We start from the raw sequence: 72,089 nt of genomic DNA, 5'->3' as shown, positions 1-72,089 counted from the left end.
CATGCAAGGAATATTCACCAAGGAATATCCTAGCAGCTGATAGTACATTGTCCCTCCATTTGATCTCAACTAGGTCTCTGTCTGAACTGATATACATGAGTTATCCATGAGTGAATCTTCAGTTATCTGAAAATACCATTTGTTACATGCATGCAAGCATTAACAAACTGAATCTCATTAATATAACAACTCGTTAAATTAATCTAACTGGACTTGACTCAGTTAACTGAGCCAACTAATTACAACTCATCCTCATCTTTTAACTGAAGGTTAAATCCCTTAATCAATAGATAAACTATTGCATGTCCTCACATAGACTTCAAGTTGATAATTCCTTAACTAATTAACTCAAACTGAATTAATTAATTAATTTACAAATTACTGTTAATATCAAATTCGAATTTTACTTACTATTTCTAGTCCAGGGATTGACTAAAATAGGAATTTACATTGAACTGCTAAAAATAGAATTTCTATTTTTAGCACTTCCATTTTTTATTCCCTGTTGCCCAATCTAGCACTGGTACCCAAACTGTTATTTTTAACAGTGCTATTTTTAGCACTTCTATTTTTATGCCATTTTCAACACTCCCTCTCAACAAGAAAGGCGTTCAACTTGAACCCGATCCTGTACCTTTGGAATGTTCTGCATGCAACACATATACCAAGTGTGGTTGCTCCAGCAACTCTCGGAACAAAAACACTCCCAACTGACCTCTTCGTTGGGCTAGAAACATACTTTGATGCTAAAGTTCTACCTGCTGCTGACAAGTGCTCCCTCTCTGACCTCTGTGCTATTGCAACATCTCCATGCATCTCACACCATTGCACACCTCTCTATGCTACCCTGCACCGGTGCAACACACTTATGCCTCTCGCATTGCTGCAGCCTGCTAGCTCTGCGCTGTCCTGGGATTCCCTGCACTGTAGCTATCTCTTTCGCTCCATCTGCATCTGTCTCTACCCAATCAATCAGTTCTACTACTCCTCATCGGGGCTCCCGTAGCAAAGTCGAATCAAAGAGATTGGGTACCTCAAGGATCCTGCCCCTCCTCCTTGGGACAATCACTCCACATCGCCCCACCTCCTACCTGGAGGTATGGCTACATGTGATCCCTCTACCCACTTGGCTTGAAGTTTCCCCCTACTAGAGGTCTCTGCATGAGTAGATGTCTCTACTCGATCTCCTCTCAGCTTCTCTAGTTGTGGTTGCTCCATAACCTCCTGAAGCTGTTGCACCAGTCGTGGCTCCTCCACAACCGTCTGAGACTTCTTCTGGCACTGCATGTTGAGAGGTAATATACTCTCCCTCTCAACCACCAAGTCTCCATCAGTTGCCTTGCTGCTCAAGGCTTTGCATGCATCTTGAACCTCAAGAGCATATAGGTTCTTGACAGGTGAACCAATCTGCTTCACCTGTGTAGTGATGATGTGTCTAAGGAAAACCTTTTCCTTACTGAAGACTACATCATAGCCTCTGTCTTCCAGCATCGCGATTGACACCAAGTTTCTCTTCAGTCCTGGTACATACTTGACATCGGTTAAGGTAAGGCAAGCTCCATGCTCCCTCCGAAAAATAACCGTGCCTACACCTGACACACTATACTTTTCATCATTACCCATCACTATGAGCATTTGGAGATCTTTCTCCTCCAAAGAACTGAACAAACTCTTGTCGCCGGTCATGTGGAGAGAAGCTCCACTGTCAAGAAACCGACCACTTCCCACCATGGATGAAACCATGCATGCGAAGAGTGTGAAATCCAACTCGAACTGTGAAGCAAGCGCCTCACCTTCAGATCCTTCCCCAGATCCATTCTTGGATTTCCTCAGTGGACAATTTGTATCAAAATGGCCCACCTCATGACAACGAAAGCATCACACTTCCGATTTGTCAAACTTCTTCCCACCACGGGAAGAACTAGACTCGGAAAGAGAAACCTTCTCCTTCCCCTTCTTCGCCTTACTCGCTAAGGTACATTTTTCTTCATTGTCCATGGATGAAAAACCATCTCTGGTGCTTCTTCTTATCTCCTCCTACATCAAATCCGACTAAAGTCGTTCCCAATCTAATAGTTTCTCTCTTCCATTAACCGAGTCCTGGTAGCTATGCCAGCTCTTAGGAAGACTGAGGAGTGCAAGACTCGCCATGTCATCATCAGAGGTCACGATCCCTACACTTCCAAGCTCATCCCTGCATGAGGTGAGCTTGTTCAGATACATAAAGATTGTGTCATCCTTTTCACACTTGATCTTTCGAAGTTTGTCCTTCAGTGCCAGCTTCCTCTGATCACTGCTATTCTGATAAAGATCTTTCAATGTTTTCCACATCGAAATGGAGTCTCCTTCCCATGGAGGCTCGAGACAATGTGATCTCGAACTCCCTCCAGAAGGATTCTCCTTGCTCTAGCCACACACTTCTTCCATTCCGCCAGTTGAGTAGCATCAGTCGGCTTCGGGACTTCTTGATCAATGAAGTCCTTAAGGCCATTATCTTCTAATACTGCCTCCATGTGATCCTTCCAGGCTATATAATTCGAACTGCCATCAAGGGCATATTCGAGTCTCAAACCATAGAACGCCAACGGTGAAATAGATGTGATAAGAACTTAATTCAATATTCAGAAACCACAAACTTCAACTTCTGCCTTCTTGTATATTGTTCTTCCTTGATCACCTATGCTCTTATACCATGTAGAATTTTCTCTACAAATCAGCTACCTCACTGATATCATGTAGAAATTTCACCTGCATATCAAACTGATATATGCAATGTACTAAAGCATAATACTAGATCTACATCTACCATAAACTTTGCGGAAGCTTAACTGAACATGAGCAACATCAAGCATGAACAGATATAACTGAGAATGAGAAGTAATCAACCATAACAAAGAAGATATAACCTGGGGAAAGCACCAACCTAAAACCCCATCTTTGTATTATCAATCAAGTAGAAATCCTCTACAACATAAAAAAAGAATCAGCTCAAAAGTTATCCTACTCTCTCTGTACTCTGATGATTAAGCTCATGGACCACCTAGGCCTGAATATATAGGCTACACAAGTCCTCCAAGCTCCTATTTCCTTGCGCAGTTTTGATTGGGGTCCAATGTCATAACATGTGTGAATTGGCCACATCATACCTGTTGTAACCTCAGGTCCAAATACGCAATCCATAAGGAATAATATTCCTTCTGCATGCAAGGAATATTCACTAAGGAATATCCTAGCAACTGATAGTACACTGTCCCTCCATCTGATCTTAACTGGGTCTTTGTCTGAATTGACATGCATGAGTTATCCATGAGTGAATCTTCAGTTATCTGAAAATACTAGTTGTTACATGCATGCAAGCATTAACAAACTGAATCTCATTAATATAACAACTCGTTAAATTAATCTAACTGGACTTGACTCAGTTAACTAAGCCAACTAATTACAACTCATCCTCATCTTTTAACTGATGGTTAAATCCCTCAATCAATAGATAAACTGTTGCATGTCCTCACATAAACTTCAAGTTCATAATTCCTTAACTAACTAACTCAAACTGAATTAATTAATTAATTTACAAACTGTTGTTAATATCAAATTCGAATTTTACTTCCTATTTCTAGTCCAGGGATTGACTAAAATAGGGACCCACACTGAACTGCTAAAAATATAACTTCTATTTTTAGCACTTCCATTTTTCATTCCCTGTTGCCCAATCTAGCACTGGTACCCAAACTGTTATTTTTAGCACTTCTATTTTTAGCAATTTCTTGTTGTCATTTTCAACAAAGCTCGCTCAAAAAATTGTGCAATTCTGGAAGGGAACCAACCTTCCCTCCAGAAATTGTGCAAATCTGTTGGGCCCAAAAATTGCGCAATGCAGTCAAACAACCTTCCTCAGGAAAATTGTGCAATCTGGCCCAACATTGTAGCTCAACCCAGGAATTGCACAATTTTGGGTAGCAGTCAGCTACTCCTCCCAGAAATTGCGCAATCCCTCTGGTCATCCAGCCCAACTCCTCCCAAAAATTGCGTAAAATTCTCCCTAAGTCAAGTAGACTGTTGCATGTACCTTCAGGTTGACCGTTTCCACCCGGGACCCAGAAAACTTGACTTGCATGCATGGGTTGCTTTTTCCCGAAATAGCAAAAATCAACATGCAAAAAGCATCCCTAGATTTTAGGGATCTATTTTTAGCATCTAGAGGTTACATGCAATGATCTGATAATCACCCTATAAGTGACCTCAGTGAAAGATTTATTGAACAAAGGTATTACAGACTCATGTGCTGGTGTGTGTCTATGTTATTTAAGCAACGGATCGATCAGATTGTAAATACACAGACACTTAAATGGAAAGACAGCAGAGAAATACAACAAGCAAATACAAGACACAAGAAGTTAATAAGGAGTTCACCCTATCCTCTAGGGCTACATCTCTGATCCAGCTTTCAGTGGTGGCCTTATTTTATTGTGTCTTAAGCAGAGTATTACAATGCAGGAGCTCAATGTGAGTCACTTGAAATAGATTTGCTTGGCAGGGTGGTTCTTGGATTCCCCAAGCCACTGGAGTGCACAGACTCTGTTTGCCTACTATCTCTATGACCTTTTGGTCTATAATGGAGAGATCCCAATGTGGTGCTCAGTTCGGACAGATCCTCTATGGGATGGCTTGAATCTCTCAAGCTCTCTGGCGCTCAATGCTGCCTCTGGTCAGCTCGGCCCTCTGTCTTTTACTGCTTTTGCTTCACTATCTTCTTTTCTTCTTTGTCTTCTGTCTCTCTGTGTTTCGTCCTCCTCTCGAGATTCCCTTTATGTCTTCTGTCTCTGTTCATGGCTTTGAATCCATTCGTTCCCATGTCTGTTCAGTTCCTCTTCCGCCTCCGTCGAATCACCTTCTGCAGCTGTGCTTGGAGTTCCCTGTTCGACGTCATCATCAGGCTCACAGGGAGTGGCCACATGTCCTCTTGTAATGCACCAGCCTGCTTCGTCGGTTCAATTCTTTAGTTACATTCATGGAATGAGTCTTCCTCCACCGTGGCGGTCAAAATGGACCTCAAATCCTTCTAAAATGTGGCTTAATCCCTCGTCGATTCAGCTTCTCCATTGGGCGCGATGTCAACCGTCTGATTTGGGTCCCCCAGATCCAATGCCATCGGCTCATTTTGCACAATTGACTTGCTCGACCGTTAGCGCGCGATGAGCGGCGATTTTCTCTCTCCTCTGCTTGCCACGCGTTGAACGTTGAGTGGGATCGCTCCAATTTCTCCAAAACCGCTTACCGTTTGAGGGCACCCCGATCAATACCGCCGGTTTTTCGGAGCACAGGTCCCGCCTTGTCCTTTAGCGCTTTTTCGCTTTTCGCCCTGCGGTTCTCTGGCTCTCCATGCCATCGAGTGCTCCAAGCTTCTCCATTTCAGCCCTTTTCACCCACCAATGCACGATCGCGCTTCAAAATCCACCTCCATCTTCCGATCCAGGCTTCCCAGGGGCTAATTCGGCCTCCCACGCAGTCTCCATGGGCCTCGGTCAGCACGCTTTGACCGAGGACCTCGTCATTCCACACTGGTTGCCATTGCCACTGGTTCAGGGTGTTTTTGATCGCTATTTTGGAATTCTTTGATGTTTGTCCTGACTTGATACAGTCATGGTTCCTTTGACAGTTCTTTATGGATCTAATTCGTATCATGCAAAGATTGTTTTAGAAACTTTCCTCCAAGTGTTGTTTTTTCTTAGATTTGTGGCATGCACGTCATAAGCCTCAAACTTATTTATTTGATGCTTCAAAGCTCATTCTTCACATCGATATTGGAGCTTTGACATCCCACAACACATATAAGAGTCTTCGGCACATCCAGCTCAACTATTTCCTAGTAAGTTCGCTTTACTTGTCTTTTGCAGCATTTCTATCGCTATTTGTGTTTTGGCTGGTCTGAGTATTGTCTGCTTAATTTCTGTGAATGCTTGCTGTCATTTGCATGCATATTAGCCTTAAAAGCGTTGTTTCAATTTTCGTTTGCATCTCACTATTGTCGCATCGATGACATTGTTTTGCACAAATGGTCGCCGATTCGGCGACTCGTTTCACACACATGCATGTTTTTCCATTTTCTGAATCTTGCATTCGTTGTTTGCATGCATGGTCATTCACTCCTCCTTACACTCAATATCGCCATGCATTCACATCTTCATATGCTTTCAGTTTCCCGTCAGCATGTCTGAGCAACCTTGGCTCAGACTCTGCCTTGCCCAGATAACATTGCACAATTCTAAGAGGAAAGGCTTTGCCTTCCTCCCAGAAAATGCGCAAATCTGGCCTGACAGTGTCCTCCAGTCTTGCTTTGTGCAATTCTGAGAGGCAATGTCTGCTGGCCCATAAAATTGCATAATGCAGTCCCTGGGCCTGCATCACTTGCCAACTGAAATTGTGCATTGTGCAATCTCAACAGCCAACAGGTGCAGTATACCTAGGGGGGATAATATGGGGTACAAAGGGAGGTACCCAATGGAATAATAATGGGATGGGCAATAGTAACAAATAAGGTGGTTAACTCGTATCATATAAGGGACCACAAGTAGTTAGTAATAATGTAATAAGCCCATGGTATTAGATAGATGGTATTGAGGGAACCAAGGTAATGACCCATGGTATTGTATGTATGAGGCCTATATAGAGGCTAGAGACTCCACATTGAGAGAGGTCAAGGAATATTGTATGAACAGGCATATGGCTTGTGGAGTGTTCTCCTTCCTTAAGGAGTGAATGTATGGTGTTGCCCTACTTTAAGGGTTTGATCAATAAAGTGAAGTATTTCTATATTTAGATCTTGTTATTTCTTGGGTTTATTCATGTTATATTATATTTTCAGATCATATCCATAACAAGTGGTATCAGAGCACTTTCTTGGGCAAAAGTGGAGATTTTTATTTATTTATTATTTTATTTTTTTGTAGGCACTTTTGGGGGCGGTGAGTTTGCAGATCAAATATGTACGTTTTGGGGCAAAATATGCAAAATCTAATTGCATATCTGGATTCTTTGTGAAAAATACCCAAGTTCAAAAAAAAATTCGGCCAAATCGGCGTCCGGATGAAGGAGATATCGCTGATCTTAAAATCAGTGGTGTTGCAGACATTTTACGGGGCGGCGAATTTGCAGATCAAATATGTATGATTTGGGGCAAAATCTAATTACAGATTTGGATTATTTGTGGAAAAATACCCCATTTGATTATAGAGTCGAATTGGAGTCTGAATGAAGGAGATCTTGCTGATTTAAAAATTAGTGTTGTTGCAGACATTTTTTGGGGCAGCGAGTTTATGGCACGGATCTATACATTCTCGTGCAAAATCTACAAAATCTAATTGCAGATCTGGATTATTTGTGAAAAAATACCTAATTTCAAAAAAAAAAATCAGTCAAATCGAAGTTCGGATGAGGGAGATATCACTGATTTAAAATCAACTAATTTTTCAGCAATTTTTTGTGACAGCGGGACAGTTGCAGCGTGAATAGGAAATTCCAGTGCCTAGATCAGGATTTCTACCACATGAGAAGATGCAGAATGGTTGTTCCATTTCCGAAAACAGGTCATAATAGGGATTCTAAGCAATATTGACGGAATTGTGGCCATTTCAAATTTTCGCCAATTTTTTTTGTGATGGCAGACCTAGATCAGAATTTGAGGAAGATATACAAATTTGATGGCTCTGATCCAGAAATATGGGTAGCACTAATGGAAGAATATTTCTCTCTAGAGCGCATCGTAGATGATGGAACTAAACTAAGTTTGGGAAACCTTTACTTGAACCAAGAAACATGGCAATGGTGGCAGGGGCATTCTAAATGCTATCCAAGGACAATTACTTGGCAGATGTTTGCAAAATCCATTTGTGACCGCTTTAACCCTAAATATAATTTTTTGGGACCTCTTACTAAGCTCAGATGGACAGGCACACAACCTAGCAAATATTTTATTTTTGCAGGAAAGAAGGAAACCAAGAAACCTAAAGGGTTATTTTCTGCTAGTATCTCCTTATTGCAGGTTCATGGATTGATTCAGAAGGAGAAGATCATTGTGTCTATAAATCCTAGTTGCAATCTGTGGGTACTATCAATATTAATGTGCAGAAGAAATTCCTGAAGCTTTGGTATAAAACGAAGAAAATTACATTGGAGGATATTTCCAATAAGACCCAAGCATAGACTATGGAGGCAAAAGCACAAAGCTCTAATGACACTTACACATTAGATGATGAACCTTTCATGATCGACAATCAAACACAAATAGAGGTTGAAGCAGAAAAGGTTACAGGTACTGATACATCAGATGAGGACTTAATGGTTGAAGTAATATTAGAAGATAAGAAACAACAACAGGCACCACAACATGTACCAGATACCACTCAAGCTCCACTGTTGGTTAAAACTTCAGCATATCACCACCTACATCACCCCGCAAGAAAACAACCAACAAGATGGCAACGAATTAGCCACAAGGACAACAACCCCCACATGATAGATAGAGAGGAGCGGCGATCCACCTACTACACCTCAACACAGAAGAGCTGCCACGGTCAACTTCCATCTCAAGCGAGTGAGGCATCAGCTGGATCGCGGGTTCACCTTTCTCTTGGAGGGCTAGATGCGCGTGCATGGTACCAATGGACTACTCTTTTGAGTAGATCTTATTATTTGTGTTCTTCCCATGTTTTGAGGACGAAACATGTTAAGGGGTTGGAATGTAGTATACCTAGGGGGGATAATATGGGGTACAAAGGGAGGTACCCAATGGAATAATAATGGGATTGGAAATAGTAATAAACAAGGTGGTTAACCCGTATCATGTAAGGGACCACAAGTAGTTAGTAATAATGTATTAAGCCCATGGTATTAGATAGATGGTATTGAGGGAACCATGGTAATGACCCATGGTATTGTATGTATGAGGCCTATATAGAGGCTAGAGACTCCACATTGAGAGAGGTCAAGGAATATTGTATGAACATGCATATGGCTTGTGGAGTGTTCTCCTTCCTTAAGGAGTGAATGTATGGTGTTGCCCTACCTTAAGGGTTTGATCAATAAAGTGAAGCATTTCTATCTACTTCTATCTTGTTATTTCTTGGGTTTATTTATGTTATATTATATTTTCATATCAAATCCATAACAACAAGTTGGTTTGGATTGCGCATTGTGCAATTCCAGCAGTCAACCAACCTCCCGCTAGTCTGGGCTGCCTTTTGCGCAGTTCCGACAGTTAGTCTCCCGACCTCCCAGTGAAAATTGTGCAATCCTTGCCAATCAGTCTCTCAGTATGTTGCATGTCAAATCCTCAAGATTACTTTGGTTTTAACTGATAGATTTATTGCCATGCATGTCGCCATGTCTCCAGAATAACAGGTATCCGTCCGTCTCTCAGCAGTTCAGGATCAATGGCCTCCAAGAGAGTAGGGTCAAAGGACATCGACGGGAGCGTAACTAAAGAAGCATTTAAGCGAGTGTCTACAAGTTTGTTGATTTACGAAGACACCAAGCTGATCATAGACAAAGACATCAAGTTGAAATGGCAAGAGGTCAATGATGCATTCTCAGGCACATTTGGGGAAGATCTTGAAGACCGCCAAGTCTACGTGAACATTCACAAGTCCAGCTTATACTGGATTGCACGCAAGTATCCTGCATTCCCATGTACGAACATGATACATTCGATTGTCTCGCACGTTGATCTTGAGACGATGGTGTTAAGGAGTGTCGGCGGGACGGAGATTGCTACCTTCAGGGCATAGGACTATCAACATATGTACCACTTGCCGAAGCTAATGATCACCATGGAGACACCCTTCAGCATACCCAACAACAATGCCAACTCCAGGGATATCTTGAAGAACTGGGTGAAGGAGCCATCCAAATTCAGGATGACACCCAATTAGATTTACAAGACGAAGATACTGCAGAAGGAATATCAACACTTGGTCATATTTTCATGTCACTTATATGGCCAAGAGAGCACAGAGACCTTCCCGCAGAGTTGGGTGATCATGTTGGACCAACTGGCCAGTGAAGGCAAAGCATGCAACTGGTCCGACATGTTGGCTCATAGGTTGAAGGAACAGGTAACAGGAGCTCGACAGCTGCCTAAAGGTCAACAAGCAGAAATCTACATGTCTGCATACGTTGGATGCAATCTGTATCGGTCAGTAGTTCCCAGGCTTGAAGTGGGCATGAACATCAGCGGAAACCTCTGTGAACACTTATTGTAAATTGTTTTCCAAATGTAGCTTCGCAGAGTCATCACGCAGCTGTCAAACCATTTTGTCACCCTGGTGTACAAGATGATATTTGAGCAGGATCCACCTTGCATGTTGAAGGCATCAATGGAGGCACTGATCGACATAGTGGATTGGTATGCGTCACCTTTTGGCACCTTCATACAAATGTACAGCGCGGAGAAGCCTTTGCATGTTTTGTCGAATTTTGCCATAGACAAACTTGTCATGCAATAAGTGTCATACCACATCTTAGTAGGACTTTCAGCTAGGCTGCACCAGAAGAAGAAGGCACCTTGGTCCACTCTTCCTTTGCGTATTGGGTTGTACGAGATACAAAATGTCAAGCATGCGGATCCCGAAACAAAAGAGTTCAAGAACTTTACTTTTGGTACCAAAAGCTTTAATCTGTATGACCCACATTGTTTTGTGAAGGATCACTGTGTGAGAGTCCAATTCCGGTGGATCCATGGGGCATGTCATTAGGTTGAGGAAGACCCATGGAGATCTTATCACAACTTATCCAAGCCCAATGAACCAGTCGGCATCGTTGTGGAATGGTTAGCAAAGCAGTGTGAAGCAGCATCCAGGAGAGCACCAGCAACAAAGGTAAACATACTAGTGCGCGACAAAGGAAAAAGAAAGATTGTCGACACCGTAGAGGTAGAATAAAGCTGCAAGTTCAGAGTAGACCCACTTGTGGAGAAAGCAACTTTGGCAATAGAGGCGAAGAAGCAACAACGCGATAAGAGGACCGCGCAAAGGCAAAGAGAAAAGTAGAGGATGGAGGAAACAGTGAAGGAGTTGCAAGAGTTTAAGGAGCAACTCTGGAAGGAACATGAGCTGCGTAGACATGAGAAGGAAGCGTAGCAGGGACAGACACGTGAGGGGGCGCAACATGTACAAACAGATGAAACTGTGCTCGTATAGGTAATAGACTTATCCAAGCAGTTGACACAAAGCATATAGGGTGAGTAGTCACAGGAGCAGGACTTTGCTTAAGAGATTGAACGAGCAGATGGATACGGAGATGGAGCAGCCAGAGTTAGAGCAAGACATCGATCTCATGCCTTGCCACCAAGAGGTCGACCCACCAGCTTCACCAGATTCGGAAGCGGAGCAGGTCCTAAGCGACCAAGGAGACACTGAAATCCTTAGAGACAAAATAGAAGAAAAGATGCACAACATATCATTCGACGAGTCGCAACATAGAGTTGTGAAATCGCGCGAGTGTATACTCTGGATGACCACACATCTCCTGCGCAGTTTGAGGAATGAGTGACCATATCTGATGTGCACAAGCATCCAACAACATTGGCCGATGCTACCAGAGAATATGCCGAAGTCACTAGCTCGAGTGTTCGCTTCTTAATAGTAGAGAATGAGCGAATCACTAAGGATTTACAGAGGGCCAAGCAGGGAGGAGAACTGGTTAGAGCATCCGCTCGAGCAGAGTTGAAGAAGACGATATTGGATGAAGTATTGTCTCTTGAGACATTCATGCAGGTGTTGTATTCCAGATTTGGTATCATGCATAAGGCAGTTGTCCATCTCAATGGTTTGCAACAATGATGTGCTAGGAGGGCACATATCTTGTCAAACTTGCATGTTGCATCGATCACATGCAAACATGGACAATGAGATACAAGGGAGCCCCATTACATTTTCCCAAGATGATGAATCCTAGAGCGGTTGAGTTGAAGGCACGTAACCGGAGTTAGATCCAGAACTATGAAGAACTCCCGTAGCTCATCATTAGTTTGCAGGATTCCCATGCACGGGTGTTCAAAAGCATGGATGTTGTTGTGTGTGCACATGTGATCCCATATATTGGGACACTCACTGAGGCAAAGAAAAAGTCACAAGTCTGATTGGAGCTTGACTCGTACTTTGACAAGTTGATGCGCATAACCACAAGCACAGACTTAAGGATCAATGCAGACACCATGCATCAGTATGTCGCTGGTCCAGCCACACTCAAGGGAATGATGCATATGTTATCAAACGAGTTGGATAGAGGAGCCAAAGCAGTGTACCCAGATGCAACAGAGGCAAGAGTTCGTTTCCAGAAAAATGTCACCACAGAGTCCATCGCGGACTACCAAGCTTGGCATCAGTTTGCCATCGTCGACTATCATGAGGATGTCAAAGAGTTGGTCTTCCCATAGTTGTCCGAGTTATAGTGATGTCTTGCATGGCTTACTCAAGCCTATTTTGTCTCACATGGGTACATGTGTAGATTGTATGTAACATCTTGTCAAGTGGAAGTTCAAGTGTCGACAGTCGAATGTAATAGTCATAGAGCACTTGAAGAGTCATGAGGGTAGATGAACAATCACAAAGGGGAATGTCAAGGGTCACCCCACCCTTTACTATATATAGGACCTAAGAACTCATTGTAAAGGCTTTTGGTCAGCCAAGCTTCTAATAGGAGTATCTTAGAGAAAGCTTGGAGAGTATTGTAACGAGCCTTGGCTTCTCCACAGTGCAGAGCTAGTACATCTCTTTGGAGGAGCAGGCGACAGTGACTGTAACATTCCGCTATCGGGACTAGTGGTTGGTCATGGTTGTACTATATGATTGGAACTTTCACTTCTTAATATAATAGAGCCAACATGTTTCATGCATATGTTGTTATTGTATTTCAGCTATCTTGGTTACTCTAATGATATATGTATCTGTTTGCTTACGCATGCATGTATGGACTCTTTCTGTATAAGTATGTATGAATCTTACTAACATGTGTTGTTGGTTTAACCATCACTTTGGATTGTTATCTTACTTGCTTTCCAGTTTGTGATTCGTCTTCGCTCGTGTGTTCCCTTCCAAGTTGTGTGCTTCCACACGTTTCCAAGGGGTGCACTCACCTCACTTTCCATGTATTAGAACCGTTCATGCACCTTCCTTGGGTTGATGCGCATGTCACACCCTTTCTACCAACAAGGACATATTACTTGCCTTTGTGTGCAACCGCGGTCAAGGCGATATCGTACAACCCACTCCTGGGACTCCTACACCAAACAGTTTGAGGTCTAGTTGGGACTTCTTACTGGGGAGATCCCCTGACATGTTGGTGGGTCCAACACCGTCAACAAACACATAGGGCTACCTGTTAGAAATAAAACTGAGAGGGGGTGGGGGGTGAATCAGTATTAGCAAATCAATAACTTTTTCATTTCCATACTTAGATTCATATACTCTACTTCAGTTAAGGGAACCCGCGTGTACACGCAACTGTGTTTAATGCAACTAGCGTATATCCAGTAAACTTATGATTTAGTTAATCCATTATATGTTGATCTTTAACCATATGAACAATAAACAGGTGCAGTAAAATAGAACAGATCATCACACATAAGAAGCACACGTGAACACCATGATATAAGGTGGAAACCCAATGTGGGACAAAAATCACCTGCTGCTGTTTTCTTTAAGATAAGAAAAACCTATTTACAATCTTGTACTGGTGCAGACTCATACCAGTACGCATGCACCCACTTGTAGAAGGCTACAATCTTTTCTCGTTCTCCAACTACTACAGGAAGGGAGCTGCAACCCCCTAGCTCTTATACTAGCCGATCCGTTTACTAGTACGTAGGTGCTGGCCTACAAAAGGCTACTACCTTCTCTTTTCTTCCAAGGACCACGTTTCATAAATTTTCATACTGGATCCATAAATACAAAATAATCACCATTGCAATACAATCATCAACTACACCTGCATCATCAATCTCTGAATCACCCAATACTGAATCATTGAAACCCTACCATCAAAACATAGTAATCAGAACACAGAACTCTGCAATAGCAACCAGACCCAACTGTAACTTCAAATATCATACTTCATACTGTATACGCAACTATGATGAGCTGAACCAACATGTATACACACTTTTACCAAAGCCAACCCGCGTATACATCTGCAAATATTAACTCATAACTTTGCAGCTATACCAGACATCGATCATACCCAGATCATAGCATTTATACAATAAAACATGCGTTAATAATTCAGATCTTGTCTATCCATGATCAAACCACATAATGTTAATACATTCCAAGCCTTATGATCCCGATCCATCATCCATCATCAACCGCATAGGTGCTTCCTTGCTTCAGATCAAGAAAAGCATCACAAACCCATAACCAGCATACTAGATCTCACACTTCATTAGATATTCAATCCTTGCACACCTCTCCTCTTAACCTAATGAACTTCTCCTTATATAGGTTTTGGCCTCTCTCGATACCATGGTCCAAAACCATATAGGACCAATACCTTGGACCCAATACCTGGGGTCAATACCTCGGACCAAATACCATGAACCAAATACCAAAATACCATGGACCAGATACCACAGACCAAAAGTTAGTTTTTTGACATGTACGCGCCTTTCCTTCTAGAGAAGTGCATGTGTACGTATACGCGCCTTTTGTTCTGCTAACCCGCGTGTATATGCATTTTCATCAAGGTTAACATGCGTATACCTCTCTCTGATCATTAATTCTTTGCTCTTGACCTGCTGCACTATGATCTGTCATCTGAGTGAGTTGCCATCAAGGACAACACCTTTATCATAATGCCAACAATCTCCCCCTTTAGACTTGATGGCAACAACCACACCAAGTCACTCTCCCCCTTTGACATCAAGGGCAAAGGGTGAACCAAGATATTCTCTTCCTTGATATACATTCTGTTGTCCATACTCCCCCTGAGTACCTGCTGAAATCTCTGATTGAGCTCCCCCTTTGTACATGCCAAGATGTACCAATCCATCCATGCTCCCCCTGAGCACATGCAAGGTCTGCAAAAGCATAACATGACTCTATACATACATTTCCAATGACCTTCCTAAGGACTCATACATACATCAATCTCCCAACCAAGTGGGAATACACCATTTTTTACTCATCCACCCAACCAAGTGGGGATATACCAAAGGTTTATACATGACTCAAAAATAAGAAACATTACATCATCCATACCATGCATAGTGGGGTTATAAATCAAAGACCAGTAATCTAATCAAGACCATGATAGTCATTAGCAATTATCATACACCATATAGGATCTGCACCATAAGCATCAACATCCAGCCCTGTAACCTGCAATACCATTCTTTTTGACCAACCAGCAAGATGTATTGTTTAGCCTCATAAGTATCATCACCAAAGACTTCTACCATAACGCCAACAATGCATTATTTGAAGTATATGCTCCCCCTGAGCCGTTGTCATGCCATCATCAAACAGTGACTGAACCATATCATACTTTTGAACTGTTGCTTTTCTTCAGAACATCATATACGCGACTATGCAGTCTAACTCGCGTATATACGCGACTTTTCTTCATGAAACCTGCGTATGAGATTTAGAACATGAATGTTCCACACTTTCGCTTCCTCTGAGTTTGTGATGTTTGTATATTCTGTTATGCCACATCTTTCTGGCTGTACTTCCTTTTTCTTCCATATCTTCAACTGTGATGATGTTTTCTCCTTTTGGTATGGTGTCAAAAATCTTCTCTTGCATTCCTTTGCTATATGTCCAAGCTTGTTACATGCATAACATCTTACATGTCTCATATTCCTCCCATAGCAGTCAATGGCTTTGTGACCAAACATATTGCAAGTAAAACAATATCCCTTGAAGTACCTGGAATGTGATGATCTTTCTGTGTGACGGTCTTGAACCATTCTACTTCTGCATCTGGCTGCAACATGTCCAAGATTATGACATACATAACATTCAACATTATTCATCGAAGGAAATAATCGTCTATCACTTCCATAGTTAGGAGTAAAGGATTGTCTTTGAGAAATTTCTTTCCTTGGTTGTTCCTTGTTGAGCATTTCAGATTTCTTGTTAGAGTTTCTTGCCTCACCTTGTGAGCTAGATTCACCTTCAACAGATCCATAAAAACCAAGACCAGTTTTGATAGCAGGCGACCTTTGACTACTAAGAATATCATCCAAAATCTTAGTACTGTCTTGAAATAGTCATAGTTTATCCTTTTCTTCTAATTTACCTTTCAAGATATTTACCTCAACCTGATGTTGTTCTTCCTTTTCCAGACATTACTTCTTCAAAATTTCTTTAGACTTTCTTCCTTCTTCCACCTGTTGCCTTAGTTTGAGAACCTCTTTTTCTTGTTCTTCATTCAGCTCCTGCAGCATTTGACGAATTCTGAAGGCACATTCCAGCTGAGCTTTTAAGCTAATAACTTCTTCTTTGAGGGCACTCTCCCTCTTTCTAAGTAGATCTTGTTGATCTATGATTTTATCTGATGCTCCATTTGCTTGTTCAATGTCAATCTGAGGTGATTCACAATCTGAATACTTACTTTCACCTAATGGCAGGCTGTCACTATTCCTTTGAGATGTATTCCTCTTCTGACGCACTTTCTTTCCCATCGTTCTATGGATCTCCTTCAAGTGATCAAGCTTCTACCAAAGGACCTGCTCTGATACCAATTGTTGGAAATAATACTAAGGGGGGGGGGGGGGGGGGGGTGAATCAGTATTAGAAAATCAATAACTTTTTCATTTCCATACTTAGATTCATATACACTACTTCAGTTAAGGGAACCCGCGTGTACACGCAATTGTGTTTAATGCAACTAGCGTATATCCAGTAAACTTATGATTCAGTTAATCCATTATATGTTGATCTTTAACCATATGAACAATAAACAGGTGCAGTAAAACAGAACAGATCATCACACATAAGAAGCACACATGAACACCATGAGATAAGGTGGAAACCTAATGCGGGACAAAAACCACTTGCTGTTGTTTTCTTTAAGATAAGAAAAACTTGTTTACAATCTTGTACTGGCGCAGACTCATACTACTATGCAGGCACCCACCTGCAGAAGGCTACAACCTTTTCTCGTTCTCCAACTACTACTGGAAGGGAGCTGCAACCCCCTAGCTCTTGTACTAGCCGATCCGTTTACAAGTACTAGGCGCCGAACTACAGAAGGCTACCACCTTCTCTTTTCTTCCAGGGACCACGTTTCATAAATTTCCATACTGGATCCATAAATACAAAACAATCACCACTACAATACAATCATCAACTACACCTGCATCATCAATCTCTGAATCACCCAATACTAAATCACTGAAACCCTGTCATCAAAACACAGTAACCAGAACACAGAACTCTGCAATAACAACCAGACCCAACTGTAACTTCAAATATCATACTTCATATTGTATATGCGACTCTAATGAGCCGAACCAGCGTGTATATGTGCTTTTACCAAAGTGAAGCCGCGTATACATTTGCAAATATTAACTCAAAACTTTGCAGCTATACCAGACATCGGTCATACCCAGATCATAGCATTTATACAATAAAACATGCGTTAATAATTCAGATCTAGTCTATCCATGATCAAACCACATAATGATAATACATTCGAAGCCTTATGATCCCGATCTATCATCCATCATCAACCACATGGGTGCTTCCTTGGTTCAGATCAAGCAAAGCATCACAAACCCATAACCAGCATACTAGATCTCACATTTCATCAGATATTCAATCCTTGCACACCTCACCTCTTGGCCTAATGATCTTCTCCTTATATAGGTTTTGGCCTCTCTCGATACCATGGTCCAAAACCATATAGGACCAATACCTTGGACCCAATACTTGGGGTCAATACCTCGGACCAAATACCACAGACCAAAACTTAGTCTTCCGACATGTACGCGCCTTTCCTTCTGTGAAATTGCGTGTGTACATATACGCACCTTTGGTTATGCTAACCCACGTGTATACGCACTTTCATCAAGGTTAACATGCTTATACCTCTCTCTGATCATTAATTCTTTGCTCTTGACCTGCTGCACTATGATCAGTCATCTGAGTGAGTTGCCATCAAGGACAACACTTGTATCATACCTTATCATAATGCCAACACTACCATAAGACAATTTCAAACCTTGGGAGGCTGAAATCACATAGAAACAACAATTTCAATATCAACCTATCATCAAGCTCAAAATCGAGCTCTAAAAGGTGTGCATTTTTAAATTTGCATAACTTTTGTTTGAAAAATCAATTTTAAGTTATTCAAAGGGCATAGTGAAGCATAAATATCATTAATTGGTTCCAAAATTCCTCCTAAACAAAAAAAAATAAATAAATAAAAAAATCTACACCCATTAAGCCCTCAGAAAGCTCTACTATGATACATGAATAGGAAGAAATGCAACATGACATATCAAAATTGTGGGAACAAGTGTAACAATTCTCACTTTTACAAAGATAAATGAATGTTAAAATGGATAGTTTAGAAGAAGAAATAAAAGTAGACATGAATGTTAAGATGGATGATTTAGAATAAAAAATAAAAGAAGACATACAAGGCTTGAAAGAAGGTTTGACAAAGTTGTTACAAAAAATGCTTCCTAATGGTGACAAGACAGTCCATGAAAATCATAATGAGAACAAAAGGAATGTGAATCATGATTTTAGAGATTCTAACTTTGGGTTGAAGACCCACCACATTCCAAAAAACGATATGAGAAAGTTTGATGACGAGGATCTAGTAACATGGATACTTTAGATGGAGTAATTCTTTGATCTACATGATGTACCATACACACAAAATGTACGCATTGCATATTTATATTTAGAACGCAATCAATTTGTGTGGTATAGATGGCTTTGTTCTTGTAAATCAATTGTCACATGGACAAATTTTATGGAGGAATCGGTAGCTCATTATGAGGATACAAAGAGTAATACCTTCTTTAGCCAATTGATAGATCTCAAACCAAAGGGTTCAACGGCGGAGCACATTAAGGACTTCCAAATATTGAATATAAAGGTAAATGATATTCCAGAGGAGCATATGATTGATGTCTTCATAGGGACTTTAAAGGATAACATCCAACATGAGGTTCGCCTTTGGGAACCTAATTCATTAAAAAATGCATTCAGGGTGGCAAGAAAAGTTAAAAGCAAAATGATGGCAACAAATAGGTCTACCACTCACAAATATAGAGATGGAAGTGTTGTTGCTCCTAGCCTCCCACAACGTACAAGGTTGACACCACAACAATTGGAGGAAAAAATAGCAAAAAGACCTTTGTTATAGTTGTAATAGCAAATACACTAAAGGTCATAAGTGTGCTAAGAAGAAATATTTTACATAGATTGTGAAGAGGAGGAATAGAAGGAACAAAAAACATCAAAAGAAGAGGATATACACTAGGAACCAACACCAAAGAAACAAGAAATGGATCTGACCATATCTTGTAATGCATTGACATGAATTAGCACTCCTCAAACTCTCAAGATAGAAGGATATATCAAGAAGAAAAAGGGAATAGTGCTGATCGATTTGGGCGGTAACCATAATTTTATTCGTTGTAAGATAACCAAGGAATTGAATTGCTTTTACATCTAGCACCATAGTGTCAAGTGATGGTTGCAAATGGGGGAACTATAAATTGCTCGTGGTTGTGCCACAATATCAAGCTAGCCATGGGGCAATGTGTATTGAATAGTCCAATGCTTTCCATTCGAATGGGTGGTGTTGATGTTGTTATATTATGACTCCAATGGTTACAATCTTTGGGGCTGATAACTTTTAATTTTCAAGAACTTTTCTTGAAATTTTTTTGTGAAGGAAAGGAAATTACATTAAGAGGTATCACAGGGAAACTGAGGAAGATAATCATCTTTAATGGCATGACAAAGTTTTTGAAGAAATAACAATGAGACATAATTTCACAATTATGTTCGCTAGATGTTCATACATCAAAATCATCCATTTCTCAAGATCTCTAAAGAGTCTTAGATACTAATTCCAAGGTATTTGAGACTCTCAAAGGTCTCCCACCTCTTCGTGATCATGATCATGCTATTCACTTGATTCCGGGAAGTGTTCCTCCAAACATCAGGACTTACAAATATCCTTATGCCCAAAAGAGTGAAATTGAATGTATGGTTGCAGAAATGGTAGAGGCAAGTATAATTCAACCTAGCCAAAGTTCTTTCTCTTCTCTAGCAGTATTGGTGCATAAGAAGGATGGATAATGGCACATGTGTCCATATTATAAAGAGCTCAATAGGCTCACTATCAAAGATAAATTTTCTATTCATGTCATTGATGAATTGCATGGAGCAATTTACTTCACCAAGCTAGATCTCTATTCCAGATATCATCAAATTATAATGAAGATAGAATACATTCCAAAAACAACATTAAGAACCAATTAAGGTCATTTAGAATTTTTAGTCATACATTTTGGCCTTACCAATGCACCTTCCACATTTCAAGGTTTGATGAATTCCACTTTTAAACCCTTTCTTATAAAATTTGTGTTAGCATTTTTTGATGATATAATAATCTACAACAAGTCTCGGAAAGATCATGTTCAACATGTTGACAGGGTGCTTAAAATATTGGAGGAGAAGCAATTGTATGCAAAACCCTCCAAATGTTTATTTGGAGTATAGGAGGTGGAATATTTGGGTCATATTATTTGTCATAAAAGTGTTAAGGTAAACCCTAACAAAATTAAAGCCATAAAGGAATAGAAATTCCCCACAACCTTAAAGCATCTTCGAGGATTTCTCAAATTGGCTGGGTATTATCACAAGTTTGTTAATAATTAATGGAAAATAACAACACCTCTAACAACATTATTGAAGAGAGATGCATTTGTTTGGACTCCAGAAGCAACTAAGACCTTTGAACATCTTAAAGAAGCAACGTGCCAAGCTCCAGTCTTAGCTACACCAAAATTCAAAAAAACCTTTATTGTGGAATGCGATGCCTCATGAAATGGAATTGGTGTTGTTTTAATGCAAGAAGGAAGACCCATTTCTTTTGAAAGTCGTCTAATCAAGGGAAAGTATTTACACAAACCTATTAATGAAAAGGAAATGTCAGCAATACTATCTCCCCTGAAGCAATGATGCCCTTACCCAATAGGAAGACACTTCAAGGTTAAAACAAATCATGATAGTCTTAAATATTTTTTTGAACAAAAATGATCTTCAAAAGAGTAACAAAAATGGGTCACAAAGATGTTAGGTTGTGATTTTGAAGCCATCTACAAAAAAGGGAAGCATAATGTTGTTGCAAACGCACTGTCAACAAGGGATGAGGATGTGGAAGCATTGCTCTGTGCCATTTCTATTATCCAACTTGATTGGATAATTGAAGGAAGGGATGAATGGAATAATGACGAAGAGGTGTGGACACTCATTCAAAAGATACAACAAGATCCCAGTACATCTGATACATTTAACTGGAAAAATGATTTATTATGGTACAAAGATTGCTCGTATCTATGTAAGAAGTCCCAACTAAAACAAAAGATTCTTTTGGAATTGCACACCTTTCCTTTAAGAGGGCACTCAACCTTTTTAAAAAACTTACCACAAGGTCAAGAAGGATTTTTGTTGAGATGAGATTAAATCTGATATTCAAAAGTTTGTGGAAAAATGTTTGATTTGCCAACAAATCAAAGTTGAAACAATTAAGATCCCAAGTCTGCTACAACCTATAGCCATTCCAAGTTAGCGTTAGGAGGAGGTCCCAATGGATTTTATCACAGGTTTACCCAAGTTCGAAGGAAAGAGTGTCATCGTGGTGGTAGTTGATAGACTTACCAAGTATGCACACTTTTGTGCACTATCTCATCCTTTCAAAGCTAGTACAGTTGCTACGACATTTATGGAAACAATTCAAAAGCTACATGGAAACCCAAAGATTATTGTAAGTGAAAAATATCCCATTTTCATTGGAAAATTTTGGACAAAATTATTTTCTTGTCTTAGTACTCAATTAGCTAATAACTCATCTTATCATCCTTAATTTGACGGGCAAATTAAGATAACAGACAAATGTTTGGAAGGATATATTCATTGCTTTGTATTTGATAAACAAACACAATGGGTCAAGTGGTAACATCTGGCTGAATTAAGTATAACACTTCCTTCCATACTGCAACAAAAATGACCCAAATTTATGGCACTTTATGGATATCATCCACTGATGAGGTGATGAAATTTTAGCTCAAAAATTAAAGTTCATAGAAAGTCTTGAAACATGCATCTAGTCGAAGTTCTTGTTGTTCTGAATCCAACGATGTTTGTTTCACCCCAATCCGACACCGTATGCCCAAGTTATCGCGTTTTGATCGTTTGCGCCAATAGCTAAAATATGAGCAAGTCTGTTGACTGGGCGACCGTATAGTTGAGTCAATAGGGTGACTGTGCAAGTACGAACCAACTGGGTGTTGCCAAGTGGCAGGTTTTGGTTCATCAATTTTTAGCTTTTTTTGATTGGTTGGGTATGGACAAATGAAATTGTGCCATGTGGCCCAATCAAGGGCTACCACGTGGCACCCTGGGAGCATAATTATTTTTTTGGTAAGGTCGAAAAACCCTCAACAAGGATCAAACCCCCGACCGCATTGCAAAAAATGCTCCACTCCACCATTAAGCCACCAATGGTTCTTATTAACCATGGTCGAGAAACACTATTTAAAGTTTATGCGATTCATATTTGGGGAAAGGGTCGAGGCTAAGCCCTTGGCTCCAGTCTGATGACATCCCAAATGATCGCAGGAGCCAAGACCTGAGGGCCCGAGGCTTAGCCCCGACCCAAGGTCATATAACCCTCCATATAACTAGTGGGCGGAGGTGTTGGTGTTGACAGGTGAGAGGGTTGGGTCAGATCCGTAGCCCCTAGTCCCATGATAAACCACAAGACCGAGACCGGAGTGGCAAGTGCCAAGGCGACGGGTGCAAGGATTCTGGGGTTAGCCCGGGGTTTTATGGAGTAGGTGGAACCGTGGCAAGGTGGTTAAGGAGCTAAGTCGACGGGGGCAGGCGGTTAGCCCCATCCCCCGGCCCCATGGACCATGTGGCCTTAATTTTTGCCCTTAAGGGTTATTAGACAAATTCAATGTCCGACAAATTACACAAGTGGACGGTGAAATTGTCGTCTCGTTAGCGGAAAACAGGGCATATTTGTAGAACAATTAGTCTGTTGGTCCGATTCGTAGGACGAATAACAACAAAACTACATGGAGAGCTTGTAGAGCCATATATTTGTGAGTTTTTAGTGTTTTGGAGCTCAAGAAGAATCCACTTAGGGGTTTTTGGACATTCTGGATCCAACAGTGACCTCTATTTTCTGATTTGAGCACATCCAAAGGAACTTTTTGTAGGTTCAAGTTCATGGGTGTATGGATCAATCAGGTTTTTGGAGCAATTCTTGAAGGTGTTTGAGCATGGAGAAGACCTTGTAGGGGTTTTCTTACCTTCAGAAGTCTATTGCAACAATTTTTAGTTGCAGGGTTAAGCTCAAGTTTACTTTTCTCACTCTGTCATGTTGAGGAATTTTTTTTTTTGCTCTTTAATGTGGAATTGAAGTGCCTTCATGCTCATGTAAGCTCATTTTCAGTTGGAGTATAGGGTCTTTGTAGGAGATACCTTGTGTTGTTGTTTTAAGTGGGAGTTCTTTGCATGAGAACATTTCCTTTAAGGGGAAATAGGCACATGTTTCATCAACAAACTTTTATGTACTCTTTTTTCCATTGAATATATGGAGCGGTCTAGCTATGTTGGCAAAACCAGAGATATAGACCAGGAGGGGTGAAATCCGTCAACAAATCCTTTGTTCTAGTCTTCATGTATGCATTTATGAGTTATGCGATGTTGTGTTACTTATGTTTAAGTTTACATGTGAATACGAACTCACAACTTGATGAGAACTTTTGAAAAACTTGTTTTATGTTAAGACCCATTTTTCCTTGCAAAGCGTTGGAATGGTCCTTGTTTGTTTTTGGAGAAGAGGAAATTGACTACTTCCTCCATTTTCAGATCATCCACCGTCCATCACATCATCTTTAAGAGAACTTCTAAGGTTCAAGTAGTGGAAGATCACGTCGAGCATCAACAACAAATTCTCCAAGTCTTAAAGGATAACCCGACTCTGGCACAAAATTGAATGAAACAACAGGCATATCAACATCACAGTGAAAGAAGTTTTGACATAAGTGATTGGGTATTTTTATGGCTACAACTATACAAACAAATGTCCCTCAAGCAAGCTAAGAAGGATAATAAATTATCACCAAAGTACTATGGTCCTTACAAGTTGTTGCAAAAGATTGGTACTATGGCATACAAATTAGAGCTGCTTACATCTTCCCAAGTACACCTAGTTTTCCATGTTTCATGCTTAAAGAATGTTATAGGTGACAAGCTCTCAGTTCAAACAATATTGCTAGAACTTGATGAGGAAGGAAAAATCATATTGGAGCTGGAAGCGGTTACAAAAACAAGAACTTGACAACTATGAAGTCGATCAATTTCAAAGTATCTCATTAAGTGGAAGAACTTACCCGCTAAAGATTCCACATGGGAGGATGATAATTTTATACAAAAGCATCCAAAACTACTCAAGCATTGAGGGCAACACTTTTTTGAAGGAGAGGGGCATGTTAGGTCCTATAATATTAGTGTAGCCCCATATTGTTATTGTTGTGCCCCATAAAAGCCCACTATTGTTATTGTTTTGACCTTTACGTTATTGTTGTTATATATTGTGACCCTTTAGACTCCTATATACACCAAGGAGGTATTGTTATTTATATCATCAAGGAATTGTTCTTTTATGTGATGTAAAAGGAGGTTACACCCTTTAGCCTTTGTGGTTATTAATCCAATCCTCAATCCAAGGGACAAATTGAAGCAATCAGTTCATAAGCATTTAAACATAATCTATACAATAGAGTTGGTTAGATAAGAAAGCCACTATGCATTTGACTCCCAAGCATAAACACTCTCAGTAATGCATATGATCAACACGCCATTGAGCGAAACAATTCATAAACCATCCATAATGAGTAAAGGAAAATACCACCATCAAAGCACCAAAATATAACAAGGCCATTTTAGTTAGGGCCTACAATCAAGAGTATGTTTAAAAGCATTGTATTTATTAATGCCCAAGTAATCCAAAGGATTCATATGTCATCATAATGGGGTTTGTCATCCAATTGAATTGAAAGCAAGCTCATAAAATTGTTAATTCACAAGTATTCACACATAAACACAATATCAATGATTGGAACATGTGCATCCAAATGATTTCATAATTTTAGCATGAATGCTCTGAAGGTGGCTTGTGTAATCATTGTTAACCTTTGCATGTTAAAAAAGTACACAAACATCCATATTGATACAATGATATGAAGTAGAGAGGATTGAATTATTACATTATTTTACACATCATTAGCATTCTAATGCCAATAATTAACGACCAAATAGAAGAAGTGAACCAATTGTCAACGATTTGATTGAAGGATGCCATTATCATGAAAGAAAGCAAGATTGAATAAGGAGTGAGTGCTGAGGTATTTAATTTTTTGATGAAAATCAATCCCTACAAGAGACAATAAGATAAGCAAGAGCACATTACCAATCAACAAGCAAGGATCATCCTAATTATCAACCAAGAAACCCGATAAACAAAGAGACCAAAGAGTAAGGAACACCACATAAACAATCTACACGAATCAAGATGATCATAGTAATTGACATAAACATATAGGCACTTAAAGTCCATCACGAGACAATGCTAAGATCACTATAATTCATTTGTTAATCCTTTAACATATGCAACCATCATCCATGCACTTTAACTAATAGACTTGGATAAGAAACCGACCAAAGAGCTTGAACTAATCCTTACTATCAATTGCATCAAAGACATAAATTACAAAGACTAGCAAGTCAGAATTTGTGAGGCTTAGTTTTTTTCTAGGGATCTCTCGTGCTAGGACTCAGGGTTAGTCAAGGCCTCGACAATGATAAACTCATTTTTTTTGTTGCATGTGATGGCCGAAATAGGTCACAACAAGATTTTTGGTTATCAAATTCCAACCTCGAGTCCTCGCCATACTTAGACTATAAAGCACTTTCCTTTTACAAAGGTAAAAAAAATGTAATTATCATACCTTTTTAAATTGATAAGTGTGAAATTACTCTTCAATGTGGTTAAGTGTAATTAATCATTTTTTATATGACCTTTTGATTTATCCTCTTCGTGTCCACTATTCATTCATTCTTTAAGGCGTTAATTTGCTAGACGAGTTGACTTGTCACTTCTCCTTCTATCATCAAACTTTCCACTATTCATTCATTCTTTAAGGCGTTAATTTGCTAGACAAGTTGACTTGTCACTTCTCTTTCTATCATCAAACTTCGAAGATTCAGATCCACTAGATCATATTCTAGTCACTTTTTCAATCCTCAAACTCTCACAAGTTTAGAGGTCCATCAACTTAACTATATTCCACTCCCTTTCATCAATTGAATAAATATGTATAGCAAATATAATTGGCATACCCATATATCTATCCATATCAACAACATTTAATATTGACATATTTATGTATGTATGTTAATATTCCCCATACAATTTTATCAAAAACTTTATAATTCACATATTTAAATAATAAATTGCAAAATATAGAAAAATAAATTTTAAAATTACACTTTGTTAAATTAAAAAATATTTATTCAAGTATTTAAATAATAAATTGAAAAAAATAAATTTTAAAATTAAACTTTATTAAATTAAAAATATTTATATATTTGACTAAATTAATAAAAAGTCAACCAGTCAACCAATACCCAATGAATAAACTTTGCCCTATAATAATTTAATATTTTGGTTGGGGGTGAAAAGTTTGGATCCAAAAAAATATATCTATTTCTATATTATTCATTTATGTAATTTTCACACCACGTGGAGTAGGGAAAGGCCTAACTAAAGCCAATCAGAATATCAGGGAATTAACAGAAGGGTGATTTCGCTCATCACATAGAAGACCAAGGGCTCCTCTGCTCTGCAATCAGAGGTCAATAGTTCTACTCCGATCAACGCACTGAAGGGTTGGGGAAAAGGCGCTCATGGCGAGCAGGATTTTGCAAACCCTAGCTCGCAGATCCCGCTGTTCGACGCCATGGATGTACCAGAACCGAGCTCGGATCCATGCCCCGGCTATATCTGAATCCTCGGACGCCGTGGCTCCCTCCGTCCCAGCGCCCCTCACTCATTACGACCGCTTGGCTGAAGAAACGATCCGAAAGATTCGCAAGCTTAAGAACACCGATCCCCGCTTTCTCCAGTACAATAACCCAGAGCCCGTCCTCATCGACCATGGTTCGATCCTCGCGGCGCCCGAGACACGCGTGACGACGCTTGCCAATGGCATGCGCGTCGCGACGGAGTCGAACCTGGCCGCCGAGACGGCCACCGTCGGCGTCTGGATTGACGCCGGGAGCCGATTCGAGAGCGATGACACGAACGGAACCGCGCATTTTCTCGAGCACATGATTTTCAAGGGGACCAAAAAACGGTCTGTTAGGGTTCTGGAGGAGGAGATCGAGAATATGGGCGGGCATTTGAATGCCTACACGTCCAGGGAGCAAACAACGTATTATGCCAAGGTTTTGAAGAAGGACGTGCCCGTGGCGCTTGATATTCTGGCGGATATTCTGCAGAATTCGTGCTTTTCGGAAGATCGGATAGCTAGAGAGCGCGATGTTATTCTTAGGGAAATGGAAGAGGTAAGTAAGGGCTATGATTCGTTATATTTATATTTTTGTTTTGTTTGCCAAAACCATGGGTTTTATGACATTTGAAAATTGAATATATCGGTTCGAGCAGCATTCGTGGATAAGGGTTTCTTTGCGACATTGATGGGCTTGAACCTTAAAATCAGGGTTTATATAACAAAGTTTCGTCATTTAGACATTTTTTCCGACTTCTTTCCAAAAGAGTTCACCTGTTCAAAATCGATATTCACTAGCCCAAATTTTTTAAGGATCAAACCAATTTATGTGAAAAATTAACCAACCTTTGCCATATATGTATATAATTCAAAAATTTCGAGAATTCCAAAATTTCGCGAAGTTTCTACACTTTTATTAAAGGATGATAAAGATTGTAATTTTGTGAGTTAATGTTTGCTATTTGGCTAATATTTCACATTTTTCCAAAAAGATTTGCTGTACATTAATTATCATACAGTACGGCGGGTATTGAATAAAACATCCCAATGCAGCGGATAATTTAAACATGGAGATCCTAGATCTCATAAAGAATAACATTTGAAAGAGCACAAACATCGCGATACGATACAATAGTCTGATATCATCAGAGTGGATGACAAAGAAATAATTCCAAAGGACAAAAATTTGGCTCTTTCCAATGGAAGTCTAGACAAGTGGCATTGTGTCTAATTGGATTGGCATATAGACTGATATTGGTAAAAAGTCAAATCAAATCATTGAGACAGAATTGTGAAATTTGAAATGTTAGCTGGGAGCATTGTTTAGATTAAGGGCCAGGCACTGAAGCAATTAGTATATATTGTCAACTGGATTTTTGTTGTGGATCAAGGCTTGCATTGTTGCCTGTGTTATGCTGCTCGAGGCATTGGAGCAATTATCCTGTTTAGTAGCATGGATTAGACATGGGAAAATTATTAATTAGCCCTAAGCCTAGTTGCCTGGATTTACACACTGAAACGATCAACTTAGGACATTTTCAAAATAATGGTGTTAAAGTGTCTAAGGTTCATCAACTATGGGTTCTAAATTCTTTTAATCTTAGCCGTGACCATCTGGCTGTTAAATAAGAACGTACATTATGGCCTAGTTTCAGGTATCGACATGTGACTGATTATCCCATTTTCGAGATTAATGGGCCAAAAAAAGTTACTTATAACATCATTTGGATTAACGACTGAACAAGAAACAACCTCAACCTGCAGTAGTAAAACATTTACAGTTTCTTTATCTACTGTGTTAAAGTTGGTTTACTATTCGGAATTTTGCCTTGTTTATTTAAACTAGAAAGACTCAATAAACACAACATGTAAAACGGATGTGCACACAAAATGATAACACTTGTATTCATTAATTATGGAGTGCCCATTTACAACATCGATTTCTTTTGCAGAGTTGCATACCTTAATTACTAAATTTAACTACCTTCTGTTAATTACCCTATCAATGACACCTATCAAAGTTAATTCCTAATATTTATGAGAGTCACGTATAATTTATAACTCACGTCTTTATTGCATTGCGTTATTGAAGCCTTATACCCTTAAGAAAACCGTGTTCTTGACGTCAAATCCAGGAGAGTTAGATTTGGAAAATGATAAGGTTTAGTTCTATAAACCTTATGGATTGTGCACCAAGAATCTGCAGGGGAAAATCTGCTCCGTTAAAATGTCTTGTTAGAGCCTTGCAGAATGTTCTTGTAGAATCTGAATGAAATTTTTTTATTTGCCTATCAGAGCTTTCTATGACATTAATATTTAGGTGAGGATTGTAAATGCCTTTACACTATAATTATTGGGAATACATGGACATGTTTTTATTACTCCATCATCGGGAATAACCTAGAAACATGTTAAAAAATTTAAATGAATACTTCAAACGTGATCTCAACCAATTTAACAAAGATCAACCACTTTAACAAAGATCCCCGTTGAAGGGATTGATTGGGAATATGCTTTAATTAAAAGGTTGATCCCAAGATGGAGTTCCCCGTTGAAGGGATTGATTGGGAATATGCATTAATTAAAAGGTTGATCCCAAGATGAAGTTCCCCTCTGCCCATCTGCTTCTGTATTACTGTAAGTGGAATTATCTATAAAAGAAATCTATAAGAATCTCTGAATGAAATTTTTTTATTCGCCTATCAGAGCTTCCTATGACATTAATATTTAGGTGAGGATTGTAAATGCCTTTACACTATAATTATTGGGAATAAATGGACATGTTTTTATTACTCCATCATCGGGAATAACCTAGAAACATGTTAAAAAATTTAAATGAATACTTCAAACGTGATCTCAACCAATTTAACAAAGATCAACCACTTTAACAAAGATCCCCGTTGAAGGGATTGATTGGGAATATGCTTTAATTAAAAGGTTGATCCCAAGATGGAGTTCCCCGTTGAAGGGATTGATTGGGAATATGCATTAATTAAAAGGTTGATCCCAAGATGAAGTTCCCCTCTGCCCATCTGCTTCTGTATTACTGTAAGTGGAATTATCTATAATATTATTTTTATTTTGACTGAAATGAACAGAAATCTCAATTGTCATTTGTTCTTGGATATTTTAGGGAAGTTTTCTGGTGAACGTTTTTTATTTAGAAAGCAATGCTTGGTTTATTTCTTGCTAAGTTGTGCATTTGCAAGTGGGGATTATTTTGGATTGGGGGCTCCTGGTTTCTACCAACAGCACAAATCACTTGTTCCTTGAACTTCCAAATACATGTATTGGACAGGGACAACTGTTCTTGGCATTTCCTTTTTCGTGCTTTTTGAAGGATCTCTGTGTGATTAGAGATGGTTATTGTCATCTTAGATTAAATTAGAGATGTAGAGAATTGCATGAGTGATTGTTTTCTGCTTACTAGCTTCCTTATTCTTTTTGGAAGTATGGACTAGTGACATTACTTTCAGTTGTGTGTAGGTAGAAGGCCAAGCCGAAGAAGTGATATTTGATCATTTACATGCAACAGCATTTCAGTACAGTCCTCTGGGAAGGACTATTTTGGGACCTGCAAAAAATATCAAGACGATCACAAAGGCCCATTTGCAGCAGTATATTTCCACTCACTACACAGGCCCGAGAATGGTAAGGATGGCCTTTTTTAAATGGTTTCATTTCATTCACCCGATTGTTTGTCTATAATAATCTTTATAGTCCCAATTATTGATGGATTGAATCAGGTTAAAAGTTTTCTCAATGGAAGGTAGCTGCATAAGCATATGATCATGCTAATTAATGTGAAATTGCAGTTCATATGAGATATGCATTCTTGGTTGTCTTGGGCAGCATAAGATGTCATTTGCACATGCTGATTAATTTGGCAGATTTCAATGACCATTATGTTATTTGTGATGAATAATACAGGTTGTATCTGCAGCTGGTGCTGTTAAGCATGAGGACATAGTGGAGTTGTCTAAGAAATTGTTTACAAACCTTTCAACAGATACTGTAACTACAGCTCAGCTTATAGAGAAAGAGCCAGCAATCTTCACTGGATCCGAGGTCATGCTATGTGATTTTTGACATAAGTTCATCTCCAGCGAGTGGATGAATTCTTAAATAGAAACTGAGTATGTGTTTTGAAGTTAATGTATTCTTTTATTCCACTCAGGTCCGTATGATTGATGATGATATTCCATTGGCACAATTTGCCGTAGCTTTCAATGGTGCTTCATGGACAGATCCAGATTCAGTTGCATTGATGGTGATGCAAACAATGTTGGGGTCATGGAACAAAAGTGCTGGTGGTGGAAAAAACATGGGGTGGGTTCTTTTTGAAATTTGAATGCATTTGAATGGGCAATTCTCTTTGAGCACATTGAATATTAGTGTGACTGATAGTTTAAGGTTGCAGATTGTGAGTTATTTTAGTAACTTTACTGGGACTGTCCTTATGAATAATTATTATGTCAAACAAGATTCATAATTCTCTTCTAATTTGGAATATAAGCAGGTCAGAACTTGCTCAGAGAGTTGCGATAAATGAGTTGGCTGAGAGTATAATGGCTTTCAACACTAATTATAAAGATGCGGGATTGTTTGGCGTTTATGCTATAGCTAAGGTGTGTTCACTATCTCACATTCTCATCATCACCTCTTGCTTTTCCTCTGAATGTATTGTTTTGTTTGTGAGATTGAAAAAGGAGAGACTGGAGAGACTGGGTGCAAGAAAAATATCAGAGGCAGTGTCCTGCTGCAGTTCCTAAATAAAAACATGAGCTAGAGAATGTTCTTCCTAACAATACTAGAGTCAGTGCATCTTCTTCACAACAATACAAGTTCTTTCTCAAGGACTGTGTACCTAATATGCTCAAGGCTTCAAGCTAACATATGTAACTTACATGGGTTTAACATTTTGCAACTGGCAATCTGACATTGGAATTGCAGACTTGTGTTTTCAATTTGCTATATGTTGGGGCCTGATATTTAGGTTTCCATGCTTCTATTAGCAATCTTTTTTTATTTTTTTAGTTAATAGTTTTGTATATGCTGAATGGATTCCTTTTTCAGATGACTTTTGTAGTGTGTTGAGTATTAGAGTTTTATCCCAAAGGTGCAGAGATGATTAAAGGAGTGATCTAACTTTTTCCTCAACATTCTCAGTGAGTAGTTTTTTCTGCCAAGGCAAAATTCTGTCTAGATCTTCTCATTTTTATTTGAAATTTTGGCTACCTGGGTCATCTAAAAATGGACCAGAATTCTTGAGGTTGATGTTTTTTGATCAAAGTTCCCATAAGGCCCCCTCTGAACTTCCAGCCAAAGTCCTACTGGATTTGGGGAAAAATTTCCCACCAGAAAGAGGCTGAGTTTGTCTACTTATTAACTTACTCCACAATTAAAAATTTATAAAAGTAGACCTGTATGCCAAGTTTATGAGAAGGTTTTCAATAGATAATGCTTCTACAGGAACTCATTTCTAGTGTGTTGTAGGTTTCATCCCCAAATAAATAACATATATAAATCATGAACAAATATTAGAAGGCAAATCATCCTTCAAAGTCAAATTGCACACTGATTCAAATATTATTGTCATACATGTGTTTTTGGGAATATTAAAACATGTTGTAGGGCTGGTTGTTAATTTTGAGTTAACATGTTCTTTGCTTAGGTCAGTTACTTCATTAGCCCATTATTTATTCCATTAATCCATTAGCAATCACATTAACCATTATCTTATGACAGTAACTGATGAAAGAACATTCAACATAACTGCAGAAGACAAGTCAAGACAAGAGAACACAGGAATTGGCTCAAGCCAGGGAAAAACCCCAAGACGGGGAAAACCCTTGATCAAATCTTCTTATTATTAATATGAAATGTTTAGCAGAGAGAGAAAGAGTACAATAACTTAAAGTCAAAATGACTTGCCAATTTGAAGATCCAACCTCAGACAAGAAGATGGCTCAAAAGGTAGCAATTCCAGCACTTTGTCAACAGTAGTCACTCATGGTCTGGTTAGGGCTTCTTACAAAATACTTGTCTCGCTCAATTGTTCCAAAGCACCTTCTTTCAAGTGTGGCTTACCCTGGCATACAAGGAGCTGCCCTCGCTGGTCCTTAGAGTTAATCTGGGCTAGATTCAGCTCTCAAGATTACCACAAAAACCACTTGCTGTTTGCGGCTTATCTGAGCAGTCTTTTTGACCTCAATACTAACTTCGTTAGGCCTGTGGCCTTCCTGAAACAAGCTCTTGGAGCTGCGGCCCATCTACACAAGAAGAACCCCATACAAAACAACCCTAAAACATCTTCCATTCAATCCTCAGGTCTGCGGCTATCTTCCCGTTGGATCTCAGTCAACAATGGAAGAGATAAATACTACCCAAAACACACATTAAATCAGCCCAGACTTGCTCTTGATGGCCTCACCTACGTAAGAGACTCGGCCCTGTTGCAGAGGAAGAACTCAAAACAGAATAGCCCTTCATCCTCCTAGAATTCGATTGCCTCAAACATACATTGGAGCTCTTAATTGTGTCAAATGAGGTTGGAGGACACCTCTATAGATACAAATTTGAGAGGGTCAAGAGACATGACGTTTGGGCTTTATGAGCTGACATGAAGGTGATGCCGACCTTGACAATTTGCATATGAGAGGTCATAAAATCAAAAACCCATTTCTCCTTATCCAAATTTGATGATATTTAGGTTGATTTTGGTCCCTTTCAAAAAGAGGAATTCAATGCAATAATCTCCATCAAATGAGTTGTCCAAAGTGGAATTTGGCTCTAATTGCCAATTTTAACACTCTCTCAACTAGAGAGAATTCCACCTGCCAATTCATCTATCACCACGTCATTCTGTCATCATATACCATCTCTGCATCTCGTCTCAACTCTGTTGAACATTGGTATAGATAATGAAGAAGAATTGACCGAGATGAGTAACAAGACCTTGCCACTCTCCACTTACAAAAGTCAGTGCACATAACAAGGGGTCGAACCCCATTGAAGCTTGATCTTAGATCAAAACTGTGCTAAACACCATGCATCCTAGTCATAGGGAGTATGACAATACATGATGCATCCATCGGTAGTGCTACGGTCCCTAACCACTTTTTCCAACTCATTGGCTAGATGAGAGGTACTTCCCATGTGTCCCAGACTACATGGGTAGGATGATGCTGGGCCAACAACAGGGAAAGAATAAATCACAACCTGCTCACAACCACACGTAAGGAAAGGATAAACCACATCCTACAGCCATAAGTCACAACCATTGTAGGGAAAGGGTATACCACATGCTATGTGCATGCAAACTACTGAGACTAGGGAAAGGATGAACCACGTCCTACATGCATGCCAATCAACAATTGTAGGACAAGATGAATCACATCCCACTGACATGTCAACCATTGATCTTAGGGAATGAGCATCCTACAGGTGGGGAAAGAATGAGCCACATACCACTGACATGTCCAGATGTGACAACTGATAGATGCATATATATGCATCTCCCATTGGGGTGTCCGCAGGAGAAGGTGAACCACTCACCCTGTACCTATAGAGGAAGGTGAACCAGTCACCCTATGGTCATACATAGCTCTAAGAAGTACCCAGGCCCCTAGGAGCTCCCAGAGCTCAATGTTCAACCGAGACTATCAGCCAATGACTATGGTAGGGTCTATCCATGACTTCCAAGTTCTCTCTAAAGGAAGATAAACTTGACTTTAAAAATCAACTTCCTCTTATATTGATAAATGAGAGGATCATTTTCTGCCAGACATCATCAATAAACATCATATCTCCCTCTGAACATTGAGAAAGTAAGCTTGCTCAAAACATATCCATCGAGCTATTTGCACCTTGCTATTAATCCTTTGGTCCATGTACCAAAGTCAGCCAATTATAATCATGCTGCTTCTCAAGTAACAAAGATATCATCATTAGAGTCATCAGTCATCATATCGTAATCAACTGTCATGTATTTCTTTGTCAATGTCCTTTGACATGGTTATCTCTCTTGAAATATCCTATAGCTCCCTTTGAAGTCTTATGTCAGTTGGTCATCTAGCTTTCAACGATGAGCTTCCTAAATGATTTTTGCCACGTGCATTAAACTACCCAATCCATTATAAGGGTGATCTTCTCATCCAGGCATCTGTATTCATATGACCATTTCTGTATGAAGAGGAGTTGACAAGTAGCTTTTCTTTGCCTTCTGAATTACATCAACTTCCTTCGAATTCTCAGGCCAGAGGGAGTGTGACATCAACTATTGTATGAGCAACAAATAATGCTGTTACATCAGGGATATCCAGGGCCAAATCATCTGCCGAGTTGGGCAATTTACTAGAACCTTTGCTAACCTGCTCAGGGACCAGAGTAGTGCAACCATCTCCTTTTCTCAGTCATGCCTATCTGTTGTCATGGAGATAAGTAATGGTGATAGTTCGGACAACCCAGATCAGAAAGATAAGTGGCTGTTGAAGCCATATTGTTAGTAGCAAGATATTCCTTTATTGTTTTATTTTTCTAGAGACTTAGATAGAGTCCAACCCACCAGTTGGTAAGGTGTCTCCTTGTTATTATAACTTGGGTCATTGTGATCAAGATGCGCACAACCACCTCTGAACTTCATCAAAGGCTTGAAATGCGATGCTAAGCTCTTATAACTGTTCTTCAAGAATGAAGACTTCAAAGGTACTTTATCCCTTGTTCAAGATGCCAAAGACAAAGGTGTTGGAATAGATCCTTGTAGCTTCTTCATAGTGGATCACCTTTCGAAAGATGATATTTATGCTTTTCTTAATATGGTCTACTTGCTTTAGACTGATTCTTCAAAGGTGATGCTATCTTTGACTTTAATGATGGCTTTAGGTATACAAGCTTCCAAGGAGACTAATTCCTTCTCAAGAGATCTTTTGCCAAAGTTAATAGAATGCCACTACAGTACTTCTGCAAAGTTGAATTCTAATTGTTACAAACATGAGTCCCTCTGTTGCACATATACTTTGAGAAATTGCTTCCTTAAAAAGAACATAATTTATAACTTTGGATTTGAAACTTTTGATCTCTCTTTAGAATGAATTTAATAAACACCAAATAAGGCTGAAATATGTATTCTTTGTGGTACAATGATTCTCAATAAGGCCAACTCAATTTCTTTATGAGGGTTGGATTCTTTGCAATAGAGAAGTATGCCAAGAGGACAATGAATTATAGTCTGCACATAATATGTCATTTGTCAACAAGGCTATATAAGGTAAGCTAAGAACAATACTGTTGTTGCTTCACAGGTTGAATAATTTTATGAGGTAATGTCTATCACATGAGCATCAAACATATATCTTGAACTGCTCAGATTGGTGCATGAAAGTCTTCTCAAGTAAACAATAATGGATGTATGTGCCTTCTTTATTCTTTGCTAGTACACAAACACATGAAGTACCCCTTATACTCAGAACATGCTCAAAACTTCTTCGCTAGTCTTTGACTTAAGTCTGCCACAAAAGATAAAGACTGAAACTTTCATACGCTAAAATATTGTCCTAACAAGACTGTACCATTTTACAAGAAACAGGTCTGTAGAGGAATAAGCCCTAAGCCATATGATGCTCAGGAATAAGCCCTAAGCCATATGATGCTCAGGAATAAGCCCTAAGCCATATGATGCTTCAGATCAGGGTTTTAGTCCTTCAATCATGCTTTAAGAGCTGATACTTATGCCTAAATTGATGAAGATGGATCCTTGACCTTGAAGACCCCTGACCCTTAATCAATTAGAGGCTTGTATAGATGCTAGAGTAGTCAACTGAGGTACATAATAGGAAACCACGTATGCCCTTATTTTGATGCAGAGAATGATGTTCGACACAAGTGTTTAATACTGTTGCCACTGTACTTCTGTCCTTTGGAAACCCTCATTAATGTACTGCTTATAATGAAATCCTCATGGTTATACCTGAACCTTGCTGCTACAGTATAATGTTAATGATACATAAAAAACCCTTCACTGTATCAAGGACGTATACTAATTTGACAACTAAAGACGGAATCCATACTGCCTGTTACAGATAATAGAGCATAGCTACAAGGATAATATGGCAAATATTGCTGTAGCACAAGATGGTTGAAGATATGATGAACTTCTCCAATAGTAAAAACTCTTACTGTTGAAGATAAACATTCATTACCCAACTTAGGTCAGCAATAACATAACAAGATCAAGGTTCAAATACTGGAAGGAAGGTTTCAGAAATGCATCTTCAACATGTTTGACCTTGTAGAGCCATTTGAAAATCACAATTGACTTCCCATCAGGTCGTGGCACTACCTCCCAAACATCATTCTTCATGATAGAGGCATTCTCCTCCACCATGGCATCCCTCCAGATTTGTTGTCTATCGACCTCCTCAAAACTAGCTGGCTCTGTCTCCACAACATTTGTCACGAAGCCACCCAACCTCTCTGGCGGTCTACTCTCACTCACTGACCACTTGGGTCTCCCCACTGTCTCCTGAGCCTCCTTCAGGGTCTCCCGAAGCCATCTTGGTTTCCTCTTCCATGCAATAGTCTCTTGTAGTGGTATGGGAAAATCCACAACTGTTGCCTCTTCTCTTGGCGAGAAAGGAGATTCTGAACTCTGAGATATTGTGCCTGATACCTGCACCAGGTGAGCTTGTGCTAGGCGAAATTGTACCCTGTGAACCTGTCACCCATGAAGAAGGTGAGCCTCCTGATCCTGAGGTACCACCTGATGCACTTGCAACCTATGGTGTGGCCCCTTGTTGAGGAGCATGCTGCTCTCCTTGATGACATCTAGAAGGATCCTTTTTGCCTTCACATTCTTCTTGTTGAACTCGACCAACTGAGCTAGGTCAGTGGGTGCTTGCACAGCTGCTTCAACAACATCCCACACTTCCACCTCCTCCAGTAAAAACATAATCGTCTCCTTTCATTCGTCTGCTCTCAACCCAGTAGACATGACCCCACAACCAACAAAATGAAGCAATTCCGGAAGCCAAAACCTTCCTCCCTTTGAACTGCTGAAGTCTTGGGGATTCTGGAAAGTTTCAAAGATATGGTTCACTGTTTGAAGACTTTGGTAGCTTGCTGCCCTCTTTATCAGCTGACTGAAATTTGAGATTTGAGCCTCAACTTAGCTCAACTTTTCTTTGATACCATGTAGAAAATTAATGATCTGCACCTTTATCCCAGTTTACAAGTTTGCATGTGTTTATTTGGCCCAACCCATATGTTTTGTCATGCTGATATAAATTTTAGAATGCATTAATTGTAAACATTCAAAAAATACTTCTACTATTTTTCACTTTTCCTATCAGCTGAAATTAATACAAAATTTAGGCAAGCATTCAAGCATGTGAGACACTTATTTTTGGTCAAAGTGACCCCAAAAAAACACCACAGCCTCTTGGGGAAAACCGGTCTTCAAAGGAGGATTTTATTGCTTGAGAAATTAGTCTAAGTACATTAAATTAAGCACAGTGCTTATCTCCCTTCAGCTGAAGCATTAGTTGCAAATCTGAAAATTTGTGCCCACTGATAATTTTCAGATTTTACAAATTTTCCATGCCCAGAATTTTTTGCACCTTCCACAGCTCAACTCAATTTTTGTGTCCAGGAGTATGCTTTGAAATCTGTGCTGAAACAGCCTCGATTTCTGTTCCCAAGTAAGCCTTGATTTCTGTGCAGAATAGCCTCGATTTCTGTGCAGAATAGTCTCGATTTCTACGCAAAAAGGGTGACTGAACTCCTCAAAATTCATGCCAAACAACTGGAAACCTCCTCGATTTTTGTGCTGCCTGGAGCAGACTCTGAAAATGTGATCAGAACATCCTCAAAAATTGTGCCCAGCTCCTCAATTTTTGTGCCGCTGTCCCTCGAAATTCATGCCGCCATCCCTCGAAATTTGTGCTGCCTCTTCCTCAAAAGGTGTGCAGCTGTTTGTACAGTCTCCTCCTTGGAATTTGATCCTCCTATGGCTGCCTCCCTCCTAGAAAATCGAGCCCTCCTCTTGCTGCAAATTCTCCTTGAAGTTCTTCTCTCCTCTTTTCATGCTCCCTCAAGTGTGAAGTAAAGAATGAGCCTCCCCTTTCTCCTTTTGTCTCTTAGAAAAGATTGAATCCCTAATCCTTGCAACAGAGATTGGGTTTGCAATAATTAGTGGAGTAGCTGCTCTTTATATTTTACCTAGGCAAAAACCATTTATGCCCTTTATGTAGGATGTTGATCTCTGATTAGTTTCATTTAATGCATATTCTGAAATAGAGAAAATCATTTTATTGTATTTTTCCTATTTATGCAGGCAGTCCAATTGACATTCATCTCACTCTGCTTTTCAAAGTGCATGATGTTATGTTTTAGTAAATGGATATTTGTTAAAACATGTAAATCCATTAGTCTTTCTCTGAAATAACTTATAATGTGCTTTTCATGTTTTCATGCCCTTTTTATAGGGTTTTGATCTCTGATTGGTTTCATTTAATGCATATTCTGAAACAGAGAAGATCATAATAAATTTTTTTACTATCCATGCAGTTGGTCCAATTGACATTTCACTCACTCTGCCTTTCAAACAGCATGATTTTATGTTTTGGCAAATGGATATTTGTTGAAAAATGTAAACAATTAGTCTTGCGCTGATATAACTTGTAATGTCCTTTAAATGTTTTCAGCCAGATAGCTTGGACGACTTAGCATATGTAATAATGCACCAAATCAGTAAGTTGATTTACCGAGTTTCTGATGCAGATGTTACCCGAGCACGCAATCAGGTATATCTGACACTATCTGTGAGCAGTAATTTTTTAGCATGATTTATGATTTTATCTGTTGTATTTCACTATGCAATTGCTCTCTCAACTTGGTCCAGTAAGATATAACTTAGAAATAGCTTATCTGAATGAATTTCTCATTCTTGGTTTGGTTTCTCTTGCCTTATGGTGTTATTTATATGGTATTGCTTATTCATATTGGTCTGTTTATCTTTCAACTTCTGTAGTGGAGTTAAGTAGCATACTCTTGAAATGTTACCACTGATTTAGCCCTTCTTGAGAGGTTTGAAATTTTACAAGAGCTTGTTGCCTTAGTAGCAGTACGAGAATGATAGTTAGTCTGGCCTATGAAGCTACAGATGTTTCATTTGGTGGACAAATAAAGTTGTACTCTGTAAATTAGTATCAGCTAATAGTGCATGGAATTCTTCTGGGGTGAGCGTGGGTCATTTCTTATTATTATCATTTTTGTAACTATCTAAGCATACAGTTTTTGTTCTCTAATCATGAACTCATTCATTTATTTTGAGAGCACATAATGGAAAATCTTATATTGATAAATTTCAAACTAAGTGGCAAGTTGGAGCTGTCGAAGGAATCCAAAGAGTAGTGGTCAACTACACATTTGGATCAATCTTGGCAAAAAAACTTAACTAAAAAAATATATTAAACAAATCAATAGTTGATAAAATTAATTAAAACAATTCCATTCCTTGCTAAACCATATCATGTGGACTTCAAAAAAGGCCTACTCATGTAAATGGGCAAAAATCTGCAGAAGACTTAACAAACTGAAAAATATATCAAGAAGTCAATATTTGACAAATTTAATTAGAAGGCTAATAGTAGGTAGTTGGGAAATTTCAAATTGCAGTTACAAAAAATGATAATACATTGTACATACTAGAAGTAGACAGTAGAATCTCAAAGTACATACTACATGCAAGGTTACTGGAAGTGACCAAACTGGTTCACACTGCAGAGGGGCCTAACCAGATCTGTTTGCTGGTTCCCGGTTTGGGACAGTTCCAATCTGAACTGGCCCTCAGCCAGCTGGGCCACCCATGTGCTGTCAAGGCAAAATAACAAGATTCTGGTCCTTCAAACCAGTCTTCTATTCTTAATCAACTGGTTCTTCAATCTGGTTTTCTGGCCAGTTCTGGTCCACTCACAGTCTGAACCTTTCTGTTTCTGATTCCGATAACTTCGAACCCTACGACAACACATGACATGTATAGAGTCACAAGTCATTGTGAGGATTGGGAACTCAAACAACCTATCTTGGCTTATGACTGTGTTAGTGCTTTTTTGAATTTTCCTTTTATCTAAACCATAGTATTCAAAATGAGAACCGGTGACCGCACTGGTCCACCTAATAAACTGGGTTTCAAACCGGAACCGGTCAAACCGGGACTGGTCAGATCTCAATGAACCGGTTTTTAAAAAAATACATGAAATAATTGATTTTAAATGAACAAAACTATTTTAAGATTTAAAACCATGATTCCAAACCAATAGAGACAAAATATGCAAAGTTTTCTCATCTAGATACCATGTAAAGGTGAATATATTAAAATGACACCGAGTGCAATACATATCATAGACAAAATACATAAGTAATGAAGCTCTAAATGTTCTATAAAGTCCAAAAACAATGCTACAAGCTATGGGGCCATTGGCCTGCTACAAGACTACAAGTCTACAAGTACATATCGGTGATCAACATGATCATTCCTCATCATGATCAAACTCATCACCACTACTAGACACAAGATCATCAACAGGAGCTACATAAACATCATCTGGATCAAAGTCTGAGGATGCCTCAACCTCATCTGCAACCTCAGTAGTAGCACTAGTAGCAATAAAACTAGACCTAATGGAAGCACGAGTTGGTCGAGCTGCACGACTAGTGCCTTCCATTGGTTGTTTGCCTTTGCTTGATCCAGCTACTAGTTCTGGTTCCAATGGCACTACCAGATCTGCATTGGGATCAACCCCCCTAACTCCATGTCAATATCAAAATCAGGATCAAACTCAGCTGCTTCAGTCTCCTCCACCCATTTTGATGTTGGATCAATATCGTCCAACACAATGGGATCTAGATTAGGTCTTTTGTTCATCAATTTGTTGTGCTTTAGTCGAAGGTTGTATTGCACGAAGACAAGATCATTTAACCATTTTTGTTTCAAATGTTCTCTCTTCTACGTGTGTATGCGCTCAAAAACAGACCAATTGCACCCACAACCTGAAGCACTGCAAGTTTGGCCTGATGACTCTAATTAGAAACTTTTGCAATTGAGGACATTGGTCGCCAAATGACTTCCACCATTGTGCTGCAAAGTAAAAGACATTAATGATTAATCAGTAACTTAGTTCATTTCATTACTTATTTACAAGTATTTACAGACAATTTGAATTGTAAATTTGTAAACAATTGAACTTTAAAAGAAAAACAAATTGGAATTGCTTACTTGGTTGATCCACATCTCTTGCCATCTTTTCCAAGTTTTTGCCAAAGGTTCTTGCTGCCATATGTTGAGAACATTTGTATCAAGGTAGTGTTTCCTAGGCATTTATCCCTTTGGCCTAGGAAGACACATTAATCATCCTTTTGTTTAGGGATATTATTTGTTTTATCAATGTCAAGGGGCTAAAGTATTTTTTTTATGAGGAGAAGTAATAGGTTACAGGTACTTTAATTTATTGAAGTGACTTGATGTATAAAGCACTAAGTTCACTTTATGTTATTAAAGTGATTTTTCTTTTTTAAAGGTCACTTAATGAGAGAAAAAGAGACCATGGTACCAAAACATTAAAAACTACTAGGAGGCTCATTAAGTGAGGTCTTTTACATGAGGAAAGGGTTCAGTGGGGGACTTGATCTCCACCCTTGATCTAATGAGCTGAGATTTAATCTCAGCCATTAGGTCACTAGGGTTAGGTTCCTCATCTCATGGAAAGACAAAAGGAAATTAAAGGGGTTATTCTCTTGATCCTTCTCTCAAGGAAAGGAGGAGAGCGTATGAGACTCGAGGAGGATGAGTTTCAGAGGTAGGAGGCTGCATTTTGCAAGGAGAGCTTTAGAGGAGCTCGAGTCTGCAAGAAGAGAGCAGTATGCATTCATTCTCATGAGAGCTTTTGAGAAAAGAGGAGCAAGGAGAAAGGAGGAGGAGAGCTTAGAGAAATAAATTTAAAGCAGAGCACAAAGTTTGTCACCACAGTGATTTGAATCTCTAGGAGGCCTAGTCCAAGCTAGGGAGGAGTTCGAATCTCAAGTTGAATGGCAGAGTAATTATTCACTACAAGTTCTGGGCATGCTTCAAATCTGAAACAAGTCAGTACCAGTGTTCGGGTTGCTGGAAGACTTCCTACAGTCAGTCGCATTCATTCTCATGAGAGCTTTTGAGAAAAGAGGAGCAAGGAGAAAGGAGGAGGAGAGCTTAGAGAAATAAATTTAAAGCAGAGCACAAAGTTTGTCACCACAGTGATTTGAATCTCTAGGAGGCCTAGTCCAAGCTAGGGAGGAGTTCGAATCTCAAGTTGAATGGCAGAGTAATTATTCACTACAAGTTCTGGGCATGCTTCAAATCTGAAACAAGTCAGTACCAGTGTTCGGGTTGCTGGAAGACTTCCTACAGTCAGTCACGTGAATCCTGAGTTTCTAGGGCCAACTCCCATAATTTTGGGCCTGTTCTGAGTGCATTCAGCGAGTTTATTGGGCCAGGGTTTTGGGTGGTTTCGGTTTGTGGTTAAGGAAGGAGGTACAGTGAGTTTACTTAGTGTACAAACTCGTTTTCCTGAGCAGAATGTTGACTGAACAATGGTCAATTCCAACATTGAAGGAGCTGTGAAAGAGGCTGAAATTTTTGCTGACAGAGAGCTGATTGTGGGTGCAAAAATATCAGTTCAACATTCAGTGTAAAGAAGACCTCAGAAATGCTTCCTCAAGGAAAGAGATAAGTTGAATGTCTTGTTGTTTTTATTGTTGTAAAAAATTCTAAACAAGCAAATAAAATCCTCCATGAAGTTTGGTTTTCCCCTTGTGGGTTTTTCTAGGGCCAGTTGACCAAAAACAAGTCTGTAAAATCTTATGTGTGTGCTTGAAATTTTCTCTCGCATCAGTTGTTGAAAAACTAAACGGTAGAGTAGTTTTTTGTTTCAAGTAAATGTAAATCTTCTATATAAATCAGTCATATGTTTTATGATGGGTTTGGGCATTAAACCATGCAAAGCTTGAAAACTGGGTTGGGCTGCAACACACTACAATTTTTTACATGGTATCATAGCATGAGAAGCTCCAGATCTGAGAAAGAAAGTTCATATCTGAAAGTGCTGTTAAAAGGACCAGCAAGCAACCTTTTGCTGTAACAGTGAGCAGACAGGCTAAAATCATCTTCAGAAACACAAAGAACTGTAGGTTGAGAGGGAGGAAGGTTGCCTAGTGACAGATCTGTGATAGATCCGAATTTGGGTGTTGGTTGGGAAGGGTCATAGTGACTGGTATAAGGGTGGAGGACAAACTGGTAGGGGCATAAAATTTTGGCCCCTGGAAGGAGAGGATGACACTTTTGTTTGAGGAGTTGGAGGTATGGGACATTGTGGAGAATGCTGTGCAACCTCCTACAAATCCTGTTCAGTTGACTGAGTTCAACAAGAAGAATGTAAAAGTGAAGAGAATCATTCTCGATGCCATCCGACACCACCTATCCCCTCATGTCACTGGGATGAGGTTTGCCTATGAGATGTGGGAATCCTTGGTCACATCACACCAGAGTTCCAATGAGAACATGAAGATGGTGTTGAGGTAGAAGCTAAGAAGTACCGAGATGACCAAGACCGATAGTGTGACCTCATACTTCACCATGATCTCACAGGTGAAGGATGAGTTGGCCGCCGTGGGAGAGGCTATTCCTGAGGACCAATTGGTCAGGATTGCACTAGATGGTTTCTCAAAGAAGCGGGATGGATTCATATATTGGAGGAGGCTGTGGGATGATTTCATCCAGGAAGAGACTAGGAGGAGTGCGAAGAAGAGCAACCAAAGTAGTGGGGTAGGTGAGGAGGAGAATGCTGTCCTTGCAACTAAGGGCAAGAAGAAGAAGCAGGGGTCCACGAGTGGGGCCAAGCAACAGAAGGAGGAAGAGAACTCTGGGAAGGACATGAGCAAAGTGAAATTCTTTGCTTGTGGGGAGATGGGTCACTATGCTTCAAAGTGTCCCGAGAAGAAGGGTAAGAAGAAGGATGTGGCAGCATCAACCGAGGTGGTGTTGATTTTTAATGTACCTTGGACAAGCGGTTTCCCATGGGTTAGTCTCTACCTAGAGAAAAGTGTCCAAAATAATTCTTTTCCTAAGCGTGACTTTATAAAGTGAAAGTGACTTTATAAGTTGTAAAGTCAATGTTAAATTATAAAGTGAAAAGTGACTTCAGAGATAAAGTACGATTTGGGTACTTTATTTGATGGGCGAGTTAAAAAAAGAAAGTGAGAATTAAATGCACATTTATTCTCATCCCTTGATTTAAATGACTCTGAGCCATTAGATCTTACGGTTGCCCAAAAGTCATTTAGAGAGTGCATTCATTCTTCATGAGCAGATTGGAGAAAGGAGGCTGAGAGTTGGAGAAAAGTTTTGAAAGAGAAATTTGTTGCAACAAACTGAAGGAGTAATTTCTGGGCAAAGCTGGGCATGGAAATCAAGGCATAGAAGGCAACAAAAGGTACAATACGGACATTGAATGCTGTGCGCTGCATGCCATTCGAGAGAAGTTTTTGGGATTTTTTTGAAAAAAATCCATATAGCGGTATGGAAATCCTTACAGCATGTACAGTGGTATCCGTACAATACATATTTTCAACTTCAAGTGGGCACAAAAATCGAGGCAAAGTGGGCACAATTTTCAAGGAGTTTTGGGTTGAAGAGATAAGTTGTATTTTGCTGTTTTGTTTTGTCTGAAAATGTATTTTTCCTGAACTTGAAAGATAAATACATTTGAAGACCTCTCTAACAGGTTTTCCCTAGAGAAGATTGAAGGGGTTTTGCATGGGTCTAAGTTGACCAAAATTTTTTGTGTATTTTTATGTGTGTTGCTGGTTTGGTTATGTCTATATGTTAGGATATTCCGACACATAGGAAATAGTTAAGTTCAACTTGGTCTAGTATAGAGTTAGGTAAAGTGTGTTTCTTTACCGTTGTACATTTTGTAACTTACAATCCGACGGTCACGATATGTAGTGATCCGACGGTTCACTCTCTCCTCGGTATTACCGACACTTGATCCGTGGCTTGACACCTGATTGGTCCATGAGTTCTATTTAAAGCGCATGGAGGGTCATTGTTCGGGTAATCCGTCTATGAGAGAAAGCTTATGTAAATTTTCATTCTTTGATTAATAAATTGCCTGAAGTGGCCACGTTGGCTCAGGCCGTGGACTGTTTCCCTCTTTGAGGGTTTTAACCACGTCAAAAGTACTGGTGTATTGATTTCAGATCTGGTTGTGAGCGGTGTCCTTTTGGTGTTCTTTTTGAGGAACTTACCCTGTAAATTCCTACATGGTATCAGAGCTATTTGAGGGCCGCGTCTGTTGGTGATCCAAATCTGAAGCCGGTGGAATTGCATGCGGCTGTAGTTTCCTAGATCTACTGTTTCTGACTGCTTTTGGGCCGAGAGGACTGCTCTGTTGTGTTTGGAGCATCTGTTCCAGTGAGGAACCCCTTTTGTTTCACGCGAAAAGGTTTTCGGTAGCCCTATCTGCGTCATTTTTAAGATTTGGAGGTATACAATGTTTATCTGCAGTTTACTGTTATTTTCTCTCTGGTTATTTCGGTTTCTGCTTATTTAGCTTTTTTTTTTATTACCGGATCTATACCTTTCATTTCTACGTATGCTCTTTGCCCTGCGACTATGTGCGATCTGGGCAAATCAGAAACAGAAAGGAAGTTTTTTTCTCATGCGTATGCTCTTTTCCCTGCACCTTAGTGTTGCATATTCGTGTTGGGTTTTGTGTTTTTGTTTTGTAGGAAAAAAAGAGCTTTCTCAAGGCAAGCACACAACCCAAGGGCCCCCCCCCCCTCTCTCTCAAATTTTTTGTATAACTCAATTGGTTCAAAGCTATTTTAAGAGAGTAGAGGTCTTGGGTTCAAGTCTCCATTTTGTAGGGGCAGACTTTTTCATTTCCGCACATTCGCGCACTTTTTCATTTCCGCACAATTTTTTTTCAAAAAGCCATAACTTCTTCATCCGAAAGCCTTTTTCAGAGCCGCTTTTTTTTTAAACAGCCTAATTTTTCGAGATCTATCCATTGGAACACTTACTTTCAGCATCTTCAGCTTCCGTTTTAAAAAAAAAAATGGAAAGTCCATGCCAAGTCATTCTTGACAGCACTAACTACTTCCAATGGATATCCTACATAGAAGATTTACTTAGAAGTAAAGGTCTCTACAGAATAGCCACAGGCCAAGAGAAGAAACCAAAAGATGAAGACAAGGCTGCAAAATGGGAAAATAGACAAGATCAAGCACGTGGTTTGATAGAGATGTCTATTTCTCCTGATCTTAGATTCCATATTGCAGAACTTGATACTCCTCATGAAGCATTGGAACAAATCACTAAAGTTTTTGGGATTAAAAATGAAATTAGAGCCCTTCAACTTGAAAATGAGTTGCTTACATTGGATCCTAATAATTTTTCTTGCATTGAAGATTTCTTGTCCAAATTCAAGACCCTTAGATATCTCTTGGAAGGTGTTAAGGTTAAGAAAGAAGATAGTAACCTTATTTATTCCATCCTTACTAAGTTGGGACCAACCTACTCTGTATTTGTTTCCACCTTCCATTCTACAAGGGAAGCTTTCATTTGTCAAGGAAAAGACTACAAGGCCCCTTCCTTTGACTCTTTTTGTGATTCTTTAATAAGAGAACAAGAAAAACTCTTACACCTTGGTCTTCTTAATCTTGGAAACTCTTCTAAGAAAGCGTTAGCCGCCCAACAGCAACCAAATTCAAAGAATCCTAAGAAGTCATATCCTAAAAAGAATGGTCCTAAACCAAACAAGGGTCCTAAGCAAACTCAGTCTCAAAATGAAAGATCATTTCAGCAAAATGATAAGCCCAATAAAAAAAAATGGAAGAAGACTGATAGACATTGTAACTTTTGTAATCGAGATGACCACTTAGAATCTAAATGCTTTAAGAAGATGGAAGCCTTGGAAGCCGCAATGAAGAAACATAACATCCATGTGGAGCATTCTTCAATTTCAACTTCAACTTAATCTTCAGGAATGACACTTTCTACATATCGTTCGTCAATCATCTCAGTCTGGTTATGCATTAAATGTATCTTCTTCTTCTCATTCTCATGAATGGCTCATTGATTTTGGAGCCTCTTATCACATGGCCAAAAACAAAGCCATGTTTTCTTCTTTAAATGATTGTAACACCAAAAATATATATGTTGGTGATGATAGATCTCTTAATGTTGTAGGGATTGGAACTGTTCATCTAGAGAATGGTTAGTTTAATGATGTATTATGTGTTCCAACCTTATCCTGCAACCTTCTATCTGTATATCAGATAACTCATTCAGGTGAAGGTAAAATTGTTGAATTTTCACCTCATGATGCTGTAATCAAGGATCTAAGAGATCCTAAACAGATTCTAGCCACTGGTATTGCTGATGATTCCACAAGGTTGTATAAGTTTCACAACTTTGGGTCATCAAATCTTCCCTCAGTATTTGTTGCTCATAATGATGAAGTGAGCAAACTTTGGCATGAGCGATTTGGTCACTTAAACTATCGCTCCCTTCAGCATTTATGTAAAGAAAATATGGTGACAGGCCTTACTATGGTATCTTGCAGAGATGGTGTTTGTTCCGGATGTGTACTCGGAAAACATCATCGGGACAGTTTTGAAAAACGTGCCTCTTGGCACGCCTCAGCCCCTTTACAGCTTGTGCACAGTGATTTATGTGGTCCACTTCCTGTTGCTTCATTCTCTGGCTGCAAGTATTTCTTAACTTTCATTGATGATTTCTCCAGACGCACTTGGGTATACTTCTTAAAACTCAAGAGCGAAGTATTTAACACATTTTTGGCCTTCAAAGCCTTTGTTGAAAAACAATCTGGACATCAAATTCTTAAGCTAAGAACTGATAATGGTGGAGAATATGTTAAAAACACATTCATCAACTTTTGCACCGAAAATGGAATTCAAATGCAACATACTGTTCCATACACTCCAAAACAAAATGGTGTAGCTGAAAGGAAAAATCGCACCTTAAAGGAAATGGCTAATTGTATGCTGCAATCTAAAGGACTCAATCTTAGTTTTTGGGCCGAAGCAATTAATTGTGCAAATTATATAATAAATCGCACTCCTACTAAGGTTCTAAAGAATATCACTCCAGAAGAAGCTTGGAGTTCCATTAAACCAGATGTAAGTCACTTTCGTGTTTTTGGAAGTGAAGCATGGGCCCATATTCCAGATGAAAAGCATAAAGCTTTAGAACCTAAGAGTGAGAAATGTACTTTTGTTGGATATTCTGAAGAAGTAAAAGGTTATAGACTTATTCCATTTAAGTTCAAAAATGTTATCATTAGAAGAGATGTAAAATTTGATGAAAATAAATCGGCCTGCGAGCCTAGTTCGGCGGATGTGCCACCTCTTCCTATCTCTTCTACTTTTGAAAACATTTCTTCTTCAGATGATGAAAGTGAGGATGACAATCCTCCCCCACCTTCTCAGGATCCTCAACTTCCAAGATGGGTCCGTGCTACTCGGGATGCAGCAGGTGATCTTGCCGGTGATCCTACAGATCAGCGACGTACACGTTCTCAGTTTGAAAGAGCCTCTTCTTTACTGGCTCAAGCTCCAGTAAATCATGATCCTGACACTTTTGCAGAAGCTTCAGGCCATCCACATTGGGAAGCAACTATGAATGAAGAATACCATTCATTGTTGGCAAATGATACATGGGATCTTGTTCCTCTACCAAAGGGACGCAAACTTGTTAGATGTAAATGGGTTTACAGAACCAAGTATGGATCAGATGGGAAAGTTGATAAACATAAAGCTCGTCTTGTTGCTAAGGGCTTTTCACAGGTTGAAGGCATTGACTACACTGAAACCTTCTCCCCTGTTGCCAAAATGAACTCTATCCGCCTTGTTCTTTCCCTTGCTGCCTCTTTAAAATGGGAAGTCCATCAGATGGATGTTAAATCTGCCTTCTTGCATGGGAACTTGCATGAAGAAATCTATATGGAACAACCCATTGGCTTCATCCAAACAGACTCCAGCCTTGTATGTCGACTTAAGAAATCTCTTTATGGTCTCAAGCAAGCTCCTCGGGCTTGGTATGCCAAAATGGATAGCTTTCTTTTAGAATCTGGCTTTTCTAGGTGTTATTCTGACAATACTGTCTACACCAAGAAAGTGGGCAACTCTCTTATCATCCTTGTTCTTTATGTTGATGATCTTATTCTTACTGGTAGTGATCCCAACCTTATAAACCATGTGAAGTCCAAGCCTTAAAAAGAAATTTGAAATGACAGACTTAGGACACTTACACTATTTTCTCGGTCTTCAAGTCTTGCAATCCAAGGAGGGTATTTCCCTTTCCCAGTCCAAGTATGCTTGTGATATTCTTCGTCATTTTCACATGGAAGACTGTAAGCCAGCCCCTTCTCCCTTTCAGTCTGGAGTCAAACTTTCAGTCTCTTGTACTTCTCCTGAAGTTGATGCTACCTTATACCGTCAACTTGTAGGAAAACTCTTGTATTTAACCCATACTCGTCCTGACCTTTCCTTTGCTGTTGGCCTTGTTGCTCGTTTTATACAAAACCCCCGTGAAAGTCATTGGAAAGCAGCTAAAAGAATACTTCGTTATGTTCGAGGTACAATACAGTTTGGGATTCATTATAGTGCCAAAGCAGCGCCTCTATTAGTTGGTTTCACTGATTCTAATTGGGCTGGTGACCTTGATGATCGAAAGTCTACTGCCGGTTATGTCTTCACTCTTGGTTCAGGACCTATTACATGGGATTGTAAGAAACAGGCTGCCATTTCTCTTTCGTCAGCAGAAACAGAGTATCGTGGTGCCGTGGAAGCTAGTAAGGAAGCCTTGTGGCTTCGTCAGATCCTATCAGAGTTTGGCTTTGAGCAGCAGCATCCAACCACACTTTGGTGTGATAATCAAAGTGCCATTCAGCTATGCAAAGATCCAGTCCAGCATCAGCGCAGCAAACACATTGAACTACACATGCACTTCATCAGAAAGCTCATTCATGACCATGTTCTTGAAGTGCAATATTGTTCAACAGATGATCAGGTTGCAGACATCTTCACAAAGGCTCTCACAGAGGCGAAGTTCACTAAACTTCGATATATGCTTGGAGTTCAGGAAGTTGTCACTAAGGGGGGATAGGCTCTAGTGCCTCCTTCCTTCTCCTATTGTGTCATATTTGTAAATCCTTCAATCCTATCCCAAGTTGTTCTTAAAGGGGGATGTTAGGATATTCCGACACATAGGAAATAGTTAAGTTCAACTTGGTCTAGTATAGAGTTAGGTATAGAGTTAGGTAAAGTGTGTTTCTTTACCGTTGTACATTTTGTAACTTACAATCCGACGGTCACGATATGTAGTGATCCGACGGTTCACTCTCTCCTCGTTATTACCGACACTTGATCTGTGGCTTGACACCCGATTGGTCCATGAGTTCTATTTAAAGCACATGGAGGGTCATTGTTCGGGTAATCTGTCTATGAGAGAAAGCTTATGTAAATTTTCATTCTTTGATTAATAAATTGCCTGAAGTGGCCACGTTGGCTCAGGCCGTGGACTGTTTCCCTCTTTGAGGGTTTTAACCACGTCAAAAATACTGGTGTATTGATTTCAGATTTGGTTGTGAGCGGTGTCCTTTTGGTGTTCTTTCTGAGGAACTTACCCTGTAAATTCCTACACTATATTTATTTTCAGAATGTGTTGACAGTCCCACGTGTTTTAATCTAAAAATTTCATTTTCAGAATTCTATATGTTGAATGTATGTTTATGGGAAAGGGCATTTAACTGAATGGGAATGATAAGGTGAAATTAAAACCGGGTTGGGATTTCAGGAAACCTTTTTTTATAGTCATCAAATTTGAACAGGTGGAGGAGTTCACTTCGAGGTTTGATACAAAGTTTGCACTGGTGGTGAGCTTAGCCACTAGTGCTATATCCACGAGTGTTTGGCTTATAGACAATGGAGTATCTAGCCATATGATCAGAATGAGGGAGCGCTTTACAAGTCTTACAGAGGGTATAAACTTGGAGGTGGTGTTTGGAGATGACATAAGGGTTAGAGCGACTAGAGTGGGGACTGTATCCTTTCAGAGGGAGTCATTGTCGCCTTTGAATGTGACAAAGGTCCTTTATGTATCGGGGCTGAGGAGGAACCTGGTATTGGTTTCCTGCATTTAGGATAGGGGATATGTTGTATTGTTCCGAGATGGACATGTGTTGATGTGTCACGTGGGATCTAGCATAGCATCTACTAGAGCGATTGGTGTCCCTGAGGGGAGACTTTACAGGTTCATGTTTTAGCCTTCCAGAACTGTGAGGAGGTCACAAGAGGGTGATTGTGTAGAGCAACAGGCTCCTGAGTAGAGGAGCACACTACAGGTTTCAGGGTCCACTGGTACAAGTTCACAAAGGTTATGAGGATTATTGACTTCTAGGGTGACAGGTTCACAAAGTGCAGTAACTCTGAGTATAGGATCACTTCAGGTCGCAAGGGCATCTTCATCAGGGACACAGGTTTCAAGTGATGGAGATGAGGCTCCCATACTTGTGTAGCAAACTTCTTCATGGAGGAGGAAGCCGGGAAGGCTTTATGGTACCTTGATGGAAGCACATGAGTCAGTGAGGGGGAGTAGACTACCAAAAGGTTGGGTGGTGACACGGCGAGAGTAGCAGGTGACAAAATGGCACCAAGGAGTGAGCATATCCACTTTAGAGATAAAGATGGAGTGGTGGGAAACAACTTCCTTGGTAAGAGGGAGTGTTGAAAAATTCTGTACCAAGGAAGTGTTTCCTAGACATTTTCCCTTTGGCCTAGCAAGACACATTAATCGTCTTTTTGTTTGGGGACGTTATGTGTTTTATTAATGTCAAGGGGCTAAAGTATTTTTTATGAGAAGTACTAGGCACTTCAATTTATTAAAGTCACATGTATATTAAAGTGACTTTATGTGTAAAGTACTAAGTTCACTTTATGTTATTAAAGTGACATATATTTTAAAAGTCACTTTATGAAAGAAAAAGTGACTATGGTACTAAAACATTAAAAAGAATTAGGAGGCTCATTAAGTGAGGGGTCAATAGGAGAAAAGGGTCAAGTGGGGTGACTTGATCTCTGTTGAGAAATCTAGGGCATAGACAATAGGAGATTTATCTTCTAGAGATAATTGTTTGTGAATGCTTTTTACTTCTAGATTGGGATCTTTTCTTTACTTAGATTATTATTGTGGTCTTCTTCATCAAACAATTACCAATGCTTAAACAATAACGAGACAAGAGACACAGAATGTATGCAATCAACCATGGCTAGAACCTCTCCCACTTGAGAGGAAAACCCAAACGAATTCTTCTTCTTATAGAGACTTCAATTGACGAATACTAAGACCAAAACCTTTGACCTATTTGCCTCTCCAAGACCAAGACACAAAGCTTCCTCTTCTTCCTTGAGTCAACGATAGTCAAACTCCTTGTTTCTTCCTCCTTCGACTATCTTGAAGTGTTTTGGTTCCTTGCTTCAGCACTGCAATTCTCAACCTTATTTCAGAAACCCTAGTTGCAACACCTTGTTACCACTTCGCTTGAATAGGGAGACTTCCTTCTACACTTCGGCTTGATGGTTGCAATGTCTTCTCCTTGACTTGACTTCTAGAGTGAACTTACCAACCTCGACCCTTCCTTGCAGCAGACAGTAATATTCTCGGCCTTTCCTACAACAGATGATGCCTCTCTTCTTCACACATGTGACAAGAAATAGCCCTAAAACAGATCCAAAGTAACACCAAAGACTTCACTCTTCCTTCCCTTCTTCATTGGTCATGAGGCTCCTTTCCAAGTGTTTTTCGCACTCCTTATTGCAGACTTGCTTGACCGAATTCTTCTGTGTTCAAATGAGAGTTGAGTTGCCTATTTATAGTGTTTCATCCATCAAATAAGCCGACTTGAGTTGTGGGTGAGTTGACATGTCCTTTGGTGTAGTTCCATTATTTCATTTAAGGTTGACTTGTTGGAGGTGCTTTTGCTTGGCCTTGGAGGGCCTTTTTACTCTTTTAATAACTCGTACAAATAAGTAACATGCCCAAGAAGGGTCCTTCATATATGACATTGACTCAATTTAACTCTATTACCAATCTTAAGGGCTCACAATGGGAGCAATAACTAAAATTAAAATTCCTTGCTTAGGAAACCCATGAGACAAGCATTACAATAATATTTTTTTCTTCTTCTTTACATTAAATACATAAAATCACAATTACACATATCATTATGAAGACCAAACCTAGTTACACTTTTTCAACAATCTCCACCCTTGATCTACTGAGATGAGATTTAATCTCAGCCATTAGATCACTAGGGCTAGGCTTTTGAGTTCATGCAGAGACAAAAGGAAAGGTAAAGGGTTATTCTCTTCATTCTTCTCTCAAGGAAAGGAGGAGAGCGTATGAGACTTGAGGAGGATGAGTTTCAGAGGTAGGAGGTTGTGTTTTGCAAGGAGAGCTTGAGAGTAGCTTGATTCTGCAAGAGAGCAACATGCATTCATTCTCATGAGAGCTATTGAGAAAAGAGGAGCAAGGAGAAAGGAGGAGGAGAGCTTGGAGAAATAATTCTAAAGAAGAGAGCAAAGTTTGTCCCCACAGTGATTCGAATCTCTAGGAGGCCGAGTCTAAACTTGGGAGGATTTCGAATCTCAAGTTGGCAGAGTAATTATTTACTACAAGTTTTGGGCATTCTTCAAGTCTAAACAAGTTAGTACCAACGTTCAGGTCAAACTTGAAGCATCTAGGTAAGGTGAAAGGAGTAAAGGATGTAATGAACTATTGCGGCTATCAAGGAATTAGAGGTGGGTGAGAAGGCATCCTACTGCCAAATGATAGTAGAAAGTAGATATTTTCTTATATCAGTCCTTGGTCTTTTTCTCTTAGCATTTGAAGATGGGATGAACTTGGGATTCAATTAACTTGATGTAACATTTATGAATACTTTGGACATGGGAGAACATGATGGTGACTTGGTGAGCAAGTGAGGTGATACTTCAAAGCATTCATTAACTGCTCAAATTTATTGCAAAAAACTGAATTGTATTTTGATCCCCACCGGTGGAAGTCTTATTCTTAAATATTTTCACGGGAAATTTGGTTTGGTTATAAATAGCCAAAAGAAAAACAGGTAAAAATGCTTGAAAATGCCATCTTTGAAGTTGAATGATCTACTGAACATGCCCTTCTTGACAAAGAATAATTGCCCAATTGATATGCAACCCCAAGGCTACCGACTGTTTATGTTTCTTTCCTATATTCAAAACATTGCGATGAGTCAAAATCAGTCAGATTTTAGTGTCTAAGGACTGAAACCCCTGCCAACTTGCTAGCATATTCAAATCTTTTTTCACAGCGTGATCTGGAAAAGTAAATGTGGAAAGAAATTCAAAATCATTTTGCATTTATAGAGGCAGGGACTTCTTGATTCTGTCAAACCTAAGTGAGTTTGACCATTGATTGATAAATCTAGCCAAGTTTGGCAGAGTTAAATGACAATTTTAGCCAAGGAATTCAAACATGAGTAGTAACAATTAATTTGAATATTTTCATTAGTTTCTCTTCTCACTTCAAAAATTAAGGCATCACCCTTCCCAATTTAACAATTGACAAGGTTGGCTCTCTCAATTGGTAATATTTCTACTCTGTGCCATAGTATTCAAAACTGGAACTGGTGACCGGACCGGTCCACCTATCAAACTGGGTTTCAAACCGGAAATGGTCAGATCTCAATGAACTGGTCTTATAAAAAATACATGAAATAATTATTTTTTAACAAAAAAACTATTTTTAAGATTTAAAACCATGATTCCAAACTAATAGAGACAAAAAATGCAAAGGTTGCTCATCTATATACCATAGAAACGTGAATATATCAAAATGGCACCGAGTGCAATACATATCAGCAACAAAATACACAATCAATGAGGCTTTGAATGGCCTCTAAAGTCCAAAAAAATGGTACAAGCCACTGGTCTTCTACAAGTCTACGTATTAGTAATCAACATGATCATGATCAAACTCATGACCACTACTAGATATGGGATCATCAACATGAACTATATAAACATCATCCGGCTCAGAGTCCGAGTACTCCTCAGACTCCTATGCAACCTTAATAGTAGTAGTAGCAACAAAACTAGACATCAAAACTTCAAATCATTGATCAACATGATCACTAATAAAATTCATCATTGATTCAACACCTTTAGAAATGAGACCATCGACAAGAGCTATATAAACATCATCTAGCTCAAAGTCTTCAGACTTGGATTGCTCAACCTTATAATATGGTAGAAATTGAAAATGTTTAACATGCCTAACCACTGATTTTGGGGTTTGAGTAAAGGGTTCATCTCCTCACCAATTATTTTTCTTCTAGTGAAGGGTGCATTTTTTTTTTAAGGCCATGGTAGAGGAGTTCAACAATCAATAACACCAACATCAACAAAGTTCAACAATCAATGCCACCAACATCAAGGTACATAAAGGCCTTCATGCTCTTGATCAAATGCCAATCTCATACCCTCACGCATGACAGAATCAAATGGAAACATTGCAATCCCCCAAATTTTGAAATCCTGAAAATTTTGAAATCCTGAAAGTCTGCAGGATTTTGAGTGAGATCTAAAAATCTAGTTTCTCCATATGAAATCCAATGAGGTTGAAACCAGTGTTGAAAATATCCGTATCGGGAAAATATCGGTGAGGGTCCAGAAAATATCTTATCGGCGAAAATATCGGCAAATATCAGCAAGCATAAAAAATGCATAATATATTCATTTTGTTCAGATTTCTAAACATATAAAACAATAACAACATGAACTAAACACATTGGCACATAAATATGAAGAAGGCACTGATATATGTGATGTCAAATAGAAATGATACATCAAACTTCAAAGGCGATACCAAATCTTGCTGATTCCTGATAATTGTCCAATCAAGGACTCAAACAAAATAACCTCACATATCCTGCTGATCCCTGATAGTGATAATTGTCCAATCAAGGACTCAAACAAAATAACATCACATATATAAAACTTCAAAAGTATTTCATCATCATGAGCTATAAACTTATATGTAGCAAAAGTTGCAAAACAAATAAAACTAGCAACTATCTATCTGAGACCATTGACCTTTCCCTAGCAGCTTTCTTTCTGTCTTGTTCAACAATTGCTTCATGAGCTTTTTGTATAACCTCTGCACTAGAAACCATACAAGGCATTACATCTGTATCATACGCAGAGAGTCTGGCCAGATGGTATTTCAATCGTGTAACCCCTCCTGACATCTTGGTCCCACACAAGTTGCATGATATGTATGCCTGATTTGCCCCACCAACAACCTCCTCATACTCCCAAAATGGGTCCAAGGCTTTTGGCATATTTGTCATTTGTAGTGAACTAATTCAAACCTGGGGCACAAAAAAAAACAAAATATTGGCATTAAACCCCCCAACACAAAATGAAAAAATAATAAGTAATAACCACCTCATTCAAACAAAAATTACTACATTATTTGCATTTTGCAATGTGAATGAAAAATGGCAATAAGAGGGTGCATAAGAAAGTTGAAAAAAAAATGAAGCTTGCTGTCCAAATATGGAGAAAACCCTTGCATTGGTTCATGGGCATGAAAATCATAGCAAATGGAAAAAAACAAAGAAACAAAATGTTGGTAGGCAAAGAGGCAAGCAAGCATAACCCTAAATCTATGAAAAAATCATTAACATAGGGGTTTTAACTTTTTAAGAACATACCTGTTAATGGAAGAAATGAAGTTTGTCTCACTATTCTTCAATCTTTGATCCACAAAAAAATCTTAGTTGGTGGTGATAATCATTGTTTGATCCTCAAAGCCTCCTTGACAAGCACCACAAAACTCTTTCCCTTCCTTTTCCAACACTTAGAAACATAAATGAAGAAAAAAGACACCAAATTTTCCTTTTTGTAGCCGCGGCAAAACACGTCCGGCGATATTTTATATCGTCGCGCGATATTTTGCCAAAATATCGCCAATATTTCGGAAATATCGCGATATTTTCGGGAGCGCGATATTTTCTCGGAGATATTTCGGCTCGCCGAAAATATCGCGATATTTATGCTATTTGGTGATATTTTGCCGATATTATCTACACTGGTTGAAACCACTCTCAAACATCCTGAGTCATTTCATGGTAATGTTAAAAACTTAAGTAAAATGATTAAAATAAAAGATAAAGGAAATGTCAACATTACCATTGATTGCCAACATTGCTAGGGTTGAGACGTGTGAGGCAAATGAGAGCGGTGGCATGCTTTTAAAGGTTTGGAGGAGCTGCTTTTAGAGGGAAACAACCCCTAGTTTCACTCAAAACCGCTTCAAAAATTGCAAAACTGCCTGCCATGGGGTCTGCCTCTGGCTTGGCAATAAATTGGTCTGTTTATGAAATAATTGGCTGGTTTATGCAAAAATTGGCCGGTTCCGCCATAAACTGGCCGGTTTATGGCCAGTTAGGCCCAGAAACCCTAGCCTGCAAGGTTCAAAACTGGTTTTCCTACCATTTGCATGGCTCGGAATAATGAACTGGGCGGTTTGACTGGTTTATGGTTTGAACTGGTCAGTTTTGAATACTATGCTCTGCACAACAATCATTTCTGTATTAGATGTTTTGTAATTGTTCTCTGCGCAATCTGTAGAATTCTAGGGTAATTTTACCCTCAGGGATTCTACTACAACTGGGGTTTTTCTCCACCAATTAAACTACGCAACAGCAATGAACATTCATTTATTCACAGTAGGTTTGTGTGCATAATATAAAGATTGTCACAGCAACATGATTCTCACAAGACCACAGTAAATTAGGACGGAGTGCTCAATGGACAGTATGATGACAGTATGATTATCCAATTCCATGTGATCATCGGTATAATCCCAATTTACAATAGCAATAAGTCCAGTGAACAACAACAACTCTACTCTACTTCTATCAACTCACAGACGGAGTTACTGCTTGATTTAAGCCTGGTGGTGCTCTGACTCTCTCAGATCAGATACCACTGTACAGCAATTTATTACACTGCAGTCTGACTTGCTGCCTGGAAACAGGGACCTTGCTGGCTGCTACTTGCCTATAGTGCTGTGTTCTCATCTTCCTGCATGTGTCCTGATCAGGGTATGCCTCTGCTCAGCCAAAAAATTACCCTTATGATCTGCCAACAGAAATAATATTTCAGCCCTGCGGCCCTGTCCCGCGGTTGAATATAGACCCAAACAACGTCAAGATGACTCGGATCTTCGATGCTGGGTTTATGAGGGGAAACAGACCTCAACTGTGCTCTTGCTGTCCTCAGGTTTTGTTCTCCAACCAACCACATATCATACCCCATTTGTTCAAGACCACAGCAAATATTTTAGCTAAATAAAGAGATTCTTCAATGTGCTTAATCAACAGAATAGATATAGATAAATTTTCTGACTAGGGTGGAAACTCTCACCACCGAAATCAGAGGGGACTAGCTAGGTTGGGATCATCTCCACCGAAACTAGTTGAGAAAAAGGGGTCCTAAAACCCCAGAGCCTCAGGCTCAAGAAAATCAGAGATATTCCAATTCAAATCAATGATGATAAATGAATCCAACCCTCCTTTATAAATTGCAAGCGTAACCCCCAAATTGGGTTGGATAGGCTATTCTGCCCTCCCATGGGCATTTAATTCATTGGGGACATTACAGAATCCTTTTGACATCCATGATCTATGATCAGGATTCGGCCAATTTACTGGTGATTAATTGCTAGTCAAACATTGTTTGCCATGATTACCTGATCTGAGTTGTTGCACTTGTGTATTTCTTTCTATTATGTTTACCTGATCTGAGTTGTTGCACTTGTGTATTTCTTTGTATTATGTTTACCTGATCTAAGTTTTTGTTTTTGTACCTGTTTCTGAGTCGGTAATTCAAGTTATTCAACAATTCCTGGCAATCCCTCTATACTATGTTGGATACCGTGCTCTCTAGTAAACTGCTTCAAGAATATCATGACAATGCTACCTTTGCTCATAGTAGATAGTCACTTAGCGCTATGCTGTTGCCAGCCTTCAAAATTTCTTAAGAATATTTTAGCTATTTTTACATCATGATTTTGCATTTCAAACTTAATCTCTTTGTGATGTCTGGACTTCTGTTTTGTGCAGTTGAAATCTTCTTTGCAGCTTCATATTGATGGCACCAGTCCTATAGCTGAAGATATTGGCCGTCAGGTAGAGCTTTAATCGTGACATGATGTAGAAAGTGGACACTACCTTTAAGAAGATATTAACTGAGCCATGCCTTTGTCAGCATTTGTTTTGTATCCTTAATTGATTTTTAGTTCTCATTTTTGGAATAGATAAGGTTTGTTTCTTTCTTACAGATGATGTTTCTTGTGGCAGTTGCTTACTTATGGTAGGAGAATCCCAAGTTCAGAACTGTTTGCTAGAATAGATGCAGTTGATGCTGCTACAGTGAAGCGAGTAGCAAACCGATTCATCTTTGATAGGGTAAGTTACATGGATCTTTCATATTGCTGCCAGGAGTAGGCACTAAAGAGGCAGCAATCTACTTTTTCAGGACTTACATTTCATGAGTTTATTTTTTTGCACCTGCAGGATGTTGCCATTGCAGCAATGGGACCTATTCAGAACCTTCCTGACTACAACTGGTTCCGACGCCGTACTTATTGGCTCCGTTACTAGATCAATTATTCATTGCCCCGAAACAATAACTATTGTTTGTCATCCTTATCTTGACTTGCAACCTATTGCATTTAATTTGAATAATGAGAACAGAAAAAAATGCGATTGTTTTTTTACATGAGATGGCAGGTCTTATAGTGTCAGCGTTGTAAGCTGCCCATATCTTAATATCTGTGCAGTTTTCGTTGTCAATTGAAATTCAATGCTCTTCTTTGGGGTCATTGTATAAATTATAACTAGAAAATTGAGATCATTCCAAAATATTTTCCTCAAAACACACATTGAGTGTCATGGAGTGAACATTTGCAAAGACTTTACAGAGATTTTTAAACAGTTTTCCTCTTGAAATTTTGTTATATTTTTGCAAAAGATCTGTTGCTTCTAGATTTTGTAGTGCAAATCTGGTTCTATATCAATTTGTTGTTTTCCGACATGAAATTCTCTATATTCTCACATCTATATTAAGTGATACAGTGCAACAGGTAGTGAGTTTAACATTTCTTTTTCAGTCTGTTCAAACCTCGCAAAGGCTTAATTTGGTGCAGTGTTTCACAATTTATGCTTTTTATTTTGTAACAAAATGCTGGAGAAACTGTGACTCTGAATCCCCTCCTTAACAGACATTTACTGCACTCTGGAATAACTTAAAACCATAGCTTAGAATCACTTCAAAAGCAAGGATAGTTGACTCGATATAAATAATTATCTTTCTGTATAATTGTATAAAATGGAGCTCTTCTGGATGAACCATAAGATCCCTGGAAGAACCTCCAAGCAGAATTGATAAAACATAATTGCCAATATAATAATTTTTTTCCTGGAACAAATTATTTGGTAGAATTCGTTTTTGACCTTTGCACTTACGGGTAGGTTTTACATTTGGCCTTAACGCAGTCAAATGTGTCTTGGGTTTGCAAAGTATTTACCAACTCTTACTGTTTAGTTGGCAATTTAATACTCTGCCTCCTATTAAAGTTGCTTCCTGTTATACTTTAGACAAACATTATAACTGGCCCAGAAGGTTAGGCACTACACAATGCACATGGCTTGCACACAACTTTTCTGCAATTTTGTTTTAAAAATTAATACTTAGCATTTGTTTTGAATTGCTTCCTTCAAAGTTAAGACAAGCATTATAAGTGGTTCGGAGAGGTCTGAGAGGTGAACCACTGAACACAACTCCTGTGCAATTTTGTTTGAAAATTATTACTTTAACAAATTTTTTTGAAGGCTTCGTTAAAGTCAAAACAAGCGTTATAAGCGGCCTGGAGAGAGAGGTGGACCACTTAACATAAGCACTTTTGTTTTGCGAAAGCTGATATGACAGTGAAGATCATCTAGGACTTGCACCTAGCGCTAATTACTTATTTGACTTGGGTGGCCTAACATGCCATTATTTGTACTGTTGAACTGTGACTACGTTGGCAATGCAGATTCTTTTGGATGTCATGATATTATAGAAATGTACAAGGTATATCAATTCTTTACTGCTGAATAATTAAATGTGGAACTAGATGATTAACTACTGAATAATTAAATGTTGAACTAGGTGATGCATTGCCCTTGGGGTTGTGTTTTTGTGTTGAAGATGATGGTATTTAATCCTACCCACAGAGGTTCATTTCCACTGGAGGCATTTATAAGTAGTTGGGGTCAGGTGCGACTCCCCTATGTAATAATTTTGATAGAAGGGTTATCCCCTGCTGCTGCAGCAGCTTAGTTAAAAAAAAGTTATTACATTGAATGGTTTTGCCCCTTGGGGCCTGTTTTGCCTGTCAAAGCTGGCTGTTTGTGGTGCCTGACCTCTTTGGGCCAGTTGATGTGTTTTTTTGGGGGTTTTTCCCATGTAACTGGGCACCCTACTTTCCAGTCTATAGGCAATGGTAAGATATTTTTTTTGGGGTTCAAGGCTGTTCAACAAGGCTTCCATTAGCAATATACTCAATATACGAGCTCAACATGTTACTGGGGAATTGAACCTGAGCAGGGATAATAAATCATTCCAGCCAACATAAGTGGTGATTAATAAAACATCTCTTTCACTGGTTTGTCAATTAATCTATTTTCCTTACCGTGCGAGTTGGTATCTGAAGTTTCTTAATGTTCCCGGGGTGTTTGACTTTGAATTGAGAGCCATAGGCCAAGAAGGAAGTTGTTACTCAGCGGCAGTGTCTTCTGGGAAATTGATCTAGTACTGTTCTTCTAGACCCTTTAATATTACCTAATGAAGCAATGGCTTTTAAAAGAGAAATCTTGCATAGTTTCCTCAATTCTCGAGCAATGAGACCTGTCCACCCCCGTGAATATAAATGCGGCCACGTGCATGTAATACATTTATTTTTGACGACATTTTTTTTTAATTGCACGTGCATTAGATTTTTTTTTCCTCACTTCGTCCTTCAATTTGTATGCAAAGGTAAGATATTCTTCAATTCTCAAGGCGGTATAAGAAGGTTTTCTAAGCCATTACAACATTATACTTATTATAACAAATATTGAATAATACTCCATATGAGAATAACGTGTCATGTATGAGAGAATTGAAGCTTGATGAAAAGATAAAAAATCATTTCTCTCGAACACTAGAAATTGATGAAAAGATAAAAAATCATTTCTCTCGAACACTAGGAATAAACCCATTTAACAGATTTTATTTAAGGTATTTATACAAGAATATAAAAGAATATCTTCACATTAGTTAGTGTGCATTTATTTCTATAATGCACAGCTTATGGCTTGATGCTCAAACCTAGATTTTTTATTACGTGTCTGTTTTATTTTATTTTTAAGAACTGTAAAACAGCGCACACTCTTCGCATTCGATGGGCGTTGTTTGATGTTTCCGTTTTGACGAGAGTTCAAGAATTGAACTGAAGTTATTCTGCCATGTTTGTTATGTTGGTAGGTGCTGGATACTCTAGTTTAACATTGTATGACCCCAACTGTACTTCATGTGGGTTACTTTCCGAAGTAAACGGACACCACATGGTAGAAAAACGCAACAAAAGTGACCAAATGGATGCATTGAGGACTACAGAGCATTTGACTAATTTTTTGGTTGGGTTTTCCAGATTTCCCGTCCTAAGGGTTATGCATTGTGTTTTTAAGTGGAATTTAAACTACTTTTTTCTCCTTGAATTTTTGTTGCATAATAATGGTTGTGGAACAAGTTTTCATCATTTATATCTTAATGAAAATATGGTATCATGGGAGTTACCATAAAGGCGGGAAAAGCAGGGATGAGGAACATTTTGTTGTTTATTTTGGGCAACAGGAGATTTGCAACTAGAGCTGGATATTTTATGCGCGCAACGAATTCGAGTTTCATGTAATGGAAACATGGCTTCTTCTATCCAGTTTGGCACGCATTATAATATATGTACCCTGACATTTCATCTGAACATGTGTATTTCAAAATTTATAGTACCCGCACATATTACCAGATGAAATGATCTTCTGAGGATGGCCGTTGATGGCAAGGACGCAGCTCTTTTGACATCTTATTATATATATATATAAAATCAAAAATAGTATTTATATTATACAAATCCATGTTTGGTTCACGGTAAATATATCAGCAATTACATATCAATTTCAAAATTTCTATCATTTTTCTCTTATCTCGGATATATGCTAAATAATTTTCGTGAGGAGCATACTGCTGAGCGACAAAATGAAGTTTCTATAAGCGTATACCTTGCAAAATTGCTCCAGCAGAACATAACATAAACAAAAGCCCTTGATGACTATGAACCTTATCTCATGAACTGATTTGCATTTGGGTTAAATTATTTTTTGACTTTAGACTCCTGTAAGGGATAATTGATGGCCTAATTTGGCCACTGATGCACAATTCTCCTGCTTCCAATTTGTATCAAATGAGCTTGTTTGCTGCTTTGTTATGGCCTTGTAATGCATGAAAGTATGTTATTGATGAAATATCTTTTACCATTTTCGGTGTTCTTTTCATGATATTTTCCAAAGATTTTTCCTTCGTCATTGAACCTTTAGCTAAATGCCCTTGGAAATACTTAGAGAGGGTGAATCAATATTTTTTAATTTTTTTTATATTATGCCAGCTACGATTTTATCACAAATTAAACAAAAACACAATAAATAGAACAAGAATTTGATTTTATCAATGAGGCTGGTGAAGACTCCAACCCTGTTTTACAAAAATCTAAGCTCTACCTTGTACAACAAATCTTTAACTTGAAGTCTCCAACCTTGATTGAGGACTCCAATCTTCACAACAAACCCAAGCATCAAATTGGTAAGAATGAGGACTCCAATCTTCTCAACAAATCCAAACACCAATTTGGTCAAAATTAGGGCTCTAATCCTCATAGGCTCCAACCTTTCCATAGAGTCTTCAAAAATAACTTATGCAAGATGTCTCAAAAAAATGAACTTTCAAGGAGGTCTACAAAGTCTTTTCAAATTTGCTCCAAGATTGCTTTAAGTTTGCGACAACGCTTTCAAAAGTTGCTCCAACAAAAGCTTCAAGTCTACTAGAAGATGTTTGCAAGTGTGCACAAGAATGTTTTTAGGATAGCTTCAAATTTTGCTTCAAAAGATATAAAGGATGCTTTTCCAAAATTAAGGATATGTGTGCACTCTCCTAGGTCGAAAATCTTCACATGTCCAAATCCACTACAATTTTTTCACAAGGCCGAGATTCATGCTTCAAGAGGCCAAGAGTACTGCTCCAAAAGAGGGATGAAAGTCTGCCCTTGAAGGACTAAGAGTTTTGCTCCAAGTGCGCAAGAGTACTGCTTCAAAAGAGGGCGGAAAGTTTGCTGAGGGTTGAGAATGTTGTAGCATGCTTTATTTTTGATAAGTTAGTTTTTATTTTATAAAAGAGGGTATGAAAAAAAATGAAAAAAAGAAAAAATAGAAAATAAAAAAAGAGATGAAATAAAACCCCATCAAAAGAAAATCAAAATATTTGGATAAGTGTGCTTGTTTAAATGCCACTTCATGAATAAATTCCATTTGTAATAATGAAGGTCTATGTGCAGCTTGTTTTTATGCCACAACATTTTCTTCTGATCTGAATCAAATTGTTTAATTTTGATCAGATCATTAAATTTTTTGTTTTAGATTAAAGAATAAGTTCAACCAAACAGTTTAATTTTGGTTGAACATTAGAATTTAGAATAAATTAGGTAAATAAAGCCCTAATATCCTTAAAAATTGGCCTAAACTTGTAAACTTGTATTAGATTAGGTTTAGATTAGTTAAATAGTTTAAAAAGGGCAGCTAGTCTAAAAGCGCCCTAGTTAGATTAATTTTCATTATTGTTTAATTACCTTGTTAAAGGGGTGATTAATATTTGTAAATAACCATGTTTTATGCTTTTAGCCAAAGTCATATGCGACAAAATGTCTTGTCGGCAAGTGATAAACTTTGGGCATCAATCGACAGTCATTGGCCTCCCCGCCCAGATCAACGGCGGGGAAGCTCTTTGCACCCTTTCGCTCCAAACCACTTACCACTACCCCCCTCCAAAATCTGCCATCCACACTCTCGCGCTTCCTGATACCATGCCAATGGTCACTCCTCCCGTGCCATCCTCTTCCAATCACTCCATGCCATGTGTGCTCGCCTGATATCTCCTAATTGTTCCCGCGTATCTGTTGCTGTTATTAATGCCTTCCCGTTGCTGCTCTTCCTTCCCGTTAATGCATTAATTTCTTGATTAGCCGATCAACAATAGCCTCTTGCTGTAACAGTAGTCTTAATTCCTTATAAATATTCATCTCCCCTGTTACATTTGCCTTTCTTCTACTGCTCTTTCATTATTTCTATCTACTGTTCTTTTCTGCAAATTCTTTGTTGAGCTGACCTTGTAACTAGAAGCATCCTCTTAGCTACCTCTACACTTTTTTTCCATTCACCATCTCAGAGGACAACATTAGATTGGCGTCGTTCCCGGGGAGCGAAAATTGAACTATTTTCCATGGGACTACGATTAAAAACTTTTTCTTTTAAGGTGAATAAAGAAATTGTAGGTTAAAAATCATTCACTTGGTGACTCCACTAGACCAAGCTGGCTCCTTCAAAACATACTAGATCTCACTCTGACTCAAATTATATCTCCTTTATCTAATCCTGAGAGATTTGTAAGAGAGGCCTCGTTTAGGAGACTTGAGCTTCTGCTTCTTCTTCTGTACCATTACAACTTGAAGATATTCCAACTTCTGATCCCTTTAGCTCTGTTCCATCCCAATTAAATAAAACCCCATCAAAACAAAATCAAAAGATTTGGATAAGTGTGCTTGTTTAAATGCCACTTCATGAATAAATTCCATTTGTAATAATGGTGGTCTATGTGCAACTTGTTTTTATGCCACAACCTTTTCTTTTGATCTGAATCAAATTGTTTAATTTTGATTAGATCATTTAAATTTTTGGTCTAGATTAGAGAATAAGTTCAACCAAGCAGTTTAATCTTGGTTGAGCATTAGAATTTAGAATAGATTAGGTAAATAAAGGCCTAATATGCTTAAAAATTTACCTAAAGTTGTATTAGATTATGTTTAGATTAGTTAAATAGTTTAAAAAGGGAAGCTAGACTAAACACACCCTAGTTAGATTAATTTTCATTATTGTTTAATTACCTTGTTAAAGGGGTGATTAATATTTGTAAATAAACATGTTTTATGCTTTTAGCCAAAGTCATATGCGACAAAATGTCTTGTCGGCAAGTGATAAACTTCGGGCATCAATCGACGGTCATTGGCCTCCCCGCCCAGATCAATGGTGGGGAAGCTCTTCGCACCCCCTCGCCATGAAACGAGATAACGACGAGGGGGGTTGGGAGGTGGGGCGGGACGAGGGGGGTTTTTTGGTTGGGGGGGGGGTGCGGGGGATGAGGGGGGTTTGGACGGGGAGGGGCATGGATGGTGCGAAAAATGGTTTTGCCCGTGTGGGCCCCTCGTGTACGTGTCACTCCCTCAACACTTTGCACCCCCTCGCTCCAAACCACTTACCACTACCCCCCTTCGAAATCCGCCATCCTCACTCTCGCGCTTCTCGATACCGCGCCAATGGTCACTCCTCCCGCGCCATCCTCCTCCAATCACTCCATGCCACGTGCTGTCGCTTGATATCTCCTAACCGTTCCCGCTTATCTGTTGCCGTTATTAATGCCTTCCCGTTGCTGCTCTTCTTGTTAATGCATTAATATCATGATTAGCCAATCAACAACGACCTCTTGCTGTAACGGTAGTCTTAATTCCTTATAAATATTCATCTCCCTCGTTACATTTGCCTTTATTCTACTGCGCTTTCATTGTTTCTATTCATTGTTATTTTATGCAAATTCTCTGTTGAGCCGAGCCTGTAACTGGAAGCATCCTCTTAGATACCTCTGCACTTTTCAGCCATTCACCATCTCATAGGACAACAGAGAGTTTTGCTCCAAGTAGCTAAAGATTTTGCTTCAAATGAAGGCCAAAGTCTGTTCCGGACGGGCCAAAAAGTCTTGCTCCATAGGGTCCAAAATACCAGTCTAAACAATGTAATCATCACAGGTCGAAATCTTATAACAGGTCCGAAGTTGTTGAATTTAGGCCGAATACAGGGACTGTAATCTGTGTTCTTAGACGTTGAACCTTGAGGTCAAACAAGGCTGAGTTTAGTGTCATAAAAAGGTCGAAACAATGATAGAGATATGAGCCGATATAGGGTTGAAACAGTGGTAGAGGTTTGGCTATCCACATGGCCAAAGTATTCTTTCTCCATAGGGCTTCAAGACTGTCCTTTACAAGAGCTAAGACGTCGAGTGCTAACCTTCAACAAATGATACGTTATGTGCCTCAGGAAAACGGGCTGAATTGTTCCAAAGATATCCCAAAGTCTGTTCAACAATTTACCAAAAACCTTTAACCCAAAATATAAATAACTTTAAAAAATATTCCTTCAAATGCCTCCTAGGTTTATGAGAAATGAACCTCTTTACTCTTGCCTCAAGTCCGAATATTCCTTGTTCTTTTCTTAGTTGAGTTGAGGGTCGAATGGAGGAGAGAAAATTCATATTTATATTAGTTAATCATTCATGAACTGATACATCTGTTGGGAGAACGGGGGCTGACTTATGTTTATGTAGGCCGACTTGTCTACGAGGCAAAATTTGGATTTCCGAACTTGTTAATTTGAATTTTCTTCAATGAGGTGTTAAGAGGCAAGTAAATATTCATTGGAAAGGGCTTCAAGTCCTCTACAAGCCAATGTAATTATCTTCTTGAGTTGGTGTCTCCTTTGACATCAATAACAAATATTCTTCCAACAAATGTGGCAAAATAAGGACGAAGTCTCCTAGGATTGAGAGTTCTTTCACCTGTGTTTTTTGGAAACCAAGAAACCTTTTTAAAGACAATGAATCTTTGCTTGATTATTTGACAGATGATCATGTTCCCATGAGTACCTTAACACTTCGTCATCTCGAGGGCCATAAAGAGGCCCTCCCCCTCTTTCCACTCGTGGATTTCTTTTGGATGCCCAATCAAAATAGAAAATCCATCCTTGTCTACTATCCTTCCAAGTTCTGAATTTTACATTTCCCATTCTAAGCTTCCAACATTCTCCCATATTTTGATGATTCCAACCAGTAATTTGTGGGTTGTTATCAATACCTAGCAATTCACTGAGCCATGCTTGCTCACGATGATCTAACTCTTTCATAGGGGAGCTACGATCCTGCTTTTGAGCTTCAAATTCGACACACAATGATAATGATTAATTGCAATGCTTTGGCAAGACAATTTTTTTGGCATATAAATTTAGGGAGGGCTTCCCAATACATTTCGAGAAGCAGTTTCTGTATAACATTTCCTTTGTAATTTTTTTTTTCCCAAGAGGAGAATTCTTGCATAACGAATACCCTGTGGTGGAGAGGAGATGTTACCTCCATCCATACCTTTTTTGTATACTCACATTCCAAATAAATATGAGAGATATCTTCCACTTGGTTCTTGCAGAGAGAACATCTTGAGGGGCTATGGATGCCTCTCTTTTTAAGGTTCTCAATGGTCAAGATTTTCTTATGTCTAAGGAGTCAACTGAAGGAATTCACCTTTGGATTAGCATTAGTCTTTCATAATTTTTGCCAAATGTTCAACTTTGGAGACACGTTGGACAGAAAGAGCAAAGCCACTAACTAAATAATCTGAAACATTTCAACCAATTTGATCTTCATCCTCCTTTCTCCAAGGCGCACAACCTATCAGCCGTTCACAGAGCTTCGCAGTGAAGCAATGGAGATTTGGTGGAACACGCCTTAAGTTCCAATTCATCCAATTTCCATCTTCATCCCAATTGGAGATGTTAGCCAATGCAAATTTCCTTTGAGCACATAAATATTCTCGTAGGGGAAGGAATTCAGGTAATCGCTCAAGAGATTGTTGGTACATAAACTTATATGTCCATAGATTAATATTGTTACTGAAGAAATTTGAACCCCCACTCCGGTTATCAGTTTTCCTCATCACTCCATGCATTTGGTTTTAAATCCAAGCATGATAAAACTCTAAAATATGAAAATGACAATATTTTTTGAAAACACAAATTTAGAGATTTCACAACTGCTGAAATTGCAGAAATAAAACACAACAAAATTATGATAGCCACACAAAAAATAACACAGTGATTTTTGGTCATTGTGACCCTGGAAAAACCCCCTACAACTCTTGGGGAAAATTAGTTTGAGAACTCTTCTTTATTTCTGAAAATGCTTTTACAAAGAAACTAAAATACACAGTAAAATCTCCAGCAACCACAAATTACAACTTCTCTTGATTTTCGTGCTTGAACTCTGCCTCGTAAATTGTGCCAATTAGCAAACAGCCAAAACAAAATTTTTTCCAGCAATAAAACAACATTAAACGCTGTATGACCTACCTCGAAAAATGTGCCCACAACTTGCTATATAGACTGTACGGATCGTACGGATTTCAGCAGTACAACTACCCCGAAATTCTTGCCCAAATCTGCCCCGAAATTCATGCCCTTGTTGTTGTCTATCTTCCTCAATCTCTGTGCCTTTCTCCTGCTGTACAGTTTTGCCTTGGGATTCGTCCCAATAAATGTTGCTGCCTAGATTTGCTGAAATGTCTTCTTGCTGCTCTCCTTCACTTCCTCACCGCCCATAAATTTTCTCCTTGCTCTCTCTTCTTTTTCTCTCAAATGCTCATGAAAGAATGAATTGATCTCTTCCTCTTCTATTCTCCTTTTAACTCTCTAAATGACCTTTTGGGTTACCCTAAGATCTAATGGTTGAGATTCATTTAGATCCAGGGATGATAATAAATCTGCATTTAATTCTCACTTTCTATTTTTTAACTCACCCACTTAAATAAAGACCCACTTAGCCTTTTATTTCCATAGTCACTTTTTCACTTTCTACTTCTTTATTGAATTTAATAAAGTCACCTTTAAATTAGAATGTAACTTTACCACTTATAAAGTCACTTTTAAATTAGAACTTAACTTTACCACTTATAAAGTCACTTTTAAATGAAATTGACTTTACCACTTATAAAATCATTTTGAGAGAAAAGTAAAAATAAATTTGGACACTTTTCCTTAGGCCAAAGATCAAAGCCTTAGGGAAACACTTGTCCTCTGGTACCCAAATTTTAACACTCCCTCTTACCGAGGAAAGTGTTCCTCACCACTCCCATCTTGTCTCTAAAGTACACATGCTTGCCCCGTGGTAAGACTTTGGTGAAAATATCCGCTACCCGCTCATTTGTGGAAATGTACTTAAGCTTAACAACTCCCTTTTGGACAGTCTCTAATGAAGTGATACTTGATATCAATATGATTTGACCTGTCATGAAAAATTGGATTCTCCTTGAGTTTTATGCAACTTTGATTATCACAGCGAATTATTGAAGGTCTCAATGCCTGACCAAATAGACCAAACA

The 72,089-nt window shown here is 39.0% G+C and overlaps 1 protein-coding gene across 1 annotated transcript; it reads left to right on the top strand.

The window, feature by feature from the left end:
- The first annotated feature begins 27,069 nt into the window (after positions 1–27,069).
- On the top strand, positions 27,070–61,542 carry MPPBETA (Insulinase (Peptidase family M16) protein). Its single transcript, XM_089424654.1, has 9 exons — positions 27,070–27,887; positions 30,818–30,982; positions 31,262–31,399; positions 31,509–31,660; positions 31,851–31,959; positions 40,033–40,131; positions 60,619–60,684; positions 60,856–60,963; positions 61,072–61,542. Exons 1-9 carry the CDS (start codon positions 27,228–27,230, stop codon positions 61,156–61,158), a joined length of 1,584 nt encoding a protein of 527 aa, XP_089280780.1. The 5' UTR covers positions 27,070–27,227; the 3' UTR covers positions 61,159–61,542.
- The last annotated feature ends 10,547 nt before the right edge of the window (positions 61,543–72,089 follow it).

This window comes from Pinus tabuliformis, chromosome 4_2 (genome assembly GCF_031772625.1).
Source record: "Pinus tabuliformis cultivar Carrire ecotype Pingquan chromosome 4_2, CPIR1, whole genome shotgun sequence".
In the NCBI taxonomy this organism is placed as follows: domain Eukaryota; kingdom Viridiplantae; phylum Streptophyta; class Pinopsida; order Pinales; family Pinaceae; genus Pinus; species Pinus tabuliformis.
Note: the sequence above shows the minus strand (reverse complement) of the source record. Positions and strands in the feature narration are given on the sequence as shown.

Excerpts from the sequence above, each read along its gene's own strand:
- MPPBETA (XM_089424654.1), top strand. The coding sequence starts at position 27,228 with ATGGCGAGCAGGATTTTGCAAACCCTAGCTCGCAGATCCCGCTGTTCG. Across the intron at positions 30,983-31,261 it reads ACTACACAGGCCCGAGAATG|GTTGTATCTGCAGCTGGTGC; the intron begins GTAAGGATGGCC and ends TGAATAATACAG. Across the intron at positions 31,400-31,508 it reads CAATCTTCACTGGATCCGAG|GTCCGTATGATTGATGATGA; the intron begins GTCATGCTATGT and ends TATTCCACTCAG.